The sequence below is a fragment of the Mus caroli genome, unplaced genomic scaffold (assembly GCF_978045245.1).
Source record: "Mus caroli unplaced genomic scaffold, Mus_caroli_1 scaffold_19, whole genome shotgun sequence".
NCBI classification, from domain to species: Eukaryota; Metazoa; Chordata; class Mammalia; order Rodentia; family Muridae; genus Mus; species Mus caroli.
This window is the reverse complement of record NW_028227274.1, coordinates 43078539-43139486: the sequence shown is the minus strand read 5'-3', so window position 1 is coordinate 43139486 and position 60948 is coordinate 43078539. Positions and strand designations below refer to the sequence as shown.

General features: G+C 38.4%; 1 pseudogene; it reads right to left on the bottom strand.

The window, feature by feature from the left end:
* Positions 1-225: 225 nt before the first annotated feature.
* LOC147000283 (large ribosomal subunit protein eL37-like) lies at positions 226-9724 on the bottom strand (annotated as a pseudogene).
* Between the last annotated feature and the right edge of the window lie 51224 nt (positions 9725-60948).

Genomic DNA, 60948 nt, shown 5'->3' with positions numbered 1-60948 from the left:
AGAAGAATGTAAGAGAAAGGGTGTTGAGGCACCAATAATTTAAAACATATCCCTTTCACTTGGTATGGATATAAAATTAGAGTGAAATATATTTGCATAAAATTCAAATCAATTATATAAATTATAGTTGATAAACTCCCAAAGCCCTAAATATAAAAGGGCAATTTATTTATTTATTTATTTATTCATTTATTTACTTATTTATCTATTCATTTGTTTATTTATTTATTCTGAAACCAGAAAATTTATTTTATGACTGGTTGAAAGCATAAAATCAGATGAACTAGATGCTGCAACTGCTGCCCTCTTGGGTTTTGGTGTTGTTCCTTCACAGAATCCATGTCTGAATCTGTGGTAGACAATCTTTAGGTGCCTCATCTGACTCGGTAGTGTTTTGTCTCTTAACCTTGGCACTCCAGTTATATTTTCTCTTGTGCTTGGCAGGGTAGTCACATTTGCCACAGGTCTACTTCTGAAGGTGGTAGGTGTTGGCGCCACAGAGGCAGCACAGCATGTGCCTCTTATTGCAATGCTTTCCAAAGGATGGTGTTCCTCATCTTGCTTCTATCAGTGAGTCCAAAGAAATCAGAAGAACAAAAGGGCATTTTATAACAAGCGCTCCTTTTAAAAATCAGATTTCAAGTAGTTCTCAATTGTAGCTGTCCAGTGGGCCATGTATAACTGGATTTACCTGGAAAGAGAGCTGGGGATGGATTGGAAGGATGGATGAGAGAGGACTGAGACCAAGACAAAGTTTCTGATCAAGGCCAAATGTTTAATTCTTATATCTGAATTTAAAGGGACTAAAGTCTGGGACCTCTAAGGTTGAATTAGGGGAAGGACTGAAGAAGCTAAAAGGGAGATCGACCCCATAGGAAAACCAGCAGACTCAACTAACCCAGACCCCAGAGAGCTCCCAGAGACTGAGCCACCAACCAGGATCATACATGGGCCCATACATATATAGTAGAGGACTGCCTGGTGGGAGATGAGTTTAATCCTTGAGAGACCTGAAGGTCCAGGAAAGGGGGAGGCCTGGTGTGGGGAGGAGCACCCTCTTGGAGGCAAGGGGACAGAGGAATGGGATAAGGAACTGTGGTCAGGGAGTGAGGGAGGAATGTAAATAAATAAAATAACATTAAAAAAAGAAAATGTTTTTATTTAGTTAGGCAAGGATTTCTCAGAAATTCACAAGAATAACATGAGGACTAATAAATTGAATATTATCAAACTTACACCTTTTCATTTCTCAACGAAAACTTAAGAAACTTAAAATACAAGTTATAGCCCAGGGAGAACACAATTTTTGCAAAGAATATATCTAATAAAAGGGATGTATCTAGAAACAGATACATAGAAATCAATGATTGGGAAAAATATTCATCAAGTGGTACAAAGGTTTTAACAAACATTTCAGCAAAGAAGAGATACAAACATACTCAAAGACACAATTGGGAAAATGTAACTTTAAAATTCAATGAAAAAAAATCTGTCAACAGGAACACAAGAAAGGAGTCATGATAAGCCATTGTAACTTGGTATTCTAGATGAAATTTGGGGACACTGGAAGAAGATTTGGAGAAAGTAAAAAAAATCTTTTAAATGTATGAATTTAGAAATGATATATCAATATCGAATCATCTGTAACAACAAATGTACCAAGTTAATGTTATGATTGTTATAGGAGATTTAGAGCAAATGCTATGACCCTTGGAATCCTAATAAGATAGCCTAAGAGATGAATGTTGTGGAAGAGAAAAGCATGTGTAAATCATACTGGAAAGAATACATAAAGGAGACTGTTCTAGTTTCCTTTCATTGATATGATAAAATACTTTGACCAAAAACAATTTAAGGGAGAAAGGCATTTTCTCCATCATTGAGGGCAGCCAGGACAGGTACTCAAGCATGGACTTGAAGTAGAAATTGTGGAGGAATGCTATTTGCTCACTGGCTTGCTCACTGGCTCATAATTAGCTAGCTTTCTTATAAACTCAGGACTACCTGCCTAGGGATGATACCACCCACAGTGGACAGGGCTCTCCCATATCAACTAATAGTCAAAATAATCCCCCACAGACATGCTCACTACCCAATCTGATATAGGCAATTGGATCATGCCTTAAGATGAAGTGTCTTAGAAAATCTGCACTGTTCTTTGAGAAGCAGACATTTTAACAAAGAGAAAATGAGAGGAGAGTCAAATACAAGGTGTGTGGGACTGGAAAGATACCAGAAAAGCCCTCTCTTCTCAGCACTAGATCATACAACTGCATGACACCACTTTAAAAGATTACTGCTGAGTACATGGCTTGGGCAAATGAGAGCAATTTCCATGGGATTATATATCCTGAAATCTAACCTTTACAATACTGCTAGACTGTGAGAAAGAAATTTCAAGGCATGCAGTATTCAGTGAGGTAGAAACATGGCTGAAGCTAGAATCTTCATCAGGTTGTAAAACATCAGAAAAGGCTTCCCTGGATTAGGATAAGCACTTATAACTGGACACATCAAGGACCACCTAGACATGTGATCAGTATCTTCAATCTGACCTGTGAAAGACTGTTCACTGATAGAATCTTACTTTCCAACTGCTCACCAGAGTCAAGAATGGAACTCACAATCAGACCCTAAAGGACCACCTACAGGTATATCCCACATCTGTGACATCATCTCATAGAACTTCACTTAGAATAGGCATCAGGCAGTCTTTCAAAGAAAAATGAGAAAGTTATAAATTGTATTCACACCCCCTTTATTGAATATTTAGTGTCAATTATGCAGGTCACCTCTGTCTTGATTCTATTTCTTGTCATTTTTCTCTTCTCATCTTCTTTCCCTGATCTTGACTTTTATTATTCTTTCTCAGAGGCATTCTTATTCCTATTCTCATTTTATTCCTAAGCTAGTCTGATGTTCAGGCTCTCTGTATCTCAGTTCCCAGAGATTGTCTCAGTCTAACTTTGTCTTCCTGCCTCCTACAGCCATGAAAACTGTCCATTAACCTCCCTCCTGTCCCAACTATTCCCTGCTTCCACTTATGTTTTTCACCTCTCCTTTGCCTCTATCAATCCAATACTGACTCTGGTCTTACTTGTCTTTTATTCCTCTCCACTCATAGGTACAGTAACTAATATACTAGCACACAGTACTATCACCATTCCTAGGGAATTCTATGAAAAGAATCATGGGCATAGATAAATAAATTTTGTTAACACCATACAAAATATTTTCCAATAAAATCATAGGAGAAATATTCCCAAAACACAGTGAAAGGAATGTTCATCATGGTACAGGAGACATTTCAAATACCAAACTGATATGATGAGAAAGAACTTTCACATGTCATATGAAGGTTACTTCATATTGAAAGGAACAATTTATCCAGGGTACAATTTTTATTCATCCATATACTGAGCAGAAGTGTACCCAGTTTCATAAAACAAATAGTAAAATATGTAAAGAGAACCCAAAATAAGAATAATGGGGAGATTTCAATTCTTCACTTTTACCAAAAAGTCATCTGGACAAAAGTTAAATAGAGAAATTATGAGTTAGATGGTATAATCACAGACCAAGCAGACATAATAGCTATTTACAAACAATCCATTCAAAAAATTATTCTTTTCAGCAACCTATGAAAGTACCTCTAAAAATCAGGCACAACGCAAATATCAAAACAGAAGGTAATTCGTATTTGTTTTATATGCTATCTGATTACAAATGAAATAATACTAGAAACCAAGTAAGAAAATCAGAACAACTGCCTACATTAAAAAAGTCAGAGAGGTCTCAACCAATGAACAATGTACCTTGGAGCCTCAGCAAACAAGAAGAAGCCAAACCCTAAAGCAGTAGACAGGAATAAATCATAATAATTAGTAAATATTAAATAAATAGTAAATTAGTAAAATAATGAAATAGAAATGAAAAAAATCAATGAAATAAATTTCTTTTTTGAAAATTCTGAAAACTCCTTAGCCAAACTATAAAAACCAAGTAGAGATACATTTTAAAATTTAAAAACTAGAGAAGAACAGTAACAAAGTAACAACATATGCTAATGCAAGTAAAGAATTATGGGAGACTTCAATTGGAATATAAAGTGAATAAATAAATTAATGAAATAAGAAAGTTTGGAAATATTTAAGAGTTATATTCTAATAAGTTAGAAGATGTAAGCAAAATGGAGTCTATGGACATCCATCTTGTATATTCTGAATTTTGTCTAAAGGGACTGGATGTTTCCTCATAACAAAATTCAATGAGAAGGACATAAACACCTTAAGCAGATCTAAGTAATAATAATAATAATAAAAATTTCCAGACCCAAATGGACTCATGTGTAAATTCTAGAAGACCTTCAAAGAAGAATAGCAAGAATTCTCAAAGTCTTGATACAATGCAGTATTACTCAGGTTATCACACTAGATTAAAAAAAAGAACAAAAAAATGAAGTTAATAACAAATCTACCTAATAAACATGGTTGCAAACCCCAATAAAATATTTGCAAGTCATATTCAATAATATACCTAAAAGATCACGTAGCATGATCAATTTGGCTCTATTTCAGAGATGCAGGAATGGTGCAATAAACAGGACTCAATATGGATGATACATCACACAGAGGTAAAAGAAACCACTTGCTATTGGAGAGTTACCAAGAAATAGACTTTTCAATTATGACTCATGTTTGTTTCTCTGAAGTCAGTTAAACACTCCACAAACTCAATCCCAGCTCCTATAAACTATAATGACATATCAAATGCTTTCTACTGTGATATTCCTTCATAAACATTTTATCCATTGCCAATGAACTATAGATATGAAAACTAGAAGTACTCCTATACAGTTACCAACCACAGAAGAGCTTTCATCTTTCAACTAATGAATGAGGCAAGCAAGTCCATGCTGAAGCCAGAACTGTGAAGCTTGGTCTGTAAGTAGCTTTCCTATTCTGCTACAACAGGTGAACCCTCTATGAAAACATTGCAGCTCTCACTTTTTGAATCAGATTCATGCCATCATGGGAGTTCTTTTTAATACTACTGTCAAGTTTCAAATTTCACTATCAAGGTTGTAACTATTCAAAGATGCCAGTATACAAAACCAGATCATGTCCTTGATGCAACCAATGAGTTTCATTTGAGTCTTATTTGAGGCAATTTATCTGATAGTTCAACAACAACAACAACAAAAACAACCCCAAAACAAAAACTACTGAGTCATGCTACCTCAAAGGATGCTTGAATTCCTTAGAGAACTTCTCTGGGCCACATTTTGGCCATGGTGTTAGGTAATGTATACATTAAATGGATTAAAGTGGAGAACTGCATCCTGTTTCTGTCTAGACTTGATTTATTCATCATCCTATCTTCCCAATAAAAACAAAAAGGATAGCAAATGACTAAACCCCCTTCATGTCAGGAACCATGGGACACTCTGGAAATATATAAAGAAAGAATACGAATCTAAGATGATCATTCTGGTGCCACTGTTCTCTTACTCTGCCACCAAAGTAACCTTGACAACAAGAGAAACTGTATAGCTTTCCTCAACCTCCACCACATGGGCTGAGCTAGGGTATAGCTTGAAGCTGTAATATATTAATATTGGATTTCATATAAATAAAGGATGTGTTTTTCTAAGTTTTCAAGTACAATTAACCCTCCAGGTAGCACGATGGTGTTTGCTGAGTAATATCGCATACACTACTCTATGTTCATTAGATTCCTAATCCTGATTTTAAAATTATACAAAGCAAAAGAGAAAATGAACTTGTGACAGGCTAGTATGAGGGCTGGGTAGAAATGTCAATGAGCAGCAGCATACATATAATGCAATATTCTGAGGTGGGAACTACAGAAGATGTTGGATGACCTAAAGTGATAGATGTTATTTAGTTGCAGTCTGCTGTGAGCATTCCCAAATAGCCCACTCTTTAATAGATGCACAAAGCTGAATTTTATATGAAAATTTCTCTTTTAAATACACTACACAAACACATAAAGTGAGCCACTGGCCAGATTCCGTGTAAAGCTTTCTGTTTTGGAGTCCATGCCCATAAAGTCTATGTCAGGAAATGAGCTCAGTTATACAAGAGAGAGGCAGCATCTCTATGGGAGATGGAGCAGAGTGCATTTCTAAAGGGTCAGAGTGAAGGCTGTGGACTTCTGAGGGTACCACTGAGTATTCTTCCTTTCAGTTAAATCATTAAAAGCAGAAAGTATATCAATGTTTCATGATCATTATAGGCAGTGTAGCCTGGAGGCAGAAGGTTTGATAGGATAGGCTCTGGAGACTGGCTTGGAGGATGATGGGAAAGTCCTGCATTTATGTTAGCATTTAACCTTGGAATAATGACAACATATTTGAAAACTGGGTCAAAAAGTTATGGCATATAAATGAAATATATTTAAAAGTTTTCTGAGCAAATGTCACACTGTGGTCTATCACATCCATTGATGATAGCGTGCCAGCTACCTTTCATACTCATGGAAGGAAGCATGGATGAAAGATCACCTAGTGATACTCAGAAGTTGATCTGGCACCATAACCAGGTACTGTTGTTGTTGTTATTATTATTATTATTCATTAACCATCTTGTGGAATACTAACCTCAAACAAGTTTATTCTGAAACCATCAGTAAACTGAAATAGCACCCATCACTGCATAACTCGTAGGCAGAGACAAGACCCAGGTCACTCTTCTACTTATTAAGTACCAGACACCAAGCCTTCTCTTAGAAACGGTGATTGCTGTTTTTCACTAACTTTGCTTCCATCCTACTATGATCATTTTTATAGATAATATTTATTTGGACACTAAGTTGCAGAATGTTACTGCTTTCTCTACACCTTTCCCATGCAAGGCATTTTTTAAAAAAGACTTATTTTCTTTAATCCCAGCACTCGGGAGGCAGAGGCAGGCGGATTTCTGAGTTCGAGGCCAGCCTGGTCTACAAAGTGAGTTCCAGGACAGCCAGGGCTACACAGAGAAACCCTGCCTCAAAAAAACCAAAAAAAAAAAAAAAGACTTATTTTTTATTTTTGTGTATTGGTATTTTTGTGCATATGGCTGTGCACCATGTGGGTGCATTGTCTAAGAAGGCCAGAAGAGTGCATCAGATACCCTAAAAATAAAGCTACAGATGGATGTGAGCTGCCATTTGGGTGCTGGGAACCCAACCCTGAGCCTCTGGAAAAACAGTTATTCCTCTTAACTGTTGAGCGATTACTCTAACTCCTAGTAAGATGTTTTTTGAACACCTTGGTTGTGAAGAGTATTATTTTAATTAAAGGATGAATTTATTTGGCTTATGGTATGAGTGAGATAAGGGTCTGTCATGGGAAGAATGACAGCCACCAAACATGGCTGATGGTGCATCCAGCTGAGAGCTCACATCTTGACCAGAAGCACCAACCTCATAGCACCCTGGGAATGGTGCTTAAATCTCTCAGACTGCCCTCGGTGATGTATTTCCTCTAGCAAGGCCATACCTTTGAAACATACTCAGACAGTAGCACGTGGTCTAAGAATATTAAAGCCAACTCACTTATTACTCTCAGGGGCATTTAATATTGGTGTTAGCTGAGAGCATCAGTATATGGAAACAAAGAGCCACTGTTACTCCATCAACATTCCACTCAGAGCAAAGGTAATGACTTTGACAGTTGCTGAAATGATTCTGCCAGCCTACACACAATATTCTTACAAAGTGCAGCCAGTATCACTTCATTATACCTCTGCTCCATTTGTGCCGCTTGGTGAAGCTGTTTTCTTGTCTGCTGAATGCTGGGGATTTATAGACTGCTTGGAGATTCATTATTCAGATAGCAGATAACCAGCTTTGGCACATGTACTCCATTGTAACCTTACTCCCAAGGCCAACCAAATTAAACAAACAAAACCAACAAGGTAAAAACATCTGTCTAAAATCATAAACATGAAAGTTAAAAACAGGATTCTGGAAGGATGTTTTCAAGGGCCTCTAAGGAAAGCAACGTGTAAGGTGAGTGCCCGCATTTGCTTTTGGTTGTACACTAGACAAGCAGTTAAATCCCAAAACAACATTAAGCATGACATTTAATAGGGAATTATAGGGTGCTTTTCAAATTGTCATGTCTAGCACAGGATGCTATCTGGGAAATTTATAAACACCAGGGAATAGTTACACTCATTGTGGGCAAACAAACATCAAGACAGGGAACGACAGTGCTTATATACTCTGCCTAACGTTAATCTTGGTGTCAAAATGAGCTGTTGTTAAACGTTTACTTGGACTGTAAAACAAAAATATAAAGATAAAGGCAAAAGCAAAGGTCTATAACTCTCGTTTGGATACACAGGAAAATCCAAACAAAACAGCAAGTACCAAACGCAATGCCCATTCCTTTATCTTGTTCTCAATATAACAATTGCTAATCATTCCCCAAGTATTCCTATCAATTTTTTATTATTTTAATAAGAAAGGATTATACATGCATTAGACTCACTTTAACACTGTAGAGTAGTTCAATATGCGGATGACAGAGAAAACGAAATTCTCCTCCATCGATGGTTAGAATATACAATGGTGACAGCCACTGCCATGTAAAACTGTCATGTGGTTCCTCTATGACTCAGGAGCCACATGCAAGGCATTTGTACTGAAGAACTGAAAACTTCAATACCCCTACATCTGGATGTGGTTGTATCCAGCAGCTTTATCTGTAATAGCAAAAACTGGAAACACTGAAACTCTTTCTGTGTACTTGTACAGGTTCTTGTACATGCACATAACAGAATGGTCTTCAACAATGAGAAGAAACAAAGCATCTGTGCACCCACATGAACAGTTCTCAAGTTACACACTTACTATCCCATTTATATAACATTCTCAAAAGTGACAAAAACTATGTTAAAAACACATTCTTTTGCTGTCAGAGCGGGGCAGGAATAGCATAGAAATGATCGGACTGTTTTGTATGTTGATTTTGGTGATAGTTGCATAAATCTACATATAAGATAAACTACACGCATACATATAAGTATGTATGCCTGTACATGCATGTAACCATAAAATAACTTATATCCACTATAAAACGTGATTATAATAAATTAGTAGGCATGTAGAATGAATGAATCTAGAAAAAAATAAATGACATAAAGATGGTAGTTTATTAAAGTTGTAGTCTTAAATTTTTGTGGTATTAAAGTAGACTCTGGCTTCTGTTGTTATATATAAATTATTAACAAGTGAGATGATAGGTATATTAATTTGTTCCACTTTAGGAACCATTTGTACAATATATATATGTACCCCATAGCATCATGTTATATAGCTCAAATATACACACTACAATTTATTTTAACGAAAAAGAGGATAAAAGCTCGTAAAACAAGATAAAAAATGTTCTTAATTGTCACTCATTTGATTAAAAACATATGGACTCTAATACATGGTGTGCTCCAGAAAGCATTGTGACCCAGTAATATTAACTGCCTTCTTTCCAGAGGCTCAACCACAGAAAACAATTTTTAAGTATGGTCCATCTGTCCTCAGCTTCATGGCATTTCTCCTCTCTGTTCTCTTTTTATATCCGTACAGAGTTTGCCACCAGGGGCAAACTGGAGCATGTCAGGCTACTCGAGCAATGGCACTGTACAATTTGAGTAGAGCCTGCAGTGAAGTACCCTGGTTTAGCATAGAAATTCTCTGGCAGGTCAACCCCTGCCATGGTTCGTGCCTGTAATTAACACGTCGCATGTGTCACGCCTATTCCAAGTGTAACACAGCCAAGAATCATCAGCAAGGGAAGTTCCCATCTCAGTACAGCCAAGATTCATGAAACAAATTCCTGCTCAGCATAGAAACCTAATCAGATGCCATCCTCATCAATTTAAAACGTGACACCTTGACCAGCAACCCGGTCGGCAGTGAATAAAATCAACGGAGCCTGCATAGCTTGTCTTTTGGTTAAGACACGTTCTAGATGCTTTCAGTTTTGCTGGAATAAAGAGAGAAAGGTACTTGGACCAATAAAACTATGTGTAGAAAGCCAAAGAACTCAGCATTGTAAGGATTCACAGTAATAGTGGTGAGTGAAATTATTAACTCTTAAGAGATACTTATTTTAGAAAGTATGTGTCATTGAAGGATACAAAAAGCTTTTGTTCATATAAAGACATCATGAGAGGTTAAGAAGAGTCAAAATTTAGCAGAGCAAGCTACAAAGATACTGAATCACTGTAAAAAATTAGTGTTGCAGGAAAAACATATTTTGCTAAATGTACAAGTTACATAGCATAAATGAATCTAGAGAGTGATCATATAATTATCTATTTGTCAGCTCACTGCTAATTACCTGGAAAATCATGTAGTAGGGAAGAATGTATTTGGGCACACAGTTTCATAAGTAGTGGCCCACTGCAGTAGGGTGAGTGTGGCAGAGGTGAGAAGTTCATATTGTGTTAGCCAGAAGGCGGAGGGAGAGACTATGCTTTCCCACACAGCTTCTGTTCTCCTCCTTTGCTCCATCAGAGCCGCAGCACATTTCCAAAGTGAGACCAGCTTGGAAACTTTCTCATAAACACACCCCTAGGAGCACTTCTCTCGTCTTCTAGTTACCTCTCCAACCAATCAAGCGGATGATTATGACTAACCATCACACAATGCATCTGTGGTTTGTAAAGTGCAATAAAAACAAGTTCCGTGGTAGTTCTGTTACATAAGTTACTGGGAGAAACTTCACTTTAATGTAAGAGGCGCTAAAATGCCATGGTTTTGCTAGCAAGGGAAACTATAGGGACTAATAGTCTAGACGAAGAGAATGTTTAGACATGAACTCATGTGGCTAATAGGTAAGAATATGAGGTTGACCCAAGCAGGAGCTACTGTCAGAAGAGCCAACTACTTTTTGTAGTTATGTAGTTATGTAGGGAAGAAGAGACAAAATTTCAGAACACATGCATTCTTCTCCTCAATATTTGTTGAATCCAAAATTGTGCTAGGCAGGAGGCTAACGAGTGTTGAAGGGAAACATACTTATCTGGAATAGAAGCCTTTAGGAGCTAATGCTCCCAGCAGGAGGGAATAATTGCCATTTATGGGCCCCTCATTAACTTCTCTATCTTTCCTTGATGTTTTGAAAGGCTGTTTTTGTTTGTTGTAGATTTATTAATGTTATTGTATGTGTATGGGTATTTTGCTTACGTGTCTGTCTGTGTCCCATGTACATGGGATGTCACAGAGGTCAGAGAGGGCATTGGATCCCTGGAACAGGAATTACAGCTGGTTTTGAGCCACTGTGTGGGTGCTGTTAACCAAATACCACTCTTCAGAAAAAGCAGATCACTGAGCTATCTCTCCAGCTCCCAAAAGGCTGGTTCTGTTATAAGGTGAATTTTCAAGTATTACTGAAATTTTAATGGAAAATTTTATGTATACAGTTTAACTCAGTATGATTTATATACTTTAATATCATCTTTCTACCCACAGGCATAATAGAACCTATCCTTGGTTTGTGTCTTCTTGTCTATCCTTTGGTAAATTTCTTTCCATAAAGTTCTTGCATATTTCTTCTGTGATTTATTTATAAGTACCTCTGCTTTTTATGTTACAACATGAAGAGTATTCTTTTAAGAATATTATTTCAAAGCTGTTATCTAGAGAGGGCATTATTTATTTATTCTTATTCTCTTTCTTTTCTTTGGTTCAGTGTGAATATGTTTACATTGTTTTGTAAGCTTCATGTATGCATGTGTGTGTGTGTGTGTATGTATGCAAGTATGTACATGTATACATACATATATCCATATGATTTATTGTGCTTATAGATGAGCAAAACCTTTGGTAAACAAGAAAATATCAAAGTCTAAAACACATCAAGAGGTAATACTGCAGAAAACAAAACAAAACAAAACAACAACAACAACAACAACAAAACAGTAGAAGAGATTCCAAAAAATAACCACCTCTAGAGTTGGTAAAACAAAAGGAACAAATGATGCAGTACAGGGAACACCAGGGCCAAGAAGTGGGAGTGGGTGGGTAGGGGAGTGGATGGGGGAGCGTGTGGGGGACTTTGGGGATAGTATTGGAAATGTAATTGAAATAAATACCCAATAAAAAAATACGGAAAAAAAGGAACAAATGGGGCAAGCCGCAAATAAGAGATCACACGGTGGGCGTGCCTCCGTGCAGATTCAGGGGAGAAAGCCTTCCACACAATTCACTCGATTCCCACCCTCACCCTACCCCGCTTCCCCTTGCACTAATCACCAAGTACTTGGCACCAGGCAGCCCAAGTGCTATGAGAGCTGAGGCTGGAGAGAGTCTTTGTCTCTATAGGACTAAGAATATCCAGGAGGATTGATGTCTATCAGTCCCTAATGAAAAGTCAATGAAGAGCTTCATGGTGCCGTGTATCATAAGAGGGTTTTAGCAATATCAGAAAGCAGAAATCAATTGGAAAATTTTATTAGCAAGATCAATTAGAAAATGTAATAAGAAAATAAGCTAGTTTAAACCAGAAATGGCCATAATTTAATTGTGACTAAGTATTGTAAGCAACAGGCAGGGTGTCTGAAGAGGGAGAAGAGTTCTATTAACAGACAAGAAAAGACAACTGAATGGCATGTGTTTTCAAATGGATTTTAAAAGCATTGCCATCTAAAGGGGGTCTTTTTTGGTATTTTACAAATGAGTCCAAAAATCAGTGGTAATGGTAAATGATCTAGAGTTACAAAGCAAATTCTGAAAGAATTAAAAGCAAATTGGTATTTTATTCTAAACATAAAGTATGGTAAAGAAAAAAAAAAGAGGCAATAATGACATAGCATTTTGACTCTAATGTCAAACTAAGAAAATAAGTTAATGATTTTAATAAAATAGCTATAATAATTTTATATTAAATTTGAAAATGTAACATATGCATTTTAACCCATTTGGGAGAAAAGCATAATTAAGTTCTTTACTTAAATAAATGCATCTGTCTAAGTGAATTCTTAAGTTTTAGATTTCTTTGACTCATATTAACCCCATTTTACTAAAAAACAGAAAACAAAACCTTTATATAAAAATTTTTTTCATTCAGTCTGGTTTGTAGTATTAAAAATTGGAAACAAAATTCTGTTAGGTAATTTTATATCAGCTATGTCTATAAAAGCAGAAACACCATGCAGTTGTTAAACAAAAATATGTATTTGCATGTAGTAAATCACCCATTATAGATAAATGTTTAAAAGAGCCTACCAGTGGATATCCTCTGGGAGAAAAATATCTTTTCCTGGAGAAGAGGAATAGCAATAAACAAATGAAGATTTATACATGGAATTTGCTGTTGGCAGTATTCATGGGATAATTGAATATTTTAAAAATACAAGTGCTATATAGTATGTTCTTGACTGCAATATTATAATTATACATTTGTATGGACATATGTCAGACAGAAACAGAGAAGTGAATATTACTGTCCTTCTTAGGAATCACTCTATCAGCTTTAGCAAGAATACTCAGTTGTCCCATTTAGATGTGTTGAATGGCCTCTCCCTGAGGAGTATGGTCTGTGTACTTCAGACAGTCAGCCTACCCATTTACCATTTCACTGAAATACACCCAGATATGAGTTTATAGTCTAACCATATAACTATGCTGGTGGATCTTCAGGGAAAGAGAAAGTATTTATTTTCTGTAGACATGGTTGGCTGACAGTCATTCAGGAATGTTCTACCATGTAGGACCACGAGGGAAGTCAATAGAGGAAGGAAGCCAAGCCAGAGAAGGGGAGACTGAACACCGAAGATGCCACATGAGCCACTGTGCTATATTCTGAGTAGGTCTTGTGTTTCCCAAGTTAGATCAGCTTTAGCTGTTGTTGTTGTTTTCCTTTGCAAACAGTAATGTGTATGTCAGATTTTGACTACAGAAATGTCTGTAATGAACATGTACTTATCTCCCATTATAATTGGATTGCTGCTGAAGGTAAGTGAATAAAAGAAAGCTTCGGGTGGTTTCTCATCTCCTACATGATAAATGCCAAGATTATTTGCAGGTGCTCTCCCCACCAGTCATTGCTGGAGCCTGAGGCAGAAGAAAAGGTCAGCACTGCTGAGTTTCTCTTTAATTTAAAGGCCTGCTGTTTTTACAGTGCAAGTGACTGCATTCTGAGTCTTGCACATGATAGGCAAACATCCACAACTGAGCTATGCCCGCAGCGTTAACTGTCTGATGTTACATTCATCACCCCAGTCCTAACCTGTCTGAGATTGTCCTGGTTACCTAGGGATGGACAGTGGAGACCACCCCTCATGGCATTCATCAAGTCCACAAAGGATCAAGCATTTACTCCCCACTCTGAGACTATTGGGGGATAATCCTCACTGAGTCTCCTCTCTAGATAGATGCTATTAGCAGAAGAGAATCCCTTGCTAAAGCCTTACCCTTTCAGGGTAAGCCACATAATACACATGATAGGAAACAACACCAAAGGGCTGTGTTCTCCACTCAGAGCTACCCATGGGGATCAACCAAGGCTATATCACATCTCAGCTTCTCCTGCATCTGTTCCCCCTTCCTTTACTTCCCCACACATTTTACTTCTGACAGTATTCTTCATGGCTGACCTCAGGCAATTCTCTGACACCATGCCTACCTTTCCAAAGAAAAAAAGCACAACTTCAATCTTATTCCCCAACACCCTCGCAAATACCTTTTAGTTTTCCACCACAGCTGTCTTCCTCGCCCTTATACTAAGCTCACCCATGAAACTATATTTGGTGCACCGATTCCTTGCTTCTAAATATTTCACATATCTCTGCAGCTCTTTTGATTCTTGTCATCTTCAAGACAAGGCTCACTTCCTCTACAAATGCCTTTCCTAATTGTTCATACCCTTAAGGCCTATATTTCAAACCAATTTATCTTCTGCTGAAATATAGATTGAGGAATCAATGAGCCTTCTTTTTCCCTGCAAGAAATCTGAATTTCATGGCTACGGCTACAACAGACTTGACCTAGTTTAACATCAGACAGCCATTGCTGCACCCACAGCCAGCAGCCCTCCTATTTAACCTCTACTCCTCCTACCCTGACTCTAGGAAACCCTCGCACTAATAATAAGCTGAGTTCCCTGGCCTGCCTGTTGGAATGAAGATCCTAACTAGCATGAGGAGGTCCACAAAACTTTCTGTCCTTGAAATGCACTTGTTTAACTAATAGAGTAACACTTAAAAAAATTCATGCCATATGGCCATTTTACAAAGATGATAGAATAAGAAACAAAAAAAGATATAAGAATAACAATTATTTTTTTAAATTCCTGAGAAACAGCAAACATATACTGCTACAGGACATAAGAGTTCCTATAATCCATTTTAGTTCTGGCACTAACTTGACATATTTCCAAGAAGGGTCACAATTTGTGACTGATAAATTCTAAAATGTAATTTCTGAAAAAGTAGATCCCCCCTCCGGGTCATGTGGTAGGTATACTTTTAGGTTTTGGAGAATTCTTCATACTGATTTCCATAGCAGTGGAATCAGTTTTCAGTCTTACAACAGGAAAAGAACCCTTTCACCACATCATGACACCATGTATTGTCAGCTGCTTTGTTGATCCCAGTCATTCTGACTAGTAAGTTGAAATTTCTTTTTTTTAAAATTAGGTATTTATTTCATTTACATTTCCAATGCTATCCCAAAAGTTCCCAAAACACTCTCTCATCCACTCCCCCACCCACCCACTCCCACTTCTTGGCCCTGGCATTCCCCTGTACTGAAGCATATAAAGTTTGCACAACCAATGGGCCTCTCTTTCCACTCATGGTCGACTAGGCCATCTTTTGATACATATGCAGCTAGAGTCAAGAGCTCCGGGGTACTGGTTAATTCATAATGTTGTTCCACCTACAGGGTTGCAGATTGCCCAGAAAATTGGGTACTTTCTCTAGCTCCTCCATTGGGGGCCCTGTGATCCATCCAATAGCTGATTGTGAGCATCCACTTCTGTGTTTGCTAGGCCCCGGCATAGTCTCACAAAAGACAGCTATATCAGGGTCCTTTCAACAAAATCTTGCTAGTGTATGCAATGGTGTCAGTGTTTGGAAGCTGATTATGGGATGGATCCCTGGATATGGCAATTTCTAGGTGGTCCATCCTTTCGTCACAGCTCCAAACTTTGTCTCTGTAACTCCTTCCATGGGTGTTTTGTTCCCAAATCTAAGAAGGGGCAAAGTGTCCACACTTTGGTCTTCGTTCTTCTTGAGTTTCATGTGTTTTGCAAATTGTATCTTATATCTTGGATATCCTAAGTTTCTGGGCTAATATCCACTTATCACTGAGTACATATTGTGTGAGTTCCTTTGTGATTGTGTTACCTCACTCAGGATGATGCCCTCCAGGTCCATCCATTTGCCTAGGAATTTCATAAATTCATTCTTTTTAATAGCTGAGGGGTACTCCATTGTGTAAATAGACCACATTTTCTGTATCCATTCCTCTGTTGAAGGGCATCTGGGTTCTTTCCAGCTTCTGACTATTATAAATAAGGCTACTATGAACATAGTGGAGCATGTGTCCTTCTTACCTGTTGGAACATCTTTTGGATATATGCCCAGAAGAGGTATTGAGGGATCCTCCGGTATTACCATGTCCAATTTTCTGAGAAACTGCCAGACTGATTTCCAGAGTGGTTGTACAAGCTTGCAATCCCACCAACAATAGAGGAGTGTTCCTTTTTCTCCACATCCCCACCAACATCTGCTGTCACATGAATTTTTGATCTTAGCCATTCTGAATGATGTGAGATAGAATGTCAGGGTTGTTTTGATTTGCATTTCCCTGATGATTAAGGATGTTGAACATTTTTTCAAGTGCTTCTCTGCCATTTGGTATTCCTCAGGTGAGAATTCTTTGTTCAGCTCTGAGCCCCATTTTTTTAATGGGGTTATTTGATTTTCTGGAGTCCACCTTCTTGAGTTCTTTGTATATATTGGATATTAGTCCCCTATCTGATTTAGGATAGGTAAAGATCCTTTCCCAATCTGTTGGTGGTCTTTTTTTTTTTTTGTCTTATTGATGGTGTCTTTTGCCTTGCAAAAGCATTACAACTTTATGAGGTCCCATTTTAGATTCTCGATCTTACAGCACAAGCCATTGCTGTTCTATTCAGGAATTTTTTCCCTTGTGCCCATGTCTTCGAGGCTTTTCCCTACTTTATCCTCTATAAGTTTCAGTGTCTCTGGTTTTATGTGGAGTTCCTTAATCCACTTAGATTTGATCTTAGTACAAGGAGATAGGAATGGATGAATTCACATTCTTCTACAATGTAACCACCAGTTGTGCCAGCACCATTTGTTGAAAATGCTGTCTTTTTTCCACTGGATGGTTTTAGCTCCCTTGTCAAGGATCAAGTGACCATAGGTGTATGGTTTCATTTCTGGGTCTTCAATTCTATTCCATTGGTCTACTTGTCTGCCACTATACCAGCACCATGCAGTTTTTATCACAATTGCTCTGTAGTACAGCTTTAGGTCAGGCATGGTGATTCCACCAGAGGTTCTTTTATCAATGAGAAGAGTTTTTGCTATATCCGGGTTTTTTGTTATTCGAGATGAATTTGCAGATTGCCCTTTCTAATTTATTGAAGAATTGAGTTGGAATTTTGATGGGGATTGCATTGAATCTGTAGATTGCTTTTGGCAAGATAGCCATTTTTACTATATTGATCCTAGCAATCTATGAGCATGGGAGATCTTTCCATTTTCTGAGATCTTCTTTAATTTCCTTCTTCAGAGACTTGAAGTTCTTAGCATACAGATCTTTCACTTCCTTAGTTAGAGTCATGCCAAGTTATTTTATATTATTTGTGACTGTTGTGAAGGGTGTTGTTTCCCTAATTTCTTTCTCAGCCTGTTTATTCTTTGTGTAAAGAAAGGCCATTGATTTGTTTGAGTTAATTTTATATCCAGCTAATTCAGTGAAGCTGTTTATCAGGTTTAGGAGTTCTCTGGTGGAACTTTTAGGGTCACTTATATATACTATCATATCATCTGCAAAAAGTGATATTTTGACTTCATCTTTTCCAATTTGTATCCCCTTGATCTCCTTTGTTGTCGAATTGCTCTGGCTAGGACATCAAGTACTATATTGAATAGGTATGGAGAAAGTGGGCACAATTGTCTAGTCCCTGATTTTAGTGGGATTGCTTCCAGCTTCTCACCATTTACTTTTTTTTTAATTAGGTATTTTCCTCATTTACATTTCCAATGTTATCCCAAAAGTCCCCCATACCCACCACCCCCACTCCCCTACCCAGCCACTCCCACTTTTTGGCCCTGGTGTTCCCCTGTATTGGGGCGTGTAAACTTTGCAAATCCAATGGGCTTCTGTTTCCAGTGATGGTCGACTAGGCCATCTTTTGATACATATATAGCTAGAGTCAAGAGTTCCGGGGTACTGGTTAGTTCATAATGTTGTTCCACCTATAGGGTTGTAGATCTCTTTAGCTCCTTGGTTTTTTTCTCTAGCTCCTCCATTGGGGGCCCTGTGATCCATCCAATAGCTGACTGTGAGCATCCACTTATGTGTTTGCTAGGTCCCGGCATAGTCTTATAAGAGACAGCTATATCAGGGTCCTTTCCGCAAAATCTTGCTAGTGTATGCAATGGTGTCAGTGTTTGGAAACTGATTATGGGATGGATCCCTGGATATGGCAATTTGTAGATGGTCCATCCTTTTGTCTCAGCTCCAAACTTATTTCTGTAACTCCTTCTATGGGTGTTTTGTTCCCAATTCTAAGGAGGGGCAAAGTGTCCACACTTTGGTCTTCATTCTTCTTGAGTTACATGTGTTTTGCAAATTGTAACTTATATCTTGGGTATCCTAAGTTTCGGGCTAATATCCACTTATCAGTGAGTACATATCATGTGAGTTCCTTTGTGATTGCGTTACCTCACACCGGATAATGCCCTCCAGGTCCAACCATTTGCCTTGGAATTGCAAAAATTCATTTTTTTAATAGCTGAGAAGTACTCCATTGTGTAAATGTACCACATTTTTTGTATCCATTCCTCTGTTGAGTGGCATCTGGGTTCTACCAGCTTCTGGCTATTAAAAATAAGGCTGCTATGAACATAGTGGAGCAGGTTTCTTTCTTACTAGTTGGAACATCTTCTGGATATATGCCCAGGAGAGGTATTGCAGAATCCTCCAGTATTACCATGTCCAATTTTCTGAGAAACTGCCAGACTGATTTCCAGAGTGGTTGTATAACCTTGCAATCCCACCAACAGTGGAGGAGTGTTCCTCTTTCTCCACAACCTTGCCAGCATCTGTTGTCACCTGAATTTTTTATCTTAACCATCCTGACTGGTGTGAGATGGAATCTCAGGGTCGTTATGATTTCCATTTCCCTGATGATTAAGGTTGCTGAACATTTTTTCAGGTGCTTCTCAGCCATTGGGTATACCTAAGGTGAGAATTTTTTGTTTAGCTCTGAGTCCCATTTTTTAATGGGGTTATTTGATGTTCTGGAGTCCACCTTCTTGAGTTCTTTATATATATTGGATATTAGTCCTCTATCTGATTTAGGATAAAGACACTGAAACTTATAGAGGACAAAGTGGGGAAAAGCCTCGAAAACATTGGCACAGGGGAAAAAATTCCTGAATAGAACAGCAATGGCTTGTGCTGTAAGATCGAGAATTGACAAATGGGACCTCATGAAACTGCAAAGCTTCCGTAAGGCAAAAGACACCATCAATAAGACAAAAAGGCCTCCAACAGATTGGGAAAGGATCTTCACCATTTACGTTGATGTTGGCTACCGGTTTGCTGTAGATTGCGTTTATCATGTTTAGGTATGGGCCTTGAATTCCTGATCTTTCCAAGGCTTTTATCATGAATGGTTGTTGGAATTTGTTGAATGCTTTCTCCGTATCTATTGAGAAAATCATGAGGTTTTAGATTGATACATATTGGATAACATTGATGGATTTCCATACATTAAACCATCTCTGCATCCCTGGAATGAAACCTACTTTCAGGATGGATGATTGTTTTGATGTGTTCTTGGATTCGGTTAGCGAGATTTTTTTTAATTTTAATATTTTTTATTACATATTTTCCTCAATTACATTTCCAATGCTATCCAAAAAGTCCCCCATACCCTCCCCCCCAATTCCATTCCCACCAATTCCCAATTTTTTGGCCCTGGCGTTCCCCTGTACTGGGGCATATAAAGTTTGTATATCCAATGGGCCTCTCTTTCCAGTGATGGCCGACTAGGCCATCTTTTGATACATATGCAGCTAGAGTCAAGAGCTCCAGAGTACTGGTTAGTTCATAATGTTGTTCCACCTATAGGGTTGCAGATCCCTTTAGCTCCTTGGGTACTTTCTCTAGCTCCTCCATTGGGAGCCCTGTGATCCATCCAATAGCTGACTGTGAACATCCACTTCTATGTTTGCTAGGCCCCAGCATAGTCTCACATGAGACAGCTATATCTGGGTCCTTTCCACAAAATCTTGCTAGTGTATGCAATGGTGTCAGCGTTTGGAAGATGATTATGGGGTGGATCCCTGGATATGGCAGTCTCTAGATGGTCCATTCTTTCATCATAGCTCCAAACTTTATCTCTGGAACTCCTTCCATGGGTGTTTTGTTCCCAATTCTAAGAAGGGGTACAGTGTCCACACTTTGGTCTTCATTCTTGAGTTTCATGTGTTTAGCAAATTGTATCTTATATCTTGGGTATCCTAAGTTTTGGGCTAATATCCAAATATCAGTGAGTACATATTGTGTGAGTTCCTTTGTGATTGTGTTACCTCACTCAGGATGATGCCCTCCAGGTCCATCCATTTGCCTAGGTATTTCATAAATTCATTCTTTTTAATAGCTGAGTAGTACTCCATTGTGTAAATGTAACACATTTTCTGTATCCATTCCTCTGTTGAAGGGCATCTTGGTTCTTTCCAGCTTCTGGCTATTATAAATAAGGCTGCTATGAACATAGTGGAGCATGTGTCCTTCTTACCAGTTGGGACATCTTCTGGATATATGCCCAGGAGTGGTATTGCTGGATCCTTCTGTAGTACTATGTCCAATTTTCTAAGGAACCGCCAGACTGATTTCCAGAGTGGTTGTACAAGTTTGCAATCCCACCAACAAAAGAGGAGTGATCCTCTTTCTCCACATCCTCTCCAGCATCTGCTGTCACCTGAATTTTTGATCTTAGCCATTCTGACTGGTGTGAGGTGGAATGTCAGGGTTGTTTTGATTTGCATTTCCCTGATGATTTAGGATGTTGAACATTTTTTCAGGTGCTTCTCTGCCATTTGGTATTCCTCAGGTGAGAATTCTTTGTTCAGTTCTGAGCCCCATTTTTTAATGGGGTTATTTGATTTTCTGGAGTCCACCTTCTTGAGTTCTTTATATATATTGGATATTAGTCCCCTATCTGATTTAGGATAGGTAAAGATCCTTTCCCAATCTGTTGGTGCTCTTTTTGTCTTATTGACCGTGTCTTTTGCCTTACAGAAGCATTGCAGTTTCATGAGGTCCCATTTGTCAATTCTCTATCTTAAAGCGCAAGCCATTGCTGTTCTATTCAGTAATTTTTCCCCTGTGCCCATATCTTTGAGGCTTTTCCCCACTTTCTCCTCTATAAGTTTCAGTGTCTCTGTTTTTATGTGGAGTTCCTTAATCCACTTAGATTTGATCTTAGTACAAGGAGATGGGAATGGATCAATTCACATTCTTCTACAATGTAACCACCAGCTGTACTAGCACCACTTGTTGAAAATGCTGTCTTTTTTCCACTGGATGGTTTTAGCTCCCTTGTCAAGGATCAAGTGACCATAGGTGTGTGGGTTCATTTCTTGGTCTTCAATTCTATTTCATTGGTCTAGTTATCTGTTGCTATACCAGCACCATGCAGTTTTTATCACAATTGCTCTGTAGTACAGCTTTAGGTGAGGCATGGTGATTCCACCAGAGGTTCTTTTATCCTTGAGAAGAGTTTTTGCTATCCCAGGTTTTTTGTTATTTGAGATGAATTTGCGAATTGAGCTATTTAATTTGTTGAGGAATTGAGTTGGAATTTTGATGGGGATTGCATTAAATCTGTAGATTGCTTTTGGCAAGATAGCCATTTTTACTATCTTGATCCTGCCATCCATGAGCATGGAAGATCTTTCCATCTTCTGAGATCTTCTTTAATTTCTTTCTTCAGAGATTGAAGATCTTATCATACATATTTTTGCTTCCTTATTTAGAATCATTCAAAGGTATTTTATATAATTTGTGACTATTGAGAAGTGTGTTGTTTCCCTAATTTCTTTCTCAGCCTGTTTATTCTTTGTGTAGAGAAAGGCCATTGACTTGTTTGAGTTAATTATATATCCAGCTACTTTATTGAAGCTGTTTATCAGGATTAGGTGTACTCTGGTGGAATTTTTAGGGTCACTTATATATACTATCATATCATCTGCAAAAAGAGATATTTTGAGTTCTTCCGTTCCAGTTTATATCCCTTTGATCTCCTTTTGTTGTCGACTTGCTCTGGCAAAAACTTCAAGTACTATGTTGAATAGGTATGGAGAAAGTGGACAGCCTTGTCTAGTCCCTGATTTTAGTGGGATTGCTTCAAGCTTCTCACCATTTACTTTGATGTTGGCTACTGGTTTGCTGTAGATTGCTTTTATTATGGTTAGGTATGGGCCTTGAATTCCTGATCTTACCAAGACTTTTATCATGAATGGGTGTTGGATCTTGTCGAATGCTTTTTCCTCATCTAAGATGATGATCATGTGGTTTTTTGTTTTGAGTTTGTTTATATAAAGGATTACATTGATGGATTTCCATATATTAAACCATCCCTGCATCCCTGGAAGAACTTGGTCAGGATGGATGATTGCTTTAATGTGTTCTTGGATTCGGTTAGCGAGAATTTTATTGAGTATTTTTGCATTGATATTCATAAGGGAAATTGGTCTGAATTTCTCTATCTTTGTTCGGTCTTTCTGTGCTTTAGGTATCAGAGTAATTGTGACTTCATAGAATGAGTTTGTTAGAGTACCTTCTGCTGCTCTTTTGAGAAATAATTTGTGAAGAACTGGAATTAGATCTTCTTTGAAGGTCTTATAGAACTTGCACTAAACCCATCTGGTCCTGGGCTTTTTTGGTTGGGAGACTATTAATGACTGCTTCTATTTCTTTGGGGGATATAGGGCTGTTTATATCATTAACCTGATCTTGATTCAACTTTGGTACCTGGTATCTGTCTATATACTTCCATTTCATCCAGGTTCTCTAGTATTGTTGAGTATAGCCTTTTGTAGAAGGATCTGATGGTGTTTTGGATTTCTTCAGGATCTGTTGTTACTTCTCTCTTTTCATTCCTGATTTTGTTAATTAGGATGCTGTCCCTGTGCCCTCTAGTGAGTCTGACTAAGTGTTTATCTATCTTGTTGATTTTCTCAAAGACCAGCTCCTTGATTGGTTGATTCTTTGAATAGTTCTTCTTGTTTCCAGTTGGTTGAATTCGCCTCTGAGTTTGATTATTTCCTGTTGTCTTCTCCTCTTGGGTGAATTTGCTTCCTTTTTGTGATAGGGCTTTTCTGTGTGTTGTCAAGCTGCTAGTGTGCGCTCTCTCTAGTTTCTTTTTGGAGGCACTCAGAGCTATGAGTTTTCCTCTTAGAATTGCTTTCATTGTGTCCCTTAATTTTGGGTATGTTGTGGCTTCATTTTCATTAAACTCTAAAAAGTCCTTAATTTCTTTCTTTATTCCTTCCTTGACCAAGGTATCATTGAGAAGAGTGTTGTTTAGTTTCCACATGAATATTGGCTTTCTATTATTTATGTTGTTATTGAAGATTAGCCTTAGTCCATGGTGATCTGATAGGATGCATGGGACAATTTCAATATTTTTGTATCTGTTGAGGCCTTTTCTGTGACCAATTATATGGTCAATTTTGGAGAAAGTACCATGAGGTCCTGAGAAGAAGGTATATCCTTTTGTTTTAGGATAAAATGTTCTGTAGCTATCTGTTAGATCCATTTGTTTCATAACTTCTGTTAGTTTCACTGTGTCCCTGTTTAGTTTCTGTTTCTATGATCTCTCCAGTGATGAAAGTGGTGTGTTGAAGTCCCCCACTATTATTGTGTGAAGTGCACTGTGTGCTTTGAGCTTTACTAAAGTTTCTTTAATGAATATGGCTGCCTTGTATTTGGAGCATAGATATTCAGAATTGAGAGTTCCTCTTGGAAGATTTTACCTTTGATGAGTATGAAGTGTCCCTCCTGTCTTTTTTATGACTTTGTGTTGGAAGTCGATTTTATTAGATATTAGAATGGCTACTCCAGCTTGTTTCTTCAGACCATTTGCTTGGGAAATCGTTTTCCAGCCTTTCGTTCTGAGGTAGTTTCTGTCTTTTTCCCTGAGATGGGTTTCCTATAAGCAGCAAAATGTTGTTCTTGTTTGTGTAGCCAGTCTGTTAGTCTATGTCTTTTTATTGGGGAATTGAGTCTATTGATATTAAGAGATATTAAGGGAAAGTAATTGTTGCTTCCTATTATTTTTGTTGTTAGAGTTGGCATTCTGTTCTTGTGGCTGTCTTCTTTTAGGTTTGTTGAAAGATTACTTTCTTGCTTTTTCTAGGGAGTGGTTTCTGTCCTTGTATTGTTTTTTTTCTGTTATTATCCTTTGAAAGGCTGGATTTGTGGAAAGATAATGTGTGAATTTGGTTTTGTCGTTGAACACTTTGGTTTATACATCTATGGTAATTGAAAGTTTGGGTGGGTACAGTAGCCTGGGCTGGAATTTGTGTTCTCTTAGTGTCTGTATAACATCTGTCCAGGATCTTCTGGCTTTCTTAGTCTCTGGTGAATAGTCTGGTGTAATTCTGATAGGCCTGCCTTATATGTTACTTGATCTTTTTCCCTCACTGCTTTTAATATTCTATCTTTATTTAGTGTATTTGTTGTTCTGTTCATTATATGTCGGGAGGAATTTCTTTTCTGGTCCAGTCTATTTGGAGTTCTGTAGGCTTCTTGTATGATCATGGGCATCTCTTTCTTTAGGTTTGGGAAGTTTTCTTCTATAATTTTGTTGAAGATATTTGCTGGCCCTTTAAGTTGAAAATCCTCATTCTCATCTACTCCTATTATCCTATTATCCTTAGGTTTGGTCTTCTCATTGTGTCCTGGATTTCCTGGATGTTTTGAGTTAGGATCCTTTTGCGTTTTGTATTTTCTTTGATTGTTGTGCCGATGTTCTCTATGGAATCTTCTGCACCTGAGATTCTCTCTTCCATCTCTTGTATTCTGTTGTTGATGCTCACATCTATGGTTCCAGATTTCTTTCGTAGGGTTTCTATCTCCAGCATTGCCTCACTTTGGGTTTTCTTTATTGTGTCTACTTCCCTTTTTAGGTCTAATATAATTTTGTTCATTTCCAACACCTGTTTGGTTGTGTTTTCCTCTTTTTCTTTAAGGACTTGTAACTCTTTAGCCGTGTTCTCATTTATTTCTTTAAGTGAGTTATTAAAGTCATTCTTGATGTCCTCTACCATCATCATGAGATATGCCTTTAAATCCGGGTCTGTTGGGGTGCACAGGACTGGCTGAAATAGGAGTGCTGGGTTCTGATGAAGGTGAGTCGTCTTGGTTTCTGTTAGTAAGATTCTTATGTCTGCCTTTCGCCATCTAGTAATCTCTGTAGTCAGTTGTTATAGTTGTCTCTGGTTAGAGCTTGTTCTTCTCATGATTCTGTTATTCTCTATCAGCAGACCTGGGAAACTAGCTCTCTCCAGAGTTTTAGTGGTCAGAGCACTCTCTGTAGGCATGCTCTCCTCTTTCAGGGAAGGTGCACAGATATCTGGCATTCAGACTTGCCTCCTGTCAGAAGATGAAGGCCTAAAACAGGGCCTGTCCCAGAAGCTGTTAGTTTCTGTAGTCTACACTCTCACCTGGTTAGACTAGTCTCAGCGGGATCCAGGAACCAAATGGCTCCCTCAGGTGCTCCGACAAAGCCCTCCCGGGCAGAGCGGACACCTCTCCTCTGGCAAGGAAGGTGCTCGGATGTCTGGAGCCCGAAACAGGGACTGTCTCAGAAGCTCTGTGGCTCCCGCCTGTCCCAGAAGCTGTTAGCTTCTGTAGTCCACACTCTCACCTGTGCAAACTAGTCTTGGTGGAATCTGGGATCCAAGATCAAGTTGAAATTTCTAAGTAGTTTGAATTTGCATTTTCTAAATTGCTGGGCCTGTTAGACACCTTTAAGAAAGTTCTTACCTTTGTATATTATGGTTATTAGTCCTGTATCTCATGTAGGGTTGGTAAAGATCCTTTCCCATTTTGTAGGTTGCTGTTTTTGTCCTATTGACAGTGTCCTTTGCCTTATAGAAGCTTTGCCATTTTATGAGGTCCCATTTGTCAATTGTTGATTGTAGAGCACAAACCATTGGTGTTCTATTCAGGAAAATTTTCCCTGTGCCAATGTTTGAGGTTCTTTCCCACCTTTTCTTCTATTAGATTCAACATTCCTGGTTTTATGTGGAGGTCCCTGATCCACTTGGACTTGAGTTTGTACCAGGAGATAAGAATGGATGAATTTGCATTCTTCTACATGCTGACCACCATGCTGACCAACCAGCACCATTTGTTGAAAATACTTTTTTCCACTGGCTGGTTTTGCTTCTTTGTCAAAGATCAAGTGACCATAGGTGTATGGGTTCATTTCTGGGTCTTCAATTCTGTTCCATTGATCTACCTGTCTGTCTCTACAACAAAACCATGCAGTTTTTATTACTATTACTCTGTAGTACAGCTAGAGGTCGGGGATGGTTATTCCCCCAGAAGTTCTTTTATTGTTGATAATAGTTTTTGCTATCCTATTTTTTTATATTCCAGATGAATTTGAGAATTGATCTTTCTTTCTCTGTAAAAACTTGAGTTGGAATTCCGTTAGGGATTCCATTGAATCTGTAGATGGCTTTTTGGTAAAATGGTTATTTTTGCTGTGGTAATCCTGTTGACCCGTGAACATGGTAGATCTTTCCATCTTCTGAGGTCTTCTTTGATTTCTTTCTTCAGCGACTTGAAGCTCTTGTCATACAGATCTTTCTCTTGCTTCGTTAGAGTCACACCAAAATAGAGGGCTAATATCCAAAATACACAAAGAACTCAAGAAGTTAGACTCCAGAGAACCAAATAACCCTATTAAAAATGGGGTACAGCCAAGGAGCTATAGGGGACTGCAACCCTATAGGAGGAATAACAATATGAACTAACCAGTAGCCCCCAGAGCTCGTGTCTCTAGCTGTATTTGTAGCAGAGGATGGCTTAGATGGCCATCAATGGAAGGAGAGGCCTTTGGCTTTGTGAAGGTTATATGCCCCTGTATAGGGGAATGCCAGGGCCAGGAAGCAGGAGTGGGTGGGTTAGGGAACAGGGAGGGGGGAAGGAGGGAGGGTACAGGGGACTGTTGGAGAGGAAACTGGGAAAGGGGATAGCATTTGAAATGTAAATGAAGAAAATAATAAAAAAAAAAAATGGGGTACAAACCTGAACATAGAATTCTCAACTGAGGAATCTTGAATGGCTAAAAAATACTTAAAGAAATGTTCAACATCCTTAGTTATCAGGGAAATGCAAATCAAAATGACCCTGAGATTCTACCTCATACCACTCAGAATGGCTAAGATCAAAACTCAGGTGACAGCAGATGCTTAGAGGATGTAGAGAGTGGTGAACACTCCTCCATTGCTGGTGGGATTGAAAGTTGGTACAACTCTGGAAATTAGCCTGGCAGTTCCTCAGAAAATTGGACATAGTACTACTTGAGAACCCAGCTAAGCCATTCCTGGGAATGTATCCAAAAGATTCTCCAACATATAACAATTGCACATGCTCCATCATGTTCATAGCAGCCTTCTTTATAATAGCTAGAAGCTGGAAACAATCCAGATGTCCCTCAACAGAGGAATGGATATAGAAAATGTGGTACATTTGTACAATGGAGTACTACTCAGCTATTAAAAATAATGACTTCATGAAATTCGCAGGCAAATGGATGGAACTAAACTCCTGAGTGAGGTAAACATGGTATGTACCCACTAATAAGTGGATATTAGCCAAAAAAAAAAAAAAAGCTCAGAAAACCCACAATATAACTCACAGACAACTATGTTTTCTCCACCACATGGTCACCTTTGTACTTTTTGCATCCTATATACACATGCATACATTCACATGTGCATATACATTTATGTCTTTATTACACATGAGAAAAAGTATTTAACATTTGTCTGTTTGAGTCTGGTTCATTGCATTCTACATTAAAGTCCCTGTTTCCTGCAAGTAACATTATTTTGTTTTTATTCTCTTGTGCTATGTTTTGGTCATATCCACTTCTCCTGATTCTCTCCTCCAATTCCAACTCCCTTCCTTAGCCATCCAACTTTGTGTTCTTTTTTCTTCTAGCCATCATGTCTGATGTGTGTTGCCCATGAAATCTTGGATGTGTGGCCTTCCAGTGTGAAAACACTGTGGACAATTTTAACAGCTTTGCCCATCATTTCAAAGTGGCCTGTAGTTTTCTTTCTTTGTTTTATCTTTATCTGGTTTGGATTTCTGGGTAGTGCTAATTATGTAGAAAGAGTTTGGTAGTGTTTTTCTTCTCTTCCCATTTTATGTGGAAGAGTTTGGGGAACATTGATATCAACTCTTTCTTAAAGACTTGGCAGAATTGACAGTTCCATGCAGTCCTGATCTTTACTTTGTGGGGAAATGTCTTATTATTGTTTCAAACTCATTATGTTACTGAGCTGTTAAAATTATTACATCCTCTAGGCTCAATTTCGGTAGATCATATGTGTCTAAGAATTGGTCCATTTCCTCCCCATTGTTCATTCTGTGGGTATATCTGTGTCTTATTCCATTTTCCTAGTCATCCTTGCTCTCTGTTCTTTTCAGCTGTCCTGTTGTCTTTTGGTGAACTTTGATGTTCTCCTTCTTTTCCTCCTCAGAACAGGTACCTCTCTCTATCCTAACTACCCTTCACAGGTCATACAGGGACAATGTCTAACTAAATCTCCTTGTTATTTTAATAGTATTTTTGACACCAGAATGTCATAGGTTTTTTTGTTTGTTTGTTTCATAATGTTCTCTGTCCTGTGTAAGATGAATTTGTCTATGCTAGGGACAAAAAAAAAACAACAAACAAAATCAAAAACAAAAACAAAACATTTCTTCCAGAAACTTTAGGGTTTGGCTTCTATGTTTCTGTAAATGACCAATCTCAATTTCTTTTTGTAAATTGTGTAATAGTTTTCTTTTAATGCCTAATTCCCAGTATCTGGTTATAGCTCTATTTTTTTGAAAATACTATTCCTTGGACCAATGCAATGCTTTGATGCCTGTGACAAAACAATTATTATTAGTGGATATGTGGCTTTAAATGGTTCATTCTCTTCTAATACTCAATTTATTTTCTAAATATTAGTGAACATTTGGGTTATTTTCAACCCATGGTTATTAATAATGCTATGACAAACTTTCTAAGACATATCTTTAATGAATACACACACACACATGCATACACACAAATACATTCTGTTGTATATTTAACATTGCAAATATATCATAAGGAATGCCTACGTTTAATTTTAGTAGATAACACTTTCTTTTCAGTCCTGGAGGCTAAATCTGGAACCTTGTACTTGTTAGACAAACACTTTACAACTAAGACTAATCTCCAAAACCTAGTAGATACAATTTGTTAAATTAGTCATTGTTTACCTTTATTAATGTTTCTGTACAAATGCATCCATATTTAAATGTATCACAGATGTGGTGATAATTAGTTATGCTATACAGACCTCATGCTTTTATATTGTTTAAGCCCAAAAGACAAATTTCTATAATTTTGTAAATTTTTCAGTGTGAAGATTAAGTATCATGAGTGGATTGATAAATGAAAGTTTTAACTGTACAAAATGGCTATCTTCTGATTTACCAGTTAATCATAAAGGATTCATTGAGCCTTGGCTGAGTCTCCACATAAACTAAGCCTACTTAGTATGCTAGATCACATTTCCATCCGTTCTCACCTGTTCCCAGCCTTCAATCTATGAACATGTGAAATTTCCTACTACACAAATATTTACACTTTGAATGCAAAACTATTTCCCCCCAAACAGCAATTTTTATATAAGAGGGAAAATTATGAAATAAAAGTCTTTCCTTTCTGATATGAGGTATTAAGCTATAATGATATATCCTTTCCATCCAATGGCTTGTCTTGAATAGATGGCACAACTAATCCTTATTCTGGTATACACTAGAAGCATCAAACAATAACACCCTCTAGCACATACTGCAAGACTGTTGCAAGCTTCCTGATACTTTATTTCTAATCTTTAGTGAACCCAAAATTTCAATTAGTATTCTAAGAGCAATATAGGTATCATAAAGTGCAGTGACTAATTCAAATTTTTGAGAATAGCTTGTGGCATAAAAAGGAAGCTTTGTAGATGTTTGAGTGTTCAAGTGTTTCTGTTTGGTCTATACTATCTTTAGAAAAGTATTTGTTTCTTTTCATGAATTTACAAAATTTATGTATTTATTATTTATTATTTATATGAAGGGAACAGCATACTTTGGTGATTGAATATGGAGCAGATGGGTAAGTCCCACACTAAGATACTAAATCATTTATGTATTTTACATCTCTACCTATACTCTTAATTTGAAGAATTGAACTTACCTCCATTGCCTTAAAAAATCCTCTTTTCAGTGGATTCTATTCATTCAATAGCAGCATCATTTATCTCCTGGCTCTGACAAAATTATCATTGTCAGTCCTTCCAGTACCCAAGACCTGCCTAGAGGAAGATCTCTTAATTAATCAACCTTCTCTATATTGTCTACCGATTAATTCTACTTTTCAAGACTGTCTTCTGTCATCTAGACTATTACAATAGACCCACAAGGTTCACTGTTCCCATCAGATCTCTCTTCCATACTTTGAGTAATCTCTTAAAAGCCCTACAGTGACAGCACCATACATCTACTTTCCACTCTTCATTCTACCCATTGTTTAGTAACAGAGTTTAATAGCCACATCCAAAATCTGCTTCTATCCCTGAATAGTCACATAACCCTGAATGCTTAGACTTACTTCATTTTCCTGACCTATTTTGCTATCTGAAAAAAGTAATATCTGTCTTATTCAGATGCTGTAACAAACAATTTAGCAAATCAAGTCATTAAAATCAAGTCTGGTTCAAAACAAGAAGAGTGGTGAACAGAGCAGAGGAGAAGAGAAAAGGTTGTACAAAATGAGTTTGAAGATGATTGAGATAAAAATCATAATGGACTTAACAACGCAATATACTGGTCTTAGTCAGGGTTTCTATTCCTGCACTAAGATCATGACCTAGAAGCAAGTTGGGGAGAAAAGGGTTTATTTGGCTTACACTTCCATGCTGCTGTTCATCATCAAGGAAGTCAGGACTGGAACTCAAGCAGGTCAGAAAGCAGGAGCTGATGCAGAGGCCATGGAGGAATGTTCTTTACTGGCTTGCCTCCACTGGCTTGCTCAGCCTGCTCTCTTATAGAACCCAAGACTACCAGCCCAGAGATGGCACCACCCACAAGGGGCCAACCCCCTTGATCACTAATTGAGAAAATGTCTTACAGTTGTATCTCATGGAGGCATTTCCTCAACTGAAGCTCCTTTCTCTGTGATAACTCCAGCTGTGTCAAGTTGACACAAAATTAGCCAGTGCATATACCATCTACTTTCTCCCTCTCTAGCTTCAAAGGTCTTGAACCTTTACTTTGTACTCTCTTCTCTATTCATAGCTATATTGTATTTCCTTAAATGTCTCAAAAAATTCATGTTTTTTGTTTTTGTTTTTTAGTCTGAAGGCATTCTAAAGGGGTTCTCCAACCAGGGTCCTCTTACTGACCACCACTGCCTGCACTCTTTTTAAAGTATGCTTCTCTCTGAATGCTTCTACACTCACATCACAGTCAAAGCACAGCTGTTTCTATTACAAGATATAACAGATGCTATTCATACACCTTCTAAAACTTAACTTCTTATAATTAAATATTATATTTAATATATTAAGAAGTTATCATTGTCCTGAAAACCTAAAAATAATAAAACAAAGCCTGCAATACTCACAAACATACTAAAACAAAATAAGCAATAATATGTACGACTGACAGAGAAAACATTTTATTTTAGCAAGTTGAAAGATATAATACTTCATTGAAAGAGTGTGTGAATGAAAAGAAATCACATGGGGCCTGGAGAGATGGCTCTGTAGATAGGGGTACTGGTTACTCTTGCAGGGGGCACACAGGTTCTCAGCTCCCACATAGCCACAACAGTCCATACAGGTATACACACACACCTCATAAATACAAACAGCCAAAACACTCATATAAACAAGTATTTTTAAAGTATATAACATATCAAAATTAAACAGACTTAAATTCTCAACTACTAAAGTTGAATAACCATTCCAAAGCATTGGTGCCTTGCATAGAATTTTATACTTTTACTATAGAATGTACTTTCTAAACATTATCCAAATGAAAGATCCATGACAGAGTTGAAACTAGACAAACTGGTTAGTTCTATAGCCTCTTTCATGATCCAGGTGGCCATCACCTGCATTTGGTCTCTTTTTATCACATTGTGGTTATCTTTTCTTGTTTTCCTTTTTACATATTATGCTGTATCCGTGGTGTGTGTGTGTGTATGTGTGTATGCATACACTAGGCTAGGGTCTACACATGAGAGAAAACATACGTTTGTCTCAGCAATTCTTCCTTTTTTAAAAAAATTGGATATTTTCTTTACTTACATTTCAAATGTTACCCCTTTCCTGGTTTCCCATCCACTATACCATTCCCCTCCCTCTGCTTCTATGAGGGTGTTCCTTCATGTAGCCACCTATTCCAGCCTCCCTGTCCTTGATTCCCCTATAGTGGGGCATCTATCTAACCTTCATAGGACCAAGGACCTCTCCTCCCATTGATGCCTGACAAGGCCATCTCTGGCTACTATGCAACTGGAATATTGTGTACTTCTTGGTTGTTGTCTTAGTTCCTGGGAGCTATGGGGTTTCTGGTTGGTTGATATTGTTGTTCTTCTTATGGGATTGCAAACTCCTTCAGCTCCTTCGGTCCTTTCTCTAACTCCTCCATTGAGAACCCCCCACACTCAGTTCAGTGGTTGGCTTCAAGCATCAGTCTCTGTGTTTGTAAGGCTCTGGCAGGGCCTCTCAGGAGACAGCTATGTCAGGCTCCTTTCAGCAAGAATTTCTTGGCATCCACAATAGTGTTGGGTTTTGGTGATTGTACATGGGATGAATCCCCAGGTGGAACAGTCTCTGGATGGGCTTTCCTTCAGTCTCTGCTCTATACTTTGTCTCCATATTTGCTCCTGTGAGTATCTTGTTCTCCTTTCTAAGTAGGACCAAAGCACCCACACTTTGGTTTTCCTTCTTCTTGAGCTTCATGTGGTCTGTGAATTGTATCTTAGGTATTTTGAGCTTTGGGGGGACAAAAATAATTTCCTCAGTATCTAGGGTCTTCTGTGTACTAAGAAGTGTTGTTGAAGATGTCCAAACTTGCATTTTTTTTTAAAAAAGGAAACTCAAATTGGAACTTGGAGGAGACACATTCCCACCTGGATATCCCAACCCCTGACCTTTCTCTGATTTTACTGTATTCCAGAATCTCAGAGCATCCTTCTTTCCCCAGACCTCAGACTCTTGAATGGCAGTAACTTAAATTTTGGTTATAAATGCATAGATATTTTTTATTATCCACTCATATATCTTTTCAGGTAGATTAATGATCAGGTAAGATAACTTAAGACATAACATGAGGATCAGATACCACTGGTAAAATAGTAGCCCTAAAGTTACCCATCTCTCAAAGGCTGATTTTCTTTTACATTGGTTTCACAATTCAGATTCTGAGACTAGATTCTCATGCTTAAGAAACATATTTCCTTGAAAATCTTCTCAGTAAATCTCCAATATACATTTTCCATAGAATAATATTTACTTTTAATCTTTGTAAGGATTACCTTAGAAATATCCAAGGGGGTGTCTTCTTGTCCACCCTCTATGACAAAAGGCTGGCTGTCATTGATCAAGCAAATGAGAAGGAAAGAATTTCTGACACCCAGAGGCAAGGAAGCATTGCTCATTTTGGAACAACAAAAATGAAGGCAATATAGTCTGATGAATATGACTAAAGGTATGCCCAGCACCAGAAAGTTTTTTAGCCCACACATATGGAGCATCTTTTTATTTTATTTTTAAAGAAAATTTTTATTATTATTATTTTTCCTTATTGACTTTACATCCCATTTACTGCCCCCTCCCAGTCATACTCCCCCACAATTCTTCCTCCCATCATACCCTTCTCTTCTGAGTGGGTGGGATCCCCTACGTTTCCCCCACCCTGGCATATCAAGTCTCTGAATTCATCCTAAATCCTAACCCCTTCACACCCTCCTCAGCTTGTGCCCTCACACAGAATCTTGTTTTAACTCTCCGGACTAGCACATCCAGGAGAGGGGCTTAGATTTACTGTACTGAAACTAGAGACATAAAAGAGCAGAATCCAGGGAGTGGTGGGGATGAAGATGAATCTCTTCTCAGGTCAAACTACCTCTAAGCCATTTGCAAAATAAAATGCAAAGTGATCCAGGATGATGTATTAGTTCATAATCTATTACCTTTTCAATAAAATAAACATGCAAAATTTGCTTTCAAAAAGAAACATAGTTCCTTGGAAATGGCTGTTTCTATTAGCACCTCACCTTACAGTAAGTAAACCACATAGCATTACAAGTCCATTTTAGACAATATGCATTTTAACACATTTCTCTGCCTACAATTCCTAGCTAACTCATCATGATTCCTTTTTTTTAATACATAAGAACCATTTGTTAAAACATCAGAATGAAATAAGTCTCATATGGCTGTTCCCTGAAAGGTTCTACCAGTACCTGACCAATATTGATGCAGATACTCATAGCTAACCATTGGACTGAGCCTGGGGACCCCAATGAAAGAGTTAGGGGAAGGACTCAAGGAGTTGAAGGGGATTGCAACGCCATAGGAATAACAATACCAACTAACCAGATCCCCCACCACCACCACCACCAGCCCAGAGCTCCCAGAAACTAAGCCACCAACTAAAGAGTATGCACGGAGAGATCCATGGCTCCAGCTATATATGTAGCAGAGAATGGCCTTATCTGCCATCAATGGGAGGGAAGGCCCTTGGTCCTGTGGAGGCTTGATGCTCCAGCATAGGAAGATGCTATAGTGGTGAGGCAGGAGTGGGTGAGTGAGTAGAGGAGCACCCTCATAGAGGCATAGTGGAAGGGGAGAAGAGGGGCAATGAATGAGGAGGGGGGACTTGTGGAAGGGTAACCAGGAAAGGGATATCATTTGAAATGTAAAGGAATAAAATGATTAATTACAAAATGAAATTAGAAACATTTCCATCACAAAATGTTAAAGTGAGTGTATACCAGAGAATGTATTGGAACCTTGGTCTAGGCAAGCTTTTGTCATTGTGGCATTTAAATCTGATATAAAGTGTGTTAGTCACTGATCCATTGCTGTGAATCCATTGAAAAGCATTTAATTGAGGGATTGCTTACAGTTTCAGAGGTCTAGTCTGTTATTATCAAGGTAGAGAACACAACTGCAGAGAACATGGTAGCAGAGACCATGAAGGCAGGCAGGCACTATGCTGGAGAAATAGTTGAGAACTAAGTCCTGATTCCCAGGCATAGAGAGGAACAGAAGGAGAGAGGGAGCTAGGAATGGAGGGGGGTGCTTAGCCTTGGCTTTTGAAGCCTTAAAGCCCAACCCAGTGACACACTTCCTCTAACAAGGCCACACCTCCTAATCCTTCTCAAAAAGTGCCATTCCCCGGTGAGTAAGTATTCAAACATATAAACCCATGATAGCCATTCTTATTCAAACTACTACACCAGGTCACATAGGACTAGAGCTATAAATTTTCAGAGGAGAACAACAGTTGCATTGGTAAATGCCAGAATATGTTTCATCATCATCATCATGCAAGCTTGTTTTTGTTTATTCATTGGTTTTGTTTTTCCAGACACAGTGCTTCAGTTCTCAGGCTAGGAGTAATGGAATGAGAAATGAAGAAGTGTGAAAAACTGAATTTTCCTAACAGTCTGCAGTTCCTAAGAGTCTGTCTGGAGACCTCTTCTGTGACATAGGTTTCATGAGTGAACTCTAGTGTAGGAGTGCTCTAGTGTGCTGTTTATAACATCAATGCCTTATGGCTCATTGGGCTACATCCCCACTAACCTGAAGCTCTGTGAGAAGATGAAGCAGTCTGTTCAATTCCACTCAGTGCCCCAAAAAGTTTGTTATATGAGCAGGACTCAATAAATTTTTTCTTGCATTTTTGGATTTAATGAACATAGACTACTTACATTTATAACTTAAAGTGTAGATTTGGTTTTCATTCACTAAGAAGGGCTATAATTACTTTAATTTAATACAACTGGGGTAGCTACAAATGCAAGTTGTCTTGCTCTCCCTTAGAAAAAAAGAACCTGTTTATCTACAGTTATCTACAGTCCTGAGTATGTTCAAATTCTGTTTCAGCTTTAAAAAAAATACTTGTATTAATTTATTGAGAATTACGCATTGTGCTTTAAACATTTTTATCTTTGTAATGGCTATTCTTGGTTGTCAAACATGACTATATCTGGAATGAACTACAATCCAGAATTGAAGGGATCACCTATGGTCTACATCCTGAGGCAGGAAGACATAAATTTCTGACCTGGATCTTGGCATGGAGATCTTGTGGCATAGTGGCTACAAAAAGCTTATGGCCAGGCAATGTAGTGCATGCCTTTGATCCCAGGAAACTAAGGCAAGGGGATCTCTGAGGTCAATGTCAGCCTGGGACAAAACAAGGCCCAGATCCTGATGTGGTGGTACACAGCTTTAATCTGGGCTGCACCTTCTGCTGGAGACCTACATAAAGACATTGGAAGAAGGCAGATTCTCTCTTCTTTGCCTGCTTGCATTTACTTGCCAGCACATCTGTTGGAATTGACTTCTACAGAAGACCAGCTGAAATAACTAGCCTCATGAGATGGAGTAACTACTAGATTCTTGAACTTCTATTCACAGATGACCATTGTTAAACTACAGACTGTAAGTCATTACAACAAAATCCATAAATATATAGAGAATATCCATAAGTTCTATGACACTAGAGAACCCTAATATAATCCTCTTCCCTAGATCCACCTGTCATCATGCAGCCACCCAAATTTGTGTCCTCATTTTTTATTTAAACACATCAAGTTCTATTAGTGACCTTGGACCTGTGGTCATCTACTGGGGCATGTTATCCCAATAAAGGTTACACTGGTTAAAAATACAAAACAAAACAAAAACCTGAATTTCCTTTGCATGGAAGTTACCAGTTGCTAATAGCTACTCAACTAAAAATTGGACTTCATGCCCACCTACTTCATTCAGGCTGCTTTGATCTTGTTCATGTCTTTTGAACTCTTTCTCAATGTCATATTTATTTATTTATTTATTTATTTATTTATTTATTTATTTAGTATTTTCTTCCATTACATTTCCAATGCTATCCCAAAAGTCCCCCATAAACTCTCCCCCAATCCCTTACCCACCCACTCCCACTACTTGGCCCTGGCGTTCCCCTGTACTGAGACATATAAAGTTTGCAAAACCAATGGGTCTCTCTTTCCATGGTGGCCAACAAGGCCATCTTCTGATACATATGCAGCTAGAGACACGAGTTCCAGGGTGTACTGGTTAGTTCATATTGTTGTTCCACCTATAGGGTTGCAGACCCCTTTGGCTCCTTGGGTACTTTCTCTAGCTCCTCCATTGGGGGCCCGGTGATCCATCCAATAGCTGACTGTGAGCATCCACTTCTGTGTTTGCTAGGCCCTGGCATAGCCTCAAAAGAGACAGCTATATCTGAGTCCTTTCAGCAAAATCTTGCTAATGTATGCAATGGTGTTAGCATTTGGAGGCTGATTATGGGATGGATCCCTGGGTATGGCAGTCTAATATGGTCCATCCTTTTGTCTCAGCTTCAAACTTTGTCTCAACTCCTTCCATAGGTGTTTTGTTCCCAATTCTAAGAAGGGGCAAAGTGTGCACACTTTGGTCTTCGTTCTTAAGTTTCATGTGTTTTGCACATTGTATCTTTTATCTTGTATAGTCTAAGTTTCTGGGCGAATATCCACTTCTCAGTGAGTACGTATCATATGAATTCTTTTGTGATTGAGTTACCTCACTCAGGATGATCCATCCATTTGCCTAGGAATTTCATAAATTCATTCTTTTTAATAGTTGAGTAGTACTCCATTGTGTAAATGTACCATAATTTCTGTATCCATTCCTCTGTTGAGGGGCATCTGGGTTCTTTCCAGCTTCTGGTTATTATAAATAAGGCTGCTATGAACATAGTGGAGCATGTGTTCTTATTGGTTGGAGCATCTTCTGGATATATGCCCAGGAGAGGAATTGCGGGATCCTCCAGTAGTACTATGTCCAATTTTCTGAGGAACCTCCAGACTGATTTCCAGAATGATTGTACAAGCTTGCAATCCCACCAATAACAGAGGAGTATTCTTCTATCACCACATCCTCACCAGCATCTGCTCTCACCTGAATTTTTTACCTTAGCCATTCTGACTGTGTGAGGTGGAATCTCAGAGTTGTTTTGATTTGCATTTACCTAATGATTAAGGATGCTGAACATTTTTTCAGACACTTCTTAGCCATTCGGTATTCCTCATGTGAGAACTCTTTGTTTAGCTCTGAGCCCTATTTTTAATGGGGTTATTTGATTTTTTGAAGTCCACCTTCTTCAGTTCTTTATATATATTGGATATTAGTTCCCTATCTGATTTAGGAGAAGTAAAGATCCTTTCCCAATCTGTTGGTGGCTTTTTGTCTTATTGACAGTGTCTTTTGCCTTACAGAAGCTTTGCAATTTTATGAGTTCCCATTTGTCAATTCTCGATCTTACAGCACAAGTCATTGCTGTTCTATTCAGGAATTTTTCCCCTGTGCCCACATCTTTGAGGCTTTTCCCTACTTTTTCCTCTATAAGTTTCACTGTCTCTGATTTTATGTGGAGTTCCTTGATCCACTTACATTTGACCTTAGTACAAAGAGATAGAAATGGATCAATTTGCATTCTTCTACATGATAATCACCAGTTATGCCAGCACCATTTGTTGAAAATGCTATCTTTTTTTCCACTGGATGGGTTTAGCTCCCTGGTCAAAGATCAAATGACCATAGGTGTGTGGGTTCATTTCTGAGTCTTCAATTCTATTCCATTCCTTTACTTGTCTGTCAGTATACCAGTACCATGCAGTTTTTATCAAAATTGCTCTGTAGTACAGCTTTAGGTGAGGCCTGGTGATTCCACCAGAATTACTTTTATCATTGAGAAGAGTTTTTGCTATCCTAGATTTTTTTGTTCTTCCAGTTAAATTGGCAGATTGCCCTTTCTAATTCATTGAAGAATTGAGTTGGAATTTTGATGGGGATTGCATTGAATCTGTAGATTGCTTTTGGCAAGATAGCCATTTTTACTATATTGATCCTAGCAATCCATAAGCATGGGAGATCTTTCCATTTTCTGAGATCTTCTTTAATTTCCTTCTTCAGAGACTTGAAGTTCTTAGCATACAGATCTTTCACTTCCTTAGTTAGAGTCATGCCAAGTTATTTTATATTACTTGTGACTGTTGTGAAGGGTGTTGTTTCCCTAATTTCTTTCTCAGCCTGTTTATTCTTTGTGTTGAGAAAGGCCATTGATTTGTTTGAGTTAATTTTATATCCAGCTAATTCACTGAAGCTGTTTATCAGGTTTAGGAGTTCTCTGGTGGAATTTTTAGGGTCACTTATATATACTATCATATCATGTGCAAAAAGTGATATTATGACTTCTTCCTTTCCAATTTGTATCCCCTTGATCTCCTTTTGTTGTCGAAATGCTCTGGCTAGGACTTCAAGTACTATGTTGAATAGGTAGGGAGAAAGTGGACAGCCTTGTCTAGTCCCTGATTTTAGTGGGATTGCTTCAAGCTTCTCACCATTTACTTTGATGTTGGCTACTGGTTTGCTGTAGATTGCTTTTATCATGTTTAGGTATGGGTATGTTTAGTATCTTTCCAAGACTTTTATCATGAATGGATGTTGGATTTTTGTCAAATGCTTTCTCAGCATCTAACAAGATGATCATGTGTTTTTTGTCTTTGAGTTTGTTTATATAGTGGATTACATTGATGGATTTCCATATATTAAACCATCCCTGCATCCCTGGAATGAAACCTACTTGGTCAGGATGGATGATTGTTTTGATGTGTTCTTGGATTCGGTTAGCAAGAATTTTATTGAGGATTTTTGCATCTATATTCATAAGGGAAATTGGTCTGAAGTTCTCTATCTTTTTTGGTTCTTTCTGTGGTTTATGTATCAGAATAATTGTGGCTTCAGAGAATGAATTGGGTAGAGTAACTTCTGCTTTTATTTTGTGGAATAGTTTTTGAAAAACTGGAATTAGATCTTCTTTAAAGATATTATAGTACTCTGCACTAAACCCATCTGTTCCTGGGATTTTCTTTTTTCTTTTCTTTTTTTTTTCTTTTTCTTTTTTTGGTTGGGAGACTATTAATGACTGCTTGTATTTCTTTAGGGGATATAGGACTTAGATCATTAACCTGATCCTAATTTAACCTTGGTACCTGGTATCTGTCTAGAAATTTGTCCATTTTATACAGGTTCTCCAGTTTTGTTGAGTATAGCCTTTTGTAGAAGGATCTGATGGTGTTTTGGATTTCTTCAGGATCTGCTGTTATGTCTCCCTTTTCATTTCTGATTTTCTTAATTAGGATGCTGTCCCTGTGCTCTCTAGTGAGTCTGGCTAAGAGTTTATCTATCTTGTTGATTTTCTCAAAAACAAACCAAAACCAAACGAACAAACAAACAAACAAAAAAACAGCTATTTGAATAGTTCTTCTTGTTTCCACTTGGTTGATTTCTCCCCTGAGTTTGATTATTTCCTGCCTTCTACCCCTCTTGGGTGAATTAGCTGCCTTTTGTTCTAGAGATTTTAGGTGTGTTGTCAAGCTGCTAGTTTGTGCTCTCTCTACTTTCTTTTTGGAGGCACTCAGAGCTATGAGTTTTCCTCTTAGAAATGCTTTCATTGTGTCCCATAAATTTGGGCATGTTGTTGCTTCATTTTCATTAAACACTAAAAAGTCTTTAATTTTTTTCTTTATTCCTTCCTTGACCAAGGTATCATTGAGAAGAGTGTTGCTCAATTTCAACGTGAATGTTGGCTTTCTATTATTCATGTTGTTATTGAAGACCAGCCATAGTCCATGGTGATCTGATAGGATACATGGGACATTTTCAATATTTTTGTATCTGTTGAGGCTTTTTTCTTTTTTTTTTAATTTATTTTTTATTAGGTATTTTCCTTGTTTACATTTTCAATACTATCCCAAAAGTCCCCCATACCCACCCCCAATCCCCTACCCACCCACTCCCCCTTTTTGGCCCTGGGGTTCCCCTGTACTGGGGCATATAAAGTTTGCAAGTCCAATGGGTGTTGAGGCCTTTTTTGTGACCAATTATATGGTCAATTTTGGAGAAGGTACCATGAGGTGCTGAGAAGAAGGTATATCCTTTTGTTTTATGATAAAATGTTCTGTAGATATCTGCTAACTCCATTTGTTTCATAACTTCTGTTAATTTCACTGTGTCCCTGTTTAGTTTCTGTTTCCACGATCTGTCCATTGATGAAAGTGGTGTGTTGAAGTCTCCCACTATTATTGTGTGAGGTGCAATGTGCACTTTGAGCTTTACCAAAGTGTCTTTAAGGAATGTGGCTGCCCTTGCATTTGAAGCATAGATATTCAGAATTGAGAGTTCCTCTTGAAGATTTTACCTTTGATGAGTATGAAGTGACTCTCCTTGCCTTTTTTGATAACTTTGGGTTGGAAATTGATTTTATTAGATACTAGAATGGCTACTCCAGCTTGTTTCTTCAGATCATTTGCTTGAAAAATTGTTTGCCAGACTTTCATTCTGATGTAGTGTCTGTCTATTTCCCTGAGATGGGTTTCCTGTAAGTAGGAAAATGTTAGGTCCTGTTTGTATAGCCAGTCTGTTAGTCTATGTCTTTTATTGGGGAATTGAGTTCATTGATATTAAGGAAAAGTAATTGTTACTTCCTATTATTTTTGTTTTTAGAGTTGGCATTCTGTTTTTGTGGCTGTCTTCTTTTTGGTTTTTTGAGGGATTACTTTCTTGCTTTTTCTAGGGTGTGGTTTCCGTCCTTATATTGGTTTTTTTCGGTTATTATGCTTTGAAGGGCTGGATTCATGGAAAGATAATGTGTAAATTTGGTTTTGTCATGGAAAACTTTGGTTTCTCCATCTATGATAATTGCGAGTTTGGCTGGGTATAGTAGCCTGGGCTGGCATTTGTGTTCTCTTAGGGTCTGTATAATGTCTGTCCAGGCTCTTCTGGCTTTCATAGTCTCTGGTGAAAATTCTGGTGTAATTCTGATAGGCCTGCCTTTATATGTTACTTGACCTTTTTCCCTTACTGCTTTTAATATTCTATCTTTTTTTAGTGCATTTAGTGTTCTGATTATTATGTGTCGGGAGGAATTTTTTTTCTGGTCAGTCTATTTGGAGTTCTGTAGGCTTCTTGTATGTTCATGGGCATGTCATTCTTTAGGTTTGGGAAGTTTTCTTCTATAACTTTGTTGAAGATATTTGCTGGTCCTTTAAGTTGAAAATCTTCATTCTCATCTACTCCTATTATCTGTAGGTTTTGTCTTCTCATTGTGTCCTGGATTTCCTGGATGTTTTGAATTAGAATCTTTTTGCATTTTCCATTTTCTTTGATTGTTGTGCTGATGTTCTCTGTGGAATCTTCTGCACCTGAGATACTCTCTTCTATCTCTCATATTATGTTGCTGATGCTCGCATCTATGCTTCCAGATTTATTTCCTAGGGTTTCTATCTCCAGTGTTTCCTCACTTTGGGTTTTCTTATCTTTTTTTTTAATATTTTTTTTATTACGTATTTTCCTCAATTACATTTCCAATGCTAGCCCAAAAGTCCCCCATACCCTCCCCCCACTTCCCTACCCACCCATTCCAATTTTTTTGGCCCTGGCGTTCCCCCGTAATGGGGTATATAAAGTTTGTGTGTCCAATGGGCCTCTCTTCCAGGGATGGCGGACTAGGCCATCTTTTGATACATATGCAGCTATAGTCAAGAGCTCCGGGGTACTGGTTAGTTCATATTGTTGTTCCACCTATAGGGTTGCAGATCCCTTTAGCTCCTTGGGTACTTTCTCTAGCTCCTCCATTGGGAGCCCTGTGATCTATCCAAAGCTGACTGTGAGCATCCACTTCTGTGTTTGCTAGGCCCTGGCATTGTCTCACAAGAGACAGCTATATCTGGGACCTTTCAGCAAAATCTTGCTAGTGTATGCAATGGTGTCAGCATTTGGAAGCTGATTATGGGGTGGATCCCTGGATATGGCAGTCTCTAGATGGTCCATTCTTTCATCACAGCTCCAAACTTTATCTCTGTAACTCCTTTCATGGGTGTTTTGTTCCCAATTCTAAGAAGGGGCACAGTGTCCACACCTTGGTCTTCATTCTTCTTGAGTTTCATGTATTTAGCAAATTGTATCTTATATCTTGGGTATCCTAAGGTTTGGGCTAATAGCCACTTATCAGTGAGTACATATTGTGTGAGTTCCTTTGTGATTGGGTTACCTCACTCAGGATGATGCCCTCCAGGTCCATCCATTTGCCTAGGAATTTCATAAATTCATTCTTTTTAATAGCTGAGTAGTACTCCATTGTGTAAATGTACCACATTTTCTGTATCCATTCCTCTGTTGAGGGGCATCTGGGTTCTTTCTAGCTTCTGGCTATTATAAATAAGGCTCCTATGAACATAGTGGAGCATGTGTCCTTCTTACCAGTTGGGACATCTTCTGAATATATGCCCAGGAGAGGTATTGCTGGATCCTCCGGTAGTACTATGTCCAATTTTCTAAGGAACCGCCAGACTGATTTCCAGAGTGGTTGTACAAGCTTGCAATCCCACCAACAATGGAGAAGTGTTCCTCTTTCTCCACATCCTGGCCAGCATCTACTGTCACATGAATTTTTGATCTTAGCCATTCTGACTGGTGTGAGGTGGAATGTCAGGATTGTTTTGATTTGCATTTCACTGATGATTAAGGATGTTGAACATTTTTTCATGTGCTTAGGTATTCCTCAGGTGAGAATCCTTTGTTCAGTTCTGAGCCCCATTTTTACATGGGGTTATTTGATTTTCTGGAGTCCACCTTCTTGAGTTCTTTATATATATTGGATATTAGTCCACTTTGGGTTTTCTTTATTGTTTCTACTTCCCTTTTTGGGTCTAGTATGGTTTTGTTCATTTCCACCATCTTTTTTGGATGTGTTTTTCTGTTTTTCTTCAAGGACTTCTACCTGTTTGGTTGTGTTTTCCTGTTTTTCTTTAAGGACTTGTAACTCTTTAGCAGTGTTCTCCTGTATTTCTTTAAGTGAGTTATTAAAGTCCCTCTTGATGTCCTCTACCATCATCATGAGATATGCTTTTAAATCATGGTGTAGGTTTTCAGGTGTGTTGTAGTGCCCAGGACTGGGTGAGGTGGGAGTGCTGCATTCTGATGATGGTGAATGGTCTTGGTTTCTGTTAGTAAGATTCTTACGTTTGCCTTTCCCCATCTGGTAATCTCTGGAGTTAGTTGTTATAGTTGTCTCTGGTTAGAGCTTGTTCCTCTCATGATAATGTTAGCCTCTATCAGCAGACCTGGGAGACTAGATCTCTCCTGAGTTTCCATGGCCAGAGCACTCTCTGCAGGCAAGCTCTCCTCTTGCAGGGAAGGTGCACAGATATCTGGCCTTTGGACCTGCCTCCTGGCAGAAGATGAAGGCCTGTCTCAGAAGCTGTTAGTTTCTGTAGTCCACACTCTCACCTGTGCACACTAGTCTTGGAGGGATCTGGGAACCAAGGTGACTCCCCAAGGTGCTCTGACAAAGCCCTCCATGGTGGGGCGGACACCTCTCCTCTGGCAGGGAAGGTGGCCCCATGTCTGGTGCCCAAAATGGGGTCTGCCTCAGAAGCTGTCCTCTAGGGACCTTGGGATTGTCCGCCAACTCTGCCCAAGGTAACCCAGTGCTGGCGCCAACTGGAAGGTTCTTGTGACCCTGGTCAGGCCAGGTTTTCTGCTTCCCTAATGCTGTCTTGGGTCCCGCATGATTGGAGTGGAACCGAAGTTGTGTTCCATTCATCAGTGGTTCTAAGATCATGTGGAGAGTCCTCTAGGGACCTTGGGGGTATCCAGCAACTCTGCGCCCAGGTGACCAGGTGCTAGTGCTTACCAGAAAGGATTTATGACCCTGGTCCGGCTGGGTTTTCTGCTTCCCTAATGCTGTCTCAGGTCCCGTGTGATTGGATTGGAACAGAAGTTTTGTTCCACTCACCAGAGGTCTTAAGATAGTGTGGAGAGTCCTCTAAGGACCTTGGGGGTGTCCAGTGACTCCGTGCCCAGGTGACCAGGTGCTGACGCTGACTGGAAGGCTCAATGTCATCTTCTTTTCAGTTCATATGTGTAACTGCCATGCTGTTTCTAGAAAATAGTTCCTTGTAGTCCTCTGCTGCCTCTAGTTCTTATACTATTCCCCCCCCCCATCAGAAATAGTACCTGAGCCTTGCAAGAAGGGAGTATGATATAGATGTCCATTTAGGGTTGAACATTCTATGTAGTCTCTTATTCTTTACACCTTGAGCAGTTGAAGGTATCTGTGTTAATATTACTCTACTGGGAAAAACGCTTCTCTGGTGAGGTTTAAGAGGTGTACTAATCTATTGATGTAATGGTAAGCCATTAGGGGATGGGTTATTTTCATGTAGCAGCATAATTGCAATGGATTCTCTTCTGGGACTTATGATCTGTCTAGCCACAGATTTTTAGCAATGATCATGGTATCAGGAAGGGGTTTCATCATGTGGACTAGGCCCTAAATGCAAACAGAAAGGGGCTTGTTAGTCCCACGATGTTCATGTCACTTCAGTAGAGATGAACATACCTTGCCCGTCATGTGATTGTTGTATCTCACAGGATTCAGGGATGGATGAGGCTGATGATTAATTTTCTCCTCATGTAGCATGCATAGGACCTACTAGCATTAGGAAAGGTAGCCAATGGGAATAAAGCATCCAAGTTCTGACTCAAGTATGCAATGTCTTCATCAATAGGGTCTTATTGTCAAGATCTGGAAGGTAAATTCAGGTCAGATTGTTTCTAAAAAGAAATCATACAATTAAAGAGCAAAGGTTATCACTAGAATGGCCAACATAGCTTTGAATCAATGATGGAGTAGAAAGTAAAACGAATGATCTCTTATAACAAAAGTCCCAGATTCTCTAGGACTTTTGTTATAAGAGATCATTCATTTTAGTTAAAGGTAGTTCCTACATCTCCTGGATAATCATATTGTTTCTGTCCTTAAGTCCATGTAGTGGATTAAATTTTTTATTCAGAAGTGTCAGACTATTCCAGTGTCTATGGATAAAGATTACTTAATCATAATAGATAATAATTTTTACATTTACATTAATTCATTTTGCAAGCATATTATTATAATTTTTGCAACTATGTTTATAATCTCTATATGCAAGTCTTCATAAAAATTTTGAAAATAACTTAAAATTTCATTTAAAAACACAAAGAGGAAGAGAGATACAGAGAGAGAGAGAGAGAGAGAGAGAGAGAGAGAGAGAGAGAGAGAGAGAAGCCAATAAGAGAATTAGAGAACTGCTGGAGAAAATCACCATCTCCAATTTTTAAGTTGTACTGCAGAGCCATAGTAATTTAAACAGCATGACACTGACATAAAAATATCCATCGATCAATGAAATATAACTGAAGACCCAAACATAACTGCCCACATCTACCACCACTTGATTTTGGACAAAAAGGCCAAAAATACACACTGGGGAAAAAAAGAATTTTCAACAAATAGTGTTATAGAATGTCAAAGCTTAGCAGGCCTCCAGACCTTAGCACAACTGACACCATAATGGAAGAATCATTCAACCCTTGGAACCCAGCGTGGAGACAGCAACACTTACCAAAATGAGAACAAAGACCTAATCCATCAAAATTCTGGGAAGTTCCTAAATGTATTAACTTTGCTGTTTGACTTCTGTAGTTCAAATTCTAGCTAACTGTTCTTGCTAACTGAGTTGGATCAACCCAGGGTGTTGTTTTTGTGCTTAAAATCTCATCACAAGAAAATCTTGGGACTAACTATCCAGTGTAGTTACCAGCCAACTAATAAAGACTCTTTAATGGCATAAAGCAATGTCCAAGTGATCTTTTCTGATGGATACCCCACAAAAATTAGTGCTGATGAAGGTGTATAGCTACACCTAGAAGAGTAAAACTAAATCCTTATCCTATACTCTTCACAAAACTCAGCTCCAAATGGATCAAGCACCTCAGAATAATGCCTGATAAACTGAATCTGACAGAGCAAGAAGTCTTTAACTTACAGGTAAATAAAAGGACTTTCTGAACAGAATTTAGAGGACACAGGAATCAAGACCAACAGATGATAGATAGTGCAAGCACACGAAACTAAAATTTTTCTGTACAACAAAGAACACCATCATTCAAATGGAGAAGGTGGACTACAGAAAGGTTTAAATCTTTATCAGATATATATGCAACAGAGAATTCATATCTAGAACACAAAAAGAAATTTAAAAAATTCTGAACATCAAGAAAACAAACAACCCAATTCAAGATGGGCATGGTACTACATAGAGTTCCCTGAAGAATAATTATTGTAAATGGTTGAAAAACATTTTTCAAATGTTCAATAATTTTATCCATCAGATGAATTCAAATTAAAAGTACTTTGAGATTTTATCTTACTCTAGTCAGAATGACCAAGATTTAAAAAACAAAACAAAACAAAACCGATAACACTACATAATCATGGCATAGAATATAATAAAATTTATTTGGTACTCAACTAGCACTTTGATCCCTACTGGCTACCATTCATAGTTCTTTTATTATTATTAATCATTTTATTTGTTTATATTTCAAATGTCATCCCACTTCCCAGTCTCCCCTCCATGAACTCCCCACTCCATCACCTTCCCCTTTACTCAACCCTCTAGCATCCCCTTCTCTGGGGCATCAAGCCTCCATAGGACCAAGCACCTCCCCTCCCACTGATGGCAGATGGGGAAGTTCTCTCTCTCTCTCTCTCTCTCTCTCTCTCTCTCTCTCTCTCTCTCTCTCACACACACACACACACACACACACACACACACACACACACATATATATATATATATATATATATATATATATATATATATAACCTAAGTATACTTTTCAGTTGGTGGTTTCGTTTCTGGGAGCGCTAAGGGGTCCTGTTAATTGGTACTGTTGTTCTTCCTATGGTGTTGCATTCCTCATTTAGCTCATTCAGCCCTTCCCCTAACTCTTCCCTAGGGGTTCCTGAGGCTCCATCCAATTTTTGGCTGTGAGTATCTGCATCTGTCTTAGTCAGGTGCTAGCAGAGCCTCTTAGAGTCACACCAGGTGTCTTTGTCAGGGTTTCTATTACTGGACAAATCATCATGACCAAGAGGCAAGTTGGGGAGGAAAGGGTTTATTCAGCTTGCACTTCCACATTGCTGTTCATCACCAAAGGAAGTCAGGACTGGAACTCAAACAGGTCAGAAAGTAGGAGCTGATGCAGAGGCCATGGAGGGATGTTCTTTACTGGCTTGCCTCCCCTGGCTTGCTCAGCCTGCTCTCTTATAGAACCCAAGACTACTAGCCCAGAGATGGTCCCACCCACAAGGGGCCTTTCCCCCTTGATCACTAATTGAGAAAATGTCTTACAACTGTACCTTGTGGAGGCATTTCCCCAACTAAAGCTCCTTTCTCTGTGATAACTCCAGCTTATGTCAAGTTGACACAAAACTAGCTAGTGCACCAGGCTCCTGTTTGTAAGTATCTCTTGGTATCAGCAATAGTGTTGGAGTTTGGTGTCTGCAGATGGAATGGATCACATAGTGGGGTGGTCCCTGGATGGCCTTTCCTTCAGCCTCTGCTCCACTTTTGTCCCTACATTTCCTTTAGACATGGACAATTCTGGGATAAAAAAATGTTTAGATAGGTGGATGGCTCCATCCCTCCACTGGGGGTCATGTCTATCTCCTGGAGGGGGTTTCATCTTACATGATCCTAGTTGTTCCCAATCGATTCAAATAGGCTAACTATCATCGTGGTATCCTTTTACCTTCTGCCACAGGAGACGCTGCAAAAGGATGTTGTCTTTTGGTTCAGAGTGTGTATGAGAGAGGGTTGCCACAAGAGAATTGGGTCTGTTTTTCATATCCTCTTGGATATATTTGATGGCAAGCGTTTTGTTCCAAGGCTATCCTGAATCATTTCCACTTGGCTCCCAGGCTCCCCAGAGGTCCTTTCACATCTATGACCTTTCTGGCACTATGACAACAACAGTTCTGGGAGATAATGAGGGTTACATCCTCCTCTTTGGCCATCTTGCTCATGTCATGATTACCATTTGCTAGTTTCCTAAAGTATAAAACACACACTGAGCAGATGGCCTGCTCTCTCCTATTTTCTTAAGAGAAGAGAAAGTAGATATTTATACAAAGACTTGTACTCAAATGTTCATACAGCCTTATCTGTAATACTCCCAGACTGAAAATAGCCTACATCCTCAAGTGAATAAATAAACTGCCATATATATTTGCATTGCAAAAGTACTTAGTAACAAAAAAAAATAACAGCAATAATCTATTGTGCCACAGAGCTGATTGATGGCTACCTGGAGCTGAGCACTGAGGATGGGATCAAAGAAGCAAGTAGGGAGTATTAAAAAAGAGCAGGAGGAATCCTACCTATTATTCTAGCTAAGAGGCATATATATGTCAAACTTTGACAGATTTCACAATTAAATATGTGCAATCATAAACTGCATCAGTTAAACTTCAAATCAAAGAGAAAAAGGAGCATGTCTTTGGTTATCCACAGTCATATAGAAAGGCATAATACATTCCAAGCAGTCTAAGACTAAACTTATCACACTCTAACTAAAGGATGCCTTGACAATAAAAAGATCAAATAGTACTACATTCACAGTTGCATGGATATAAAGGCAAATCAATATTGGCTTTACAACATTTTATTCTATTATCTAAAACATCTAGAGGTGAGACTTGCAGGGCTCTACATCAGTTTAAGGAAGGTGGCAATAATCTAGGCTGCTGTAGCCTTGGTTCCATCATGCATTTAGGAAGCACCTCAAGAATAGCCCACCATGTGGCTACAGAGATGACACAGAAGTTGAGAGCAATGACTTGGGATTACATCCCAGCATCCACATGATGGCTGACAACCATCTGCAACTCCAGTTCCAGGGGATATGATACCTTCTCTGATGTCTCTATGGATACCATTGGTGCACATAGGACACATATATATGTGCCAAATATATGAGAATTCAGGCAGAATATTCATGTATAAACCATATATCTAACACTTTTTTAAACCAGACATCATCAAGTTATTCTAACTGCAAAAAAAAATGAGAAAAGGTCTGATGAGCATGGTTCTCTGATTAAGTACATCTATTACAATTCACACAGGACACTTTCAAAGACAGTTCATGGGCCCCAGATGAGTCATAGAGCCATACCTTTTGCAGTAACTACTTTGAGAATCACAGTTTTTAGGTTTCCCTAAGACTAGCTAAATGTCTAAGGTACAGTATATAAAAAGTCCTACACATACACACACACATATACATATACATACATATATATATATATATATATATATATATGATAAAATGTATGCCAAGAGCAACTAGCAAGTTCAAGTTTAAATTGTAAAACATTTCAGATCTTAACAAATGAGCATTTAAACTTTGAAAATAAAGATAACATGGCTTACGAACTCCTGAACTCTTTATCTTTAGTATGCATAAGCAATAGTGAAGAAGAGGTAATCATTTGTTGGCTGTAGGGTGGAAAGAATATTGATTTTTACACTCTGTGTGTGTGTGTGTGTGTGTGTGTGTGCATACACATGAGCTCGTGCACACACAATACATGTTCAATGTGTGCAGGTGTGGACAGATGCATAACCATGTGTATATATGTGCTTATAGAGGCTAGAAGTAAACACTGGATGTCTTCCTTTATGACTCTCTACTTATTTTTGAAGCACGGTCTCTTTCTAAATCTGAAACTCACCCATTAGGCTAGAGGAACTAGCTAGTCAGTCAGCCATAGAAATCCTCCTGTCTCTGCCTCCCCAGAAATGGAATTACAAGCAGATGTGCCACCTGGCCCTGCTTTCCATGTGGCAGGTCAGAGTCTGAACTCAGGTCTTCAGGCATACATAGCAAACACTTTATACAGAGCCAACTTCCTAACTCTGTTTTTCAAGAATTAGCTTATTATTATCTTTTATGGACACTTTCAGCATATGGAAATTGTATACAACGAACTCAATAATTCACTATGCTTTGTAAGTACTGCCATATGATGATTAACTAATTGTGTGGCTCTTGATTCTAAAACTGACTCATAAATCAACCAAGATGCTTATAAGACAGCACTAATTCTTATCCCATAGGGATGCAGAAAACCCTATGGTTTTTGGAAAGAAGTCTTCATAAACCTCAATAAGATTCCTTTGACATCCATTCTTCTTTCCATCATTCTATAACCAAAGACAAAAATATCTGCCCTGGTAATCACCCGCAAAGAATTATAATTTTACATTCAGAAAAATATATTTAATCACTTTCTTTACATTCATTTTCAGCTTTACTGCTTTTGAGGGAACATGAGATAGGATCAAGTGATTGTGGGAATAATAAATTATCCTACACTGCAAGACCTGATAAGACAGTCCTATGACAAACAGAATAAAATAAAAGATGGGAGAAACATTGCCTGTTCTGCCAGTCTGGGTTGCTGTGGGGAAAGAAGCCTGTTTCTAGGGAACCAATATTGTTAAGACCCAGGGTTGTTAAACTGTTCAGCTTCCTAAACTCCCTAGATAACAATAGGAAAGAGAAGAGTTGAAATGCTCCTTTTTAATGATTTGATCCTTCTTAAATAGCACTATTTGTTTCTGAGTTTGATGAAGCAATGGGTATCAGTAGGGAATGACCACGAACTCACACAAGGTGGAAAAGACCTAGGTTACTTAGGTCTTTAATTTCTTCATTTTTCACCACACTAAGATGTTTAAAAATGGAGTAGGATTTCTGCAATGATTGAGTACTAAGTTAAAAGAGACAACTCAGGAAGATGTTTTAACTGTTATAAAGCTATATGAAATAATATTTAGTCTTAGAGGCTCTAAAAAAATTCCTTAAAGACATACTGTAAATGGCAAAACATTTACTAAAAAAAAAGAAATGACAGTTCCCTGAGAACAGGAAGCAGTCATGACACTGAAGCTAAAACAGTCACCCTGTGCACACCCAAACCAGTCCCTTAAAATAGAAACTGTGCCCTTGACATGTAGCACAGAAGACACTGCAGGAGTAGAGGCTCTCCCTAGCTGACAGGGCTCTTTGCTTGGAGTTTTACTTTAGAAAGATAAGCTGGATGGTGTGCCCTTCTAGCTCTTTGCAGCAGAAGCTCTACCCAGGCCAAGATGCTAAGGTCTTTTTTCTCTCTCTTTGTGTGGATGCTACTCCATCTGTGCATAGCAGATGTGGAACCCTAAGGTCCTGACCACCCGACTCCAGCTCTTTTGAAAAATTGAACTTCCCCTGTAGGGCGGGTGTCTTAGTCAGGGTTTCTATTCCTGCACAAACATCATGACCAAGAAGCAAGTTGGGGAGGAAAGGGTTTATTCAGCTTACACTTCCATACTGCTGTTCATCACCCAAGGAAGTCAGGACTGGAACTCAAGCAGGTCAGAAAGCAGGAGCTGATGCAGAGGCTATGGAGGGATGTTCTTTACTGGCTTGCCTCCCCTGGCTTGCTCAGCCTACTCCCTTATAGAACCCAAGACTACCAGCCCAGGGATGGTCCCACCCACAAGGGGCCTTTCCCCCTTGATCACTAATTGAGAAAATGCCTTACAGTTGGATCTCATGGAGGCATTTCCTCAACTGAAGCTCCTTTCTCTGTGATAACTCCAGCTGTGTCAAGTTGACACAAAAATAGCCAGTACAGGCAGGGCAGGGTAAGAAGAAGAGGCGCTGTCTTCTCTTCCCTCAGTACTTTCATAAGTTGGGATGTCACTCCAGAAAAGCAGAATCCTAGACCCATTTGCCTCGGGGATACAGGGTTTGCTAGGGGGAATAGAAAGCCATAAAAATTAGAGCTTTTGCAGCTCGGCAGCTCTGCCAGATGTAACTGATTTACCAGGAAGTGAAAGAATAGTTTGCTTAAGGGAACTATCTGATGCAACAAAGGTCTTCATAAAGAACAATTATGGTAGTTCCCAAGTAAAAGAAAGTGCACTGACAAAGAGACCAAGAAGAGCCATCTTCAATCACTACTTTATGAGATTTAAGTCCCATTCCATGTGATGTAACCCATGCCTGATCCTGCTTGGATGATCAAGAACCTGACCCTACATAGGCCATGAAGCTATGAGAAAGCCAAATACTAGTGTTCTGCTAAAGAAACATGGCAATAAAGTGACATTCCTGATGACATTCTGCTTTACTCGTAGATCATCAGCCTCCTATAATAGAGGGAAACAAAACCAGAGAGCCACAGCTGAACAATGCACAGACAGTGGGAGAGCTTGGAACAGTCAGTTCTAAACTGGATGTCTTCATCAAATTGCCCCTCAGGGCTAGGAAAGCTTTGTGAAAGAAAAGGCAAAAGGCCGTAATATTGTAAGAGCCAATGGGGATGGGAGAGGAAGGAAACAATGTCTTCTAGCCATAGATTGAAAGGCACATAAGCGCTCAGAGACTGTTGCAGTATCCTCAGAGCTTGCACAAGTTTAAGCCAGACGGGTTCCAGCTCTGAGAGGGAAAGTGGACACAAGCCCCCAATCCCTAGCCAGAAACTATCCCAAACTGATAACTACTGACCAAAGCAAAACTTTGTTTTCTCCAATGGAGTCTCGCTGGGTATCCAAACCACACTTGAAACATACCCATTCCCAGCCCTATACCCAGAAGTCGAAGGCTAACACAAAATGAACCCAGTGGTATTTTTTGAAGCTTTTGTCTCAGTAGTTTGTCTGATTTCTTTTTAAACAGAGAACATTTGCCTATGTATTATGTCTTTTAATTTTATGATTTTATAGGGTTTTTGTATAAGCAAACATGTGTGCCTCTGCTTCTGTTTTTTGTGCTTTTGCTTTGGCTCTTTTTTAAAATCTGTTTTTGTTTGTTTTGTCCTTTTCTGCTTTATTATTGTTGTTGTGTTCTGTTTCATTTGTATGTTTGATTTATTTCAGTTGTCTCTTTTCTAATGTGAGGTGGAAGACAAAAAGATTTGGTTCATCGGGAGGTGGGAAGAGAGAGTCTGGGAGGAGTTGGGTAAGGAGAAACTGTGATCAAAAATATTATATGAAAAAATTTATTTTCAATAAAAGAGGAAGAGAAGGGAAAAGTGGAAATTTCACAAGAAGAAGGAAGAGAAAGAAGATGAGGAAGAGGAGGGGAGGGGAGGAGGAGTCCTCTTGGGATTTGACTGTGGATATCAGAAAGGCTTAGGACTTTTACTGGCGTATCTGTGCTGCTAAGGCACAGTTACTGAACAGTAACGGAAAGATGGAGGAGGAAGATTATCCTGGAAAGCAACCCCAAGGCACAAAAAGATCCATCAATACTAGGAAGAAATTTCACTTCACAGGGTCCTTAAGCACAACTTCTCACCAAATCATGATGAATTGGTTTCTTTGGTTTTGTTTTTCTTTAGAAAAACAGGCCAGAGAAAAATATCACAGTTGTTGCTAGTGATCTAGACAAAACGGTGTACCTTTGAGAGAAACTCCAGAGGGAATTTCCAAAGTACTAGTTTGAGGTTAAATGCAAAACAAAATAAACAAAAATTGTCCGAAGTATGTAGCAACAAACCATATACCACTGAACATCTGTAAAATAGAAGCTTACTTATTATGGGGAATGAAACACATGTTTGACTAGTGATAACCAATGAATAATTCATAAGAATAGTTGCTGGATATCTGAACAGATTTTAGAGCCCATGCACCATGAAGAAAATAGATGTAGACAAGTCATAAACAAGTAAGAAACAGTTATAGTGTCTAGAAATACTATAGTGTTATCTAAGATGTCCATTTGTGAAAGGGATAGATTGGGCATAATGCAAGACTGAAGACAGATGCCAACTGGTTACATTTTTGATAAGGTAGCAAAAATTAATGACCTGAACAAAGATGAGGACTCTTGAGTAAAGAAAGGGAAATTTATTCTCACTTAAAAGAAATGACAATGACCAACTGTCTGTTGGAATGGATAGAAAACAAAGAGAAAAGGTGAAACTAAGAATAAATTCCAGATATCTGAAAGGTGCGTGCTATACTTTCATTTTAGGGATAAGAAATAATTATTAAACATAGAACTATGTTAATTAGTTTTGTCAACTTCACACAAGCCAGGGTCATCTGAGAAGAGAGAACCTCAAATGAGGAAACATCCCTACCAGATTGACCTGTAGGCAAGCCTATGGAACATTATTATTATTATCATTATTATTATTATTATTACTACTATTGACTGATGTAGAATGACCCAGCCAACTGAGAGCAGCGCCATCCCTCATCAGGTGGTCTTGAGGCATATAAGAAACCAACAAGCTAGCCAAGGTTATAAACCGGTAAGTAGCATTCCTCTATAGACACTGCTTCAGAAACCTGTCTTTAGGTTTCTGCCTGGAAATCCTTCCCTGGTTTGCTTTGATGATAGACTGTAAACCCTTTTTTCTCCAAGTTTCTTTCAGCTATGATGTTTTATCCCAGTAATAGGAAACCTAAGACAGGAATATAGTGGGTTTTACAAGCTTCCCAGACTTTCCAGTGAAAATAGATGAATAAAAACATTCATTATTTTATATTGGTAGTTTGCAAGATACATCTATTAATGAAAGCCAAATGACTGGCTCATGTATGAATGCCTATAGGAGATGAAAAATATCAGATTTATTTCTCAACTGACTGAAGACAAGTAAAAACAGAGAACAATGCATTTAGTTGAAAGTGATATGCTCTGTCTTGACCCAGAGGGCTTTCTTACTGTACAGAAAGGGAGCAGGGAGAGGCGGGTGACTGCTGTTCCAACGCTGCTATTATTTGGCTTCACTCAAAATGAGTCATTATTGATCTCTAAGCCTTCTTTACCTCATGTGAGAATGGAAGACGATGAAGAAACACCTCTTCTACTTTTGTTAAGCTGTGCAATTCTAACATTCAAAGGAAGCCTGCCATCCATGAACCCTGTGCCCTCAACTATGAAACACCTCATCTAGCCTTTATGTGTTATATTTTCTGAAACTAAACTATGCTTCCCAGAAATACCAACTTCTTCTTTATCTAACATCATTCACAATACTTCCACTTTCATATGCAGAAATCTCTGCTGGAACTGGCCTAAACAGGTGGATTTGGGAGCTCTTAGTATTTCAAATGACTTGAGTGGATTCAGTGATGCTGTTCTCAGTTTTTTTTTCCTGTCTTTGTCTGTAGCACTGTACATCAGCTTTGTCCTTATCCCTGGATCTATCATAATAGTCTCTGTACTTCACAGCATTGTATCAATTGATTACAGTAGGTAGCAATTAGCAGGGAGCATGACATCAATGTATGAGAATTGAGTGAAACAATATCTGAGATTCAAGTAAATTAAACTTATATGTGTGGTCCAGCAAAATGCTTCAGTATGGGACATCTAGGGTGTAGGAAGACTATCTAGGACCAATCAGAGAGTCTCTAGAGTACAGACAAGACTGATCCCATTCAATCTCTACTAGTGTTGCCTAGTAGATGGAAGAGTGTATACTAAAAAGATAATCTTGTAAATGAAAATAGGTCTCTTAATTTGTCAATGTTTGTATGTTTATCGGTTTGCCAGTCATTTCCTTCTCTCAGACAGCACTTCCACATTCACAAAGAGAGTTATAGCTCTTCCTGCATGCACTTTTATGATCAACTGTATATTTGAGACTCAGTTTTTACTGCTCATATCAAAGCCTTCAATTTTTCCAGGGTCGCCTAGCTTTACTATTGCTTAATAAGCATTTATTAGATTAAATATAGGGAGTATATTTTAGGCAACTAATAAATGAAGCCTTTCCCCCTCTAATGACTCATATTAGGCAGAAATATTGTGTAGTTTTATAGTAAAATACCAGAAACAAAAAGAATAGATCAGACCTTTGAATAGTATTTCTTGGCACTTAAAATATATTCTAAACAGCCTATTATTTCACATTAGTATTTATGATTCTTTTAGTGACTTTACACTTCCTCTTTATCAGAAGCACTGAGTTCACAGAAATAGGACATAAATGCAAATAACTTATCCATCACATATTTTGGGAGTGACTGAGACTGTCCTTCCTAAGAAAGGGGGAAAGGAAATAAGTTTTTGGTCATCTTTGCTGTGGGTTTAATGGCCTATAAAAGTTGAATCTGCATTAAAAGATAGATGTGTTTGAGAGACAGAATGAAGATTTGAGAAGAAAAAATAGCTGTGTAGGCAAAAGAAAGAGAGACAGGAGAGGGAGAGGGAGAGGGAGGGAGGGAGGAAGAGAGACAGAGAGAGAGAGAGAGAGAGAGGGAGGGAGGGAGAGAGAGAGAGAGAGAGGGAGGGAGGGAGAGAGAAAGAGAGAGGAGGAGGGAGGGAGGGAGGGAGGGAGGGAGGGAGAGAGAGAGAGAGAGAGAGAGAGAGAGAGAGAGAGAGAGAGAGAGAGAGAATGTCAAACCAAGGTTTCACCAATTTCATGATGATAAATTTTAAGTATCTATTTTGGCTGCATTGAAAGGTGCATGGATGGGTGATGGAACATTATTCTAGGTGTGTTTAGGAGAATGTTTTAGAGAAGAGTAAAACCAAATATTGTTGAAGGAAAACAGAATTGTAGAATGAATTCATCCTAAAATGTCATTGTTCTAAGGCCTCTGGAATGGCTCTCAACACTGCCTTGAATAGCCAGAGCTAAAAGAGTCTTTGATACAGGCTATTCCCACATATAGAACATCTACACTGGTAACCATTAACAAGACACTTGTAAGAGGCAAGGAATTCAGTGTCTTTGTATATATGATGCTTTGAATATTTTTTGCCAATCAGTATTCTAAGTAGTAGTTTTATTAATATTCACAAATGCCCTGAAAGGTATGTTTGGTTTTACAGTCAATGAGGCCTAAAGATAGACGGTAGGTGTGCACAGTATGCTACTGAATCCCATGGTCTTCAGATACGACGCTGAAATGGATAATTCTTATTTTTCTATTGAAAATACATTATTTTCTCACACAATATATCCTGATTATGGTTTCTCCTCCGCCTAATCCTCTCAGTTCCTTCCCCTCTTCTCCTCCATCTGGATCGGCCCTATTTCTGTCTTCATGTGATAAACAGCAAACACTGCTATGATAAACAGAATGACCAAAAGCAACTTGAGGATAACTGGGTTTATTTCATCTTACACTTCTACATAATAGCATAATGGAACATGGTGTAAGAATGGAGTCATGTGAGGAGAATTCTGGGTGTTTCCTAGAAGACTCCAAGAAAATAAGAGTCTGGCAACCTCAGTTTCTTCAAAACACAGACTTTTTCTTGAAGTGTGTTTTCATTTTTTCAGACTACTCATTATTGATTGTTGGTCTTATTCAATTAAATGTTTACATGCTTTTATTGAATAAAACATGGTTTTTGCCATGTGTAGCTTGTCCTTGATTGTATACAGCTTGAATCCATGAGAACTGTACTCAGGTGACTTGTCTTAACCCTCAGAGTTAAGGGCTCTGAATAAAGTTAGCTATTACTGAAGCTTTAGTCTGCTTCATTTATCAGCTCCACTGTCCCAGTTCCCACCACCAAGCAGAGTGGTAAACAACAGTCCATCATTGAAAGGAGGTCCTCTTTGGGAACAGGGTAGGAACCCAGAGACAGGAGCTAGAGCAGAGACCACAGAGGAGTGCTGCTTACTGGCTTGCTCCTCGTGGCTCACTTAGCTTGCTGTCTTATACAACCCAAGACTACTTGTCCAGGTGTATTACAAACCTCTGTGTGCTGAGCCCACTCACATTAACCTTTCATCAAGAAAATATATTGTGGGGTTGTCTTCAGAAAATCTGGTGGAGGCATTTTCTCAGCTGAGGTTTCTCTTCTCAGATAACTCTAGTTTGTGCCAAACTGATTAAAACAGAAAAAGGTATTCGGTAAGCATGTGATGTATTTTCTGAGTATCTTGATGATGCAACTAATATCAAAGTAGGTACTTTTGTACGTATGTATGTTTCAGCTACAAAATACAAACTGTGTAATTGCAGAGTGATTGCACAAGTGAAAGGCTCACTTACATACTTGTGTTTCAACTGTATTAAACACCATAAAGATAACGATGGCACCCACACTAATCATTTCAAATTTAAACTCATTTACTGAGAGAAATGTAACAGTTTATACCTTATATTACAATGGAAATGAAGTGGCTTATAATTATCTTTTGCAGTTTTTATTCTCTAATGTCCTAAAACAAGAGCTATTTCCTTGTAGTTATAAGAATAAAAAGTTTATCCCTAAGACAAGAGTTATCATTAACTAAGGTAGGGGCTATAACCTTGCAAATATCAGCAAGTTAAAGAGTCCCTGCAAACATCCCTTTCATTGAACTGAAGTCCTACTCGATAAGAGAGAAATCATGCCTGGCCTTGGAAACCCAGCCAACTGCCCAGGGCCAGTGAAATCCTGAATCTTGAAAGAGAACCCACAATGATCACTTTTCCTTTGCCCAACTACATTCTAAATATTTGTACTTATACCCACAGATACATGTAGTCCTTAGACTCATTAAGGAAATTTCCTTCTGCCACAGAAGACCATTACAGAAAACCACAACCCATCAAAATGCAGAGCTTTGGAAACCAGGCGCTATGGATACATCTACAGAACAATCGCTAACTAAGAAAAGCTGAGAGTGGAAGAAATAGTATTCTTCAGGTAAGAGCACACTGATTACTTATCCAATACAAAATGACCAGCCCTGAAAACACATACACACACAAATGTATATGCAATAATATTTAATGAAGAAAGAAGCTATGGATTTGAAAGAGAGCAAAGAGGATTATGTGAGAAGGTTTGGAGGGAGAAAAAAGAAGGGAGAAATAATGTAATTAAAATCTCAAGAAACAAAAGAAACAGCTTTTATAAAAGTGCTTTCTAGAGAAGCCTTCTGGCATGAACCTAATTGCAAGAACAGACAATTACTAGTAGCAACCACAGATATAACTGTGTGACAACAACAACTAAAGAAAAATCATTAAAAAAATTAAACTCTTCTACTCATGTTCCCTGCTATGTGCTGGGGATGTAAACTTCTATACTTTTAAAATATAAATATTACAGATTTTTTTATGTTGCTTATGGGCTATTAATAAAATTCAAAATAATTTTATTAACCTCATACCTCCATCATGTTCCAGTTTACTATTCCCAGAAACCAAATGCTAGTGCTGTTGTCATTCCTCGTCTTTTCCCATGAAATACGAAGATATAT